This window comes from Cherax quadricarinatus, unplaced genomic scaffold, assembly GCF_038502225.1.
Source record: "Cherax quadricarinatus isolate ZL_2023a unplaced genomic scaffold, ASM3850222v1 Contig764, whole genome shotgun sequence".
In the NCBI taxonomy this organism is placed as follows: Eukaryota; Metazoa; Arthropoda; class Malacostraca; order Decapoda; family Parastacidae; genus Cherax; species Cherax quadricarinatus.
Window position 1 is genome coordinate 62,501 of NW_027195790.1, and position 72,089 is coordinate 134,589.

General features: G+C 42.7%; 1 long non-coding RNA gene across 1 annotated transcript; it reads right to left on the reverse strand.

The window, feature by feature from the left end:
- Nucleotides 1–11,572: 11,572 nt before the first annotated feature.
- LOC138851483 (uncharacterized) lies at nucleotides 11,573–38,450 on the reverse strand. Its single transcript, XR_011391247.1, has 2 exons — nucleotides 38,284–38,450; nucleotides 11,573–11,873 (listed from the first exon to the last, which is right to left on the reverse strand). It is a non-coding gene; the product is annotated as an uncharacterized lncRNA (long non-coding RNA).
- Nucleotides 38,451–72,089: the final 33,639 nt, after the last annotated feature.

Below are 72,089 nucleotides of genomic sequence, written 5' to 3' on the forward strand. Positions count from 1 at the left end.
GAGGGTTTTGCAACGCTGTGGGAGGGGTTGAGTGCAGAGGTAAATGGGGTAGAGGATGTGGTGATATGGAGGGATGGTGTGGCTAAAGAACGGATTAAGCAATATTACGTAAGAGAAGGAAAATGTATCAGTTCTTTAAAATATGGGCTTGCCAACTATTTGGAGGACAGGTTACGGGGTTGTTATGCGAGAGGGGCGGTGGTGGGCACTTATCCTATGGATGATATTATGGCAATTAAAGGGAGGCTGCGTGAGGTACAGGATGAGAGGTTCCAAGTGGTGCATGTACAGGCGGGGGTGGAAGAGGTGTTATGGGGCAATAGACCTTCATCGTGCGTATTGCGTAGGCAAAAACAAAGACAGCAGGTGATGGCTATTCCATGGTTGGAGGTTCATGAGTCGATAGTGGGGTACAGGGAGGGGCAGGTCATACAAGCTATGGAAGGAATGGGGGAGTTTGCAGATAAGTGGTATGAGAAGTACTGGCAATGATAAGGGGTAGAACAGGTGTGTGGGAGTGTGGTATGTCAGTTGCATAACAGTGACAGGGAAGCACTGGGTGGGGAAATAACTGAGGGGGAAATATAGAGGGCTTTAAGTGGAATGCAAAAGGGCAAAGCACCGGGAATTGATGGACTCCCTGCAGAATTTTATCAGCAGCATTGGGAGCTAATGAGGCGTTTTTTGGTTAGGTTATTAAATTACATGAAGGAGAGTGGTGAGCTGGGAGAGAAGCAGGCAACGGCTGTCGTTGTTTTGGTACCGAAGGGTAAGGGGCAGCATATGCTTCGGGATTACCGGGCAATCTCGTTATGTGCGGATTACAAGTTGTTTGCTAAGATTTTGGGAAATCGGTTTAAGTGCGTGGTGGGGCAGGTAGTATCGAAAACTCAGTTTGGGTTGCCAGGGATGTCTATGGTGGAGAGGCATGGGTTACTTAAGGATTTCGTGGAGGCAAAAGGGGGGAGGGGGAGGTTTGGTGGCACTCGATTGGCAAGGGGCATACGATAGAGTGGACAGTGAAGCACTGAGTACCATCCTCGGGGGACAGGGGTTTGGGGAAGAAATAGTGGGTTGGGTTGAGGCGTTGTATCAAGGTGCAATGGCGAGGGAACAGATTAATGGTCGATTGGGTGGGAAGATTGTAATGGGTAGGGGCCTTAGGCAGGGGTGTCCTATGTCACAATTATTGTTTGCCTGCATACAGGATACCTTTTATAGATTGGTGGAGCAGCGTATGTGTCATGTAGAGGGACCAGGGAGTGGGGTTGCGAGGGTTTAGCCAGTTTTAATAAGGTATGTGGATGATACTACTGTTTTGATCAGGGAGGGGATGTCAATGGACACATTAGATGGGGTAGTACAAATGTTTGCAGGGGCAACTGGTATGAGGGTGAATTCAGACAAGTCCATGGTCATGGGGTTAGGAGCGTGGGCGGGAAGGGTTGAGTGTGGTAGTGCAGTCGTGAAGAGGCAGGTGAATTCGTTAAAAATTTGCGGTCTTATCTATGCAGACAATCTGACTGTGGCACGCATGGAAAACTCGATTAGGATGGTAGACAAGATTCAGGGATGCTTAGTTGCATTGCGACCTTATCATTATGGCACGTGGCAGCCGTGTTCCCATTAACTGGGTTGGCAATAACGAACATACTTAGGAGGGTTTTTAAATTCTTGTGGGGTTCGGGCTGTGACTGGCTTAAAAGGGAAGTGGTAATGTTACCTGTGCATCAGGATGGGGGGATTGCTGGACTTAAAGTGGAGGGTCAAATGTGTCTTCATTAAAAGGGAGGTGATGAGGGAAGGTGTGGGTGGGGGGGGGGTTTGGCCAGGATCCACAACAGATTGCAACAGATATATGCAGGAGTTGAGTTGCATGAGCGTGAAACTGTTTTGAGGGCTATGGCGTGGGATCGAGAGCCGGGGAAGGTCAAAATAGATAGGTTGTGTAGATTGTTAGCCGGGAGGGTTGTAGCGCCTGTAGAGGGAATTTTCCCCATGTATGCATGGGGAAGTATATGGAGTAGGTTGAGTAGGATGAGGTTGCACCTCGTGTTCGGGACGTAATGTATCGTTTTCTGCATGGCATTTTACCATCGGGTGTGGTTCTACGGGAAAGACGAGTGGTTGACGGGGATATGTGCGGGATATGTGGTGGAGAGGTGTTGGCGTTTCATGTGGTGTTTTTGTGACGGACTGAAGAGTGTCAAGGGGTGGTTAAATAGGGTGATATATAGGATAGGAGGTCAAGGAATTTCTGTATTGAGAGCATTAAGTCTCGACGTGGGGGGTTGGGATGAGAGTGTTATCAGAGCTGTGGGGTACATTATGGTAGATTATATATATATAGCGGGTGAGGTGAAGAGGAGAGTGTTAGCGGTAACGTTCTATAAAACAGTATGTAGAAATAAGGAAATTTATGGGAGGAGGTGGGAGAGGGATTTTTCAGAGGGATATAGGCAACTTACGTTACAGGTTTTATTAGACTTGTAATGTACGAGGGAGGGGAGAGTACGACTGGAAAGTGTTGCTGGGGTAGGGAAGTCGTGGGTGAAAACAGGGTCGCCTCCCTGGTTATGGACGACAATAAATGTTTGCGTGTGTGTTGGATGAGTGATGCGTGAGTGAATAATGTATGGACCACGGGTGCAAGCACCTGTGGAGCTGGCCAGTTTCTTGTGTGTCATGCACTATACACTATTCATATAGTCCTCATGTTCCTTCAAGGTAGTAGTGAATGATGGATAAGGTATAAATTCGGGGGGTCCTTGCCTTTAACAGTGCAGAGTGAGGGTAGGGCAGTATATTGTGTTGGAAGTGATGGACAGTTGCTTGTCCAGTGTATTGTAGTCTAATGTGTAGATAATAAGCATATTATTGCATATAGAAAGATGAGACAACATACAAGTTGGACTTGGACTTGTACAATGAGAATTATTCTCTTACACCTGATATGTTAAGGCGGATTTATCAACTGTGATTCATTCAAATTAGATTTATTATTATGTTATCTATGTACATATCAGTCTTAAGTAATATGATGTGAGTTGTGTTTAGGTGCAGTTGTCACAAAAAGTTGTTTTGTTTTATCTGTGTTAGGGAAGTATGTGGAATTTTTTGCGTGTAGCCGCTACATGGCTGGGGTTTTATACCTTATACCTTTGTATTCTGTGATGTTTTTCATAATATAAAGTTTTTATTTATATGCTGTGTTGAATGAATAGGGTTTACATGCTAAGATAATTGCACATAAGTTGCCTTTGGGAGTTGTTGAGATTCATTGTTGCAACCTTCTTAGAATATTTATCTTTTGAAGTGTATTTTCTTTCACCAGGTTGAGGTGTCATTGTGTTTAAGTAAAGACATGTATCCCATTGTTAATAATGTTATTAATATTGTTGTGTCTATGGTGTTACTGTATCATTCATGATAGTATAATTACTATGTATCCTTTAATGTCAAGTTAAGATGCAATCAGGTTGGTGATGCTTATATTTTGTGGGTGGGGGGTGGTGAAATTGTGACGTAAGTTTAAGCCTTCACAGGTATATAATTCTGGTATAACTGGGTGTATATGGTGTGTGAAGTGATAGGGTGTCAGAACACTTTTGTCTGGTGTAGTCATTTTTTGTAAGGGTAAATTTGGAATTTGTGATTTAACTCATTTTGTGTACCTTTTAATATAATTTCCACCTTGTATTGTAATGTTTTAAATATAAAAAAAAAAAACTCTGAGAAACTCAGCTCCTGAGCCGTAGCTTCTGACCTAATTTGTACTGGTATCTGTGTACTGTCACAGTCGGGGATTTTCTTATGCTGAACCTAGATTCAGTAGTATGGGAGTTTTGTGACTTTTGTGGAGGATCTGCAGATGGTCCCTTAGGGTCGTTATGTTATCTCCTTGTTCCTGATTCTGTGTTGGTGCTGCTTGTTGTTTGGCGAATCAGTCGTTTTACTGTTCAAGCAAGCTGTTCTGATTGCCAGGTTGGTCAAGAAGTTAGTTTATGTGAGGACTTTTAGTCAGTCACTGGTTAAGTCTAGTCGAGTCTTGAGACATAGCAAACTATTTAGAGCACATACACACATACTCACTTGTATATATTAGAATTATGTTCCTAAATGCTGCAAATGTGCCAAACGGTACTTAAAAGCCATAAAGATATGATATGTGCCTTCAGCACAATACTACTGTACACTAGAAAAGCGTAGGAACTTGTATCCTATATTATATTAATGGATTACTTTGATTTACTTTGATATTGTCCACCTAGACAACTTTATCTTTACTAATAAACTTCTTACATTAATTTCTTTAGTAGAAGCCAACCAATTGTAATCCTGAAGCACTACTGAATCTTACTATTAAATTCTAATTGATAATTGGACCAGGATACTGACTACTTGTTACAAAAAAAAAAAAAAACAGTAACAGGCCGGATGCTAGAGGGACAGACCTTTCTAGTATTCACTATCATTATTCTCTATCATTATTAGATATCGCGTTTTTGTAACTATATATATATATATATATATATATATATATATATATATATATATATATATATATATATATATATTCTAGGTAGTAGGTTGGTAGACAGCAACCGCCCAGGGAGGTACTACCGTCCATATATATATATATATAGAATATATATATATATATATAGAATATATATATATATATATATATATATAGAATATATATATATATATATATAGAATATATATATATATATATAGAATATATATATATATATATATATAGAACAGATATATATATATATATAGAATATATATATATATATATAGAACATATATATATATATATAGAATATATATATATATATATAGAATATATATATATATATATATAGAATATATATATATATATATAGAATATATGTATATATATAGAATATATATATATATATATAGAATATATATATATATATATATAGAATATATATATATATAGAATATATATATATATAGAATATATATATATATAGAATATATATATATATATAGAATATATATATATATATAGAATATATATATATATATAGAATATATATATATATATATATAGAATATATATATATATATAGAATATATATATATATATAGAATATATATATATGTATAGAATATATATATATATAGAATATATATATATATTATTCTATATATATATATATTCTATATATATATATATATTCTATATATATATATATTCTATATATATATATATATTCTATATATATATATATATTCTATATATATATATATATTCTATATATATATATATATTCTATATATATATATATATTCTATATATATATATATATATTCTATATATATATATTCTATATATATATATATATTCTATATATATATATTCTATATATATATTCTATATATATATATATATATTCTATATATATACATATATATATATATTCTATATATATACATATATATATATATTCTATATATATACATATATATATATATTCTATATATATACATATATATATTCTATATATGTATACATATATATATATATATATATATATATTATATATGGAATATATATAAATGTATATATATAGATTTATATATATATTCTATATACATACATTTATATATATATTCTATATATATACATATATATATATATTCTATATATATACATATATATATTCTATATATGTATATATATATATATATATATATATATATATATATATATATTCTATATATATATATATATATTCTATATATATATATATATTCTATATATATATATATATTCTATATATATATTCTATATATATATATATTCTATATATATATTCTATATATATATATATTCTATATATATATTCTATATATATATTCTATATATAAATATATATTCTATATATATATTCTATATATATATTCTATATATAAATATATATATATTCTATATATATATTCTATATATAAATATATATATATTCTATATATATATATATATATTATATATATATATATATATTCTATATATATATATATTCTATATATATATATATATATATATATATATATATATATATATATATATATATATATATATATATATATATATATATATATATTATATATATATTCTATATATATATATATATATATTCTATATATATATATATATTCTATATATATATATGTCGTGCCGAATATGTAAAACTGGTTATTTAGCAAGAACTCATTTAAAATTAAGTCCTTTCTGAAACTTTCTCTTATACGTTTAAAGATATATTTTTTCATTAATGTTAATGTAAAAAAATTTAATTTTTCTCCAAAAGAGCCTTAGAAAACTTACCTAACCTAATTATAACAAGAACAATTTATTTTAGCCTAACCCAACTAAATATATTTTAGATTTGTTTACAATAATTTAATACTAAACAAACACAGTGAAATATATTTTTTTCGTTAGATCCAGAATGATTTTGGCGAAATTATTGCATACACAAATTTTCACTTGTCCTATATGGCAAGATGAGCGTTGCTATTTAAGCCAAGATCGCAAGTTCTGCCTATTCGGCACGACATACATACATATATATATACATACATATATATATATATATATATATATATATATATATATATATATATATATATACATACATATATATATATATATATATACAAGGAATTCGCAAGAGCAGGCGAAATATGCACAAACACTGATCTCTGGCTGAAGGAGACTCGAACCTACGAACCTTGGAACAAGGTACCCAGTGCTATACCAATCTCACCACTGACAATCTCACCAGTGTGGTGAGATTGGTATAGCACTGTGTACCTTGGTCCAAGGTTCGTAGGTTCGAGTCTCCTTCAGCCAGAGATCAGTGTTTATATATATATATATATATATATATATATATATATATATATATATATATATATATATATATATATATATCGATCGTCCCGAATAAGTAAAATTGGTCAGTTAGCAAGAACTCATTTAAAATTAGGTCCTTTCTAAAATTTTCTCCTATTCGTTTAAAAATATTTTAAGGCAAAAATTAATAATTTTATACCAAAGGAACCTTAGAAAATTTACCTAATCTGACTATAACAAGCGCAATTTAATTTAGCCTAATCGAACAAAACGTATTTTAGATAAGTTTAAAATAATTTAATTATAAACGAACACAATGAATTTTTTTTTTCATTACGTTCAGAATAATTTTTCCGAAATTATTGCATACACAAATTTTCACTTGCCTTATTAGGCAAGAAGAGCATTCTATTTAAGCTAAAATCATAAATTTTACCTATTCAGCGCGACATGGTAAAAATTGTGAAGGGATGCAGGGAAACAGCTTAGCCAGACTAGAAGTGAGAAGTACAGTGCCTGTGCTGTAAAGGAGGGGCGTTTATATGTTGCAGTTTTTTTCCTGTAGTGTAGGGATGCCTCTGGCTCTACAATGATGGAGCGAATGGTGATGAAGGTGTTTCTTCTTTTTCTGGTCACTTGCCATGGTGGGTAATGGACGATGTGTTAATAACAAAATAAAATGTTACTCCTCAGGAAGTAAGACATATTTAGCGTTCTCATTAGGTGTTATTTCTCTCAAGTTTTTCTAATTCATTTCTTTTGCATATTTCGGGAATTTGTTATGCATGAGGCCAAATAGCAAAGATGTCATGTACATAGAGGAATAAGAGTGAAGGTCGTACATCAGCAGTAGGAAGAAGAACAGTCTCGAAGTATTCCATTTAAAAATTAACAAGAATAGGAGATAGAGGAGAGCCCATAGAGACACCGAAGATTTGAGAATAATATTTACATAGGAAGGAAAAGGAATTTGAGTCCACACAAAGGCGGATAAGATCAAGAAAGACATCCGTATGTATAGGGAGATGAAGTAACCCTTCATTGGCCTTCTCTCTGAGAAAATTAAGGACATCATAAATTGTATCTCGTATATGTATCTCATAAATGCCAACCTGTGACCCAATCAAACTTTGTTACTATTTAACTTCATTACCTGACATAATACTCCATTCTACTGATTACACAGCAACACAGTAATGACCATATGACCTGTCTTTGTAATACTCATTTGTGCTAAATTGTTATCTGTTTTACAATAATTTTTGTACCACTGAATATATCATTGCTTAGTTAATCTTAAGTTAATTTTAAGCCTGCCCGTAATGCTCTGCATTCAAGTGGCTTTGGCATGCTGCACTTTACTGTATTCTTTTGTACTTCACTGTATCATGTTCAAATTAATAAATAAATAAATAAATAAATCATCAAGAGGGACATTAGTGAAGAAGGACTCAATGTCAAGACTAAGCATCTTACAGGTCGGGAGAGAACTAACCCGTTTGATGAAGTCTTGAGAGTGACGAAGGTGGGCAGGAGAAAAAGTACCAAATCTCCTGTTCTTGCTAATCTCTACACGGAATACTTCGAGACTGTTCCTCTTCCTACTATTGATGTGCGACCTTCACTCTGGCTCAGCTATGTTGATGACATCTTTGCTCTGTGGCCTCATGACTAGTTTTTCAACTATTTCTTGACACCCTTAATCTTGCCCTTTCCATTAAGTTTGAAGCTGAATGGGAATCTTATTTCTTGCTTCCTTTCCTTGATGTTCAAGTCCACCGCTCAGATACAGGTTTTGCTGTACCCGTGTGCCGCAAGCCTATGCACAGTGGCATGTACATTCACTATTTTTCCTATCATGCTTCATCTGTCAAGAAAAGTGTTCTTATCTCCCTCTTTCTCCGTGCTCTCCGCATTTATGATCCTCAGTTTCCTGAATCAGAAATTTGAGCTCTTCGTAATTCATTTTCCCATCTAGGCTACCCTTCCCATTCCACAGACTGCCTTCTCACGTGCTAAACCGACTTTCTTCTTTCCCAAACTTTCTACTCCTGTGAACTCTCCTGTCCTCTGCCTTCCCTATATTTACAGTCTTTCTAATCTCAACTCTCTCTCTTCCTTAAACTTCAAACTTATTTTCCGCCAGACTAACACTCATCACACCAAAATAGTTCATACCTCTCCTCACTCCATAGATTCTCCTGATATCTACTCTATTTCTTGCTCATCTTGTTCTCTTCAATTCTTTGGAGAAACTGGTCGTTCTCTTTGTGACAGACTCAGGAAATACAAAAGTAGTGTTAGGCTTGCCGACACCAACAATGCTCTTTTCTGTCGTGTCAGAGATCATAGTCATCCTATTGACTGATCTTCTGCCCAAACTGTCTAACCTACGTCTAACTTTCACAGTCACCGTCTGGTTGAATCCTCCCTTATAAATAACTTTCCTTGTGCGAATCTTAGTTGTAGCTTTGTCTCTGTAGATGCCTTCCTTTCCCAGCACACTGTAAAATGCTCCAAACTTCAGAACACCTGTGACTTAACCTGATTCTTGTTTCCTCTTTTTCTCTCTTCCTCTTTCCTCTTTCTTCTCTGGGTTTCCTTTCTTCCGCCTTGGGTATTTGGTCCATTATTATTTTCCCCTGTGTTCTTTTTGCTACCCTTTGTGGGCCTCTATCTCCCTTGCAGTGCTCCTCTTTCTTAGTCTTTGACTCCACTACTGCTATTACCTCTACCACTACTTCTCATCTTCCTGTACTACCTCTCTTGTCCCGTCCCTGTCTGCTGGCCTATATATGCTCCTTCCTCTCCTTTACGTTAGTGTGACTTTGTAAATGATCCAAGTTGGACGGAAAGTTCCTCTCTCCTATTTGCGAGTTATTTGTGCACTATGTCGACAAGTGGTAATATCTACTTCACTGTCGTTAAAGAAAAATTCAAGACAGGTCGTTATCAAGACAAGTGCACAAGGTCCAACAAGTGCACAAGGTCCAACAAGTGTACAAGGTCCAGCAAGTGTGCAAGGTCCAGCAAGTGCGCAAGGTCCAACAAGTGTGCAAGATACAACAAGTGTGCAAGGTCCAACAAGTGTGCAAGGTCCAGCAAGTGTGCAAGGTCCAGCAAGTGTGCAAGGTCCAGCAAGTGCACAAGGTCCAACAAGTGCGCAAGATACAACAAGTGTACAAGGTCCAGCAAGTGTGCAAGGTCCAGCAAGTGTGCAAGGTCCAACAAGTGCGCAAGGTCCAGCAAGTGTGCAAGGTCCAGCAAGTGTGCAAGGTCCAGCAAGTGTGCAAGGTCCAACAAGTGTGCAAGGTCCAGCAAGTGCGCAAGATACAACAAGTGCGCAAGGTCCAACAAGTGTGCAAGGTCCAGCAAGTGTGCAAGGTCCAGCAAGTGTGCAAGGTCCAGCAAGTGTGCAAGGTCCAACAAGTGTGCAAGGTCCAGCAAGTGCACAAGGTCCAACAAGTGCACAAGGTCCAACAAGTGCACAAGGTCCAGCAAGTGCACAAGGTCCAACAAGTGTGCAAGGTCCAGCAAGTGCACAAGGTCCAACAAGTGCGCAAGGTCCAACAAGTGTGCAAGGTCCAGCAAGTGCACAAGGTCCAGCAAGTGCACAAGGTCCAACAAGTGCACAAGGTCCAACAAGTGCACAAGGTCCAACAAGTGCACAAGGTCCAACAAGTGCACAAGGTCCAACAAGTGCACAAGGTCCAACAAGTGCACAAGGTCCAACAAGTGCACAAGGTCCAACAAGTGCGTCCAACAAGTGCGCAAGGGTGCACAAGGTACAAGTGCACAAGGTGCAACAAGTGCACAAGGTCCAACAAGTGCACAAGGTACAAGTGCACAAGGTCCAACAAGTGCACCAGGTCCAACAAGTGCACAAGGTCCAACAAGTGCACAAGGTCCAACAAGTGCACAAGGTCCAACAAGTGCACAAGGTCCAACAAGTGCACAAGGTCCAACAAGTGCACGAGGTCCAACAAGTGCACAAGGTCCAACAAGTGCACAAGGTCCAACAAGTGCACAAGGTCCAACAAGTGCGCAAGGTCCAACAAGTGCACAAGGTCCAACAAGTGCACAAGGTCCAACAAGTGCACAAGGTCCAACAAGTGCACAAGGTCCAACAAGTGCACAAGGTCCAACAAGTGCACAAGGTCCAACAAGTGCACAAGGTCCAACAAGTGCACAAGGTCCAACAAGTGCACAAGGTACAAGTGCACAAGGTCCAACAAGTGCACAAGGTCCAACAAGTGCACAAGGTCCAACAAGTGCACAAGGTCCAACAAGTGCACAAGGTCCAACAAGTGCACAAGGTCCAACAAGTGCACAAGGTCCAACAAGTGCACAAGGTCCAACAAGTGCACAAGGTCCAACAAGTGCACAAGGTCCAACAAGTGCACAAGGTACAAGTGCACAAGGTCCAACAAGTGCACAAGGTCCAACAAGTGCACAAGGTCCAACAAGTGCACAAGGTCCAACAAGTGCACAAGGTCCAACAAGTGCACAAGGTCCAACAAGTGCACAAGGTCCAACAAGTGCACAAGGTCCAACAAGTGCACAAGGTCCAACAAGTGCACAAGGTCCAACAAGTCGAAAAGATTCAATTCACACACAAGCTTTATTGAGACATTTCATTTGCTCCACATGTGATACACTTCAATAAATCTCGTCTCAGCATATTGTGTCTTTATTTAACAGTTCAATATGATACATGCAAAATAATTTTTAGGAACCTACGCAGAAACATTAGAAGAAGCAAGTAGCATCTTATAATCCAGCTTCTCAGTTTATTGTCCTTCAATATTTATTAGAAGGCAACCTTTTTTATCCAGGCTAGATATGGAGGATTACGAAGGTTGACGTAGAGTCCAGGGTAGTCCTTGTGGCCACAACCATACCCACGAGAGACAACTGCAGCCAAGGTGTAATACCCAGCTGAGTGCAAGCCAACAAGTGGTCCACCTGAGTCACCCTGAGGAAAGTAAAAGATCATACAAGGCTTATAAAAATGAGAATTGGAACAATACGAAAGGAACAATTTATCTTATCTTATGAAAGGTACACACGAAGATTTTCATTTACGTGTGACTTTTATCGTTTATATCTGACGGCGAAATGCCTAGATTTCACACAAAATTCAGATAGGAGTGAATTATTTTTTGACATAATAAAACATCAATTATGTATGAAAGCTGATACGAATCTTATGGGTATGTGAATTATTAGGAAATTCATCCCACCAGAATAATACAGTTGTGGCTGGAATACTTTTAAATTAATTTACAACCATCGTTAGCAACATACTCGTGTTAAAGTAATGGTGAATTTTGCACTTGATTTAGAACAACTATTTGATGTAAGAAATTTAATTATTCATAGCATAAATATCGACCTTAAACTATAAGTAGGGCATTAAAACTGCAATTTAATATTATGACCTGAAAGTAAATTAATAAAATAATATTAAAATCACTGAAAAATTAAAGGAAAAATATAATGCATCATTAAAGGTAAAATATAAATGTAAAAGACGGCATAATCTCACAAACAATATTTGTTAAGAGACATGTTAAGTGTCTCCTGATAGGGGTTTTATTCATATGTACAATGTGCAAATCATAGTGGATTATCATCTTAATCAAAACTAAGTGCTAAGCTCATAAGGGTCATAGAGCACAGCAGGGCAGGATGTAATAAAAGGTTTAATATTCTTGATCAGAGATCATTTGTTAAAGAGTATAACAGAAGTAGTGTTTGTAAGGGCGGTGAGGAGTGCTAAAGGAAGAATAATCAGAAGTTGTGCAATCTGTTTCTGCCAAAAAGGCAAAGAGGGAGTCTGTGTCAAAGATGGGTCCGTCAGTGAGGAGGGAAGATAAAGTAAGTGTTTTAGAGTGGTGACGACGTTGGAGGTAAATTCTGTGTGGTCGCTGATAAACGGGACAGTCCAAGAGTGGAATTGGGCGCCTCTCCACGAGATACCCACGAGTGAGACGTGTGTGTCCGATGCAAAGACAGGAAAACGTTGTCTCAAGACCACAGCACTTATGATAAGAAGACCAGGATCCTAAACCTGGACTGATAACAGTGGAATTTGTTATGAATTAATTCAGACCAATGTTGTTGTCAACGGTTGCAAAAGTGCTAAAGATTACAGCAATTAATCTGAGAATGGAATACCTCTGTATAAAACTAGAAGATCATGTACAGATGACAATGCAGGAGAGGTCGGCCTGCTCGTTGCCCTGAGCATCAACATAACCAGGGGCCCAGCAGAAAATTATTTCTTTGTTTTTATTAGAAATGCGGCACAACCAAAGTTGTATACGAAGAACTAGGGGAAGAGACAAATTAAATGTTTGGATAGCTTGTGAATCACTAAAGTAGTCTGACACTACCACAAATGTTGAAGTAGGCCTGCAAGCAATACGGATAACTGCAATGAGAATTGCATACAGTTCAGCTGTCAAAATGACCTCAAACACACTCCGTGAATACAGCTATAAACACGACACCGTCAGAGAATTTAGGACCATCACTGTAAACTGTAAAGGCATGAGAATAAAACTGGTAGTGGTTAAGAAAAAGGGAGCGAGAAACCACTGTAGATACCTGAGCTATAGTGCACGGTAGTGGGTAAGAACAGACACGAACTGTCGGAACCTCACCAGGGGCAAGGGAAAAATTAGATGCTAGATGAACACATGAAGGGGGCAACTGAAGAGAAGTCAAGAGCGATTGAATTCACAGAGAAAAGGGATGGAATAAACAGGGGCAGCGAGCAAATACTGGACCTCTACCTATGTCCGTTTCTACCTTGTATGTAGAAGGGTTGTGAAGGTCATGAGGACCCACAAAATAACTGAGGCAATGAACATAACAGCGATAGTTCAAGGATGAAATATTCTCCTCTGCATGTAGGCTCTCGAAAGGTGAGGAGTGAGTGGGAGTGCGAGGGTCGAAATGAGTGGGACTACCTGTATTTAAATCATGTAGGGGAAGAGAAGTGAGAAGAGCCTCTAACTGATCGCTACAAGAGTGCAGTGAGACCCTTCCCAGAGATGCCACATCTGGAATAGATGATGGCTGAGAAGGAGAAAGATACAAAGAGTAGACTGTATACCACTTGTCCAAGTAGATGTGTAATGCAGTGAAGTATGGGCAAGTATCAATGAATGCTGTATACCTTGGCATACAAGTAGTGCACTTGCATTAAAAGTCCCATCAGGAAAATGATCCGATGAATGCAATTAGATATAGCCCGAGATGGAACGGAAAACACCAGAGCACAAAGTTGGTTCTTGCAGACAAACACAAACAGATCAAAACTGGGAGAACACCTGAAGCTCACTCACATTATTCCTGAGCCCTCTAATATTCCACGGTAAATAAGCCACGATCGGCTAATAGAGCATTACAGTAACATTTTATAGGTGTTGACGGACCAGAAGGGTCAGTAAATTCAACATGCATAGACACTGGGAGCTAGTAAGAAGTGAAGTATTGGGATGGTATGAAGAAAGGTGGTGTGAAGGCGCGGATGGTGAGAATGTTAAGTGTCGAGGAGGGGAGAAGACGAAGAGAGCTTGGCGGCAGAGGGAGAAGGTGTAGTTTGGGTAAAAAGTGGAGAGACAATAGAAGACACCAAGGAAGGGGGAGAAGTGTCTTAGAAGGCAGAAATTTCCTGAGGGACAGGCAAAGGAACAACTGTACTCAAGGGTGCACGAACCTCGAGGCTGAGAGATAGAGAAGAACGTTTGGGAAAGTCATGTGGCTAAGGGGTTGAAGGAGTTTTGGAGGCATGTGTAGATGTAAACCTTGGCGTTGATTTAGATTGGAGGGGTGCGTAGACAATGAAGCATGTAAGTGTGAAGGTGAAGTAGAAACAGAAAGAGATGATGAGCCTCAGAGCCCAGGACCGTAAAAGGGTCGGGCACTGAGTTGACTGCAAAAGGGGCACAGAGACAATTGTGGAATCAGGCACCAGCGAATTCTGAGGACGTCTAGTGGCCCTGAAATAAGAAAGCCATGGAAGTTTCCCTTGGAGGTGGAGATGGGAAATTACCATGGTTTGATTTATGAGAAGCCCTCTTTGTCTTCAAGACAATGGATCTCCCTCTCTCTTAAGCAAATTAAGCATTGGCGAGAATAGGCCGGGTGTGCCTCTTTGCAGTTAAGGCAAGAGGACATGCTACCTCTGACCTGCAACAATTTAGTGTGTGGCCACAGCACCGGCATTTTTCGAAGGTAGGGATTGCCTCCCGCACTTTTCGTCATTGTCCCGCTACATAAACAGATGGTGGCAGTTGAAGGATCAGGGAATACTGACATGGGTCGATCCTAGGTCCGGTGCTATTTCTTGTGTACATGAATGACATAATGGAAGGAATAGATTCAGAAGTGTCACTATTCGCTGATATGAAACTGATGAGGAGAATACAAGCGGACGAGGATCAGTTTAAATTACTAGGGGATTGGGACACACTACAAGTCTGGTCCGACAAATGGCTCCTGGAGTTTAACCACAGTAGGTGAAAGGTCATGAAGATTGGGGAAGGAGACAGAAGACCACAGACGGCATACAGGTTAGGGAATCAAAGGCTGCAAACGTTACATAAAGAAAAGGATATTGGGGTAAGCATTATAACAATCATATCCCATGAGGCACACATCAGTCAATTAACTGCTGCAGCATATGGGCCCTTGGCAAACCTGAGATTAGCATTTAGACATCTGAGTAAAGAGTCATTCACGACATTGTACACCGTGTATGTCAGGCCTATACTGGAGTATGCAACACCAGTATGGAGCCCTCACCTAGTCAAACACATCACGAAACTTGAGAAAGTGCAAAAATTTGCAACACGATTAGTTCCGGAGCTGAGGGGTATGTCTTATAAGGAGAGGTTAAGGGAACTCAACCTGATGACACTAGAGGATAGGAGGGATAGGGGGGGACACGATGTTAACGTACAAAATACTGAGAGGAATTAACAAGGTGGAAAGGGTTCAAATGTTTCAGAGATAGGATACAGGAACAAGGGGCCACAGTTGGAAGCTGAAAACCAAATGAGTCATAAGGGTGTTAAGAAGCATTTCTTTAGCATTAGATTGTCAGGAAGTGGAATAATCTGGAGAGTAAAGTAATGGAAGCAAGTTCCATACATAGCTTAAAGAAGAGGTATGATGAAGCTCACCGAGCAGGGAGAGAGTGAATAAGTATCGGCCAGAGAAGAGGATGGGCGAGGAGCTATGACTCGACCTGTGCAACTACATATAGGTGAGCACATATAGGTGAGTACACACACACACACACACACACACACACACACACACACACACACACACACACAGAAGTGTCCCTGTTTGCAGATGATGTGAAGTTAATGAGGAGAATTAAATCTGATGAGGACCAGGCAGGACTTCAAAGAGACCTGGACAGACTGGACACCTGGTCCAGCAAATGGCTTTTCGAATTTAATCTTGCCAAATGCAAAGTCATGAAGATAGGGGAAGGGCACAGAAGACCACAGACAGAGTATAGGCTAGGTGGCCAAAGACTGCAAACCTCACTCAAGGAGAAAGATCTTGGGGTGAGTATAACACCGAGCATGTCTCCGGAAGCACACATCAATCAGATAACTGCTGCAGCATATGGGCGCCTGGCAAACCTGAGAACAGCATTCCGATACCTTAGTAAGGAATCGTTCAAGACACTGTACACCGTGTATGTCAGGCCCATACTGGAGTATGCAGCACCTGTTTGGAACCCGCATTGATAAAGCACGTCAAGAAACTAGAGGAAGTACAAAGGTTTGCGACAAGGTTAGTTCCAGAGCTAAGGGGAATGTCCTATGAAGAAAGATTAAGGGAAATCGGCCTGACGACACTGGAGGACAGGAGGGTCAGGGGAGACATGATAACGACATATAAAATACTGCGTGGAATAGACAAGGTGGACAAGGACAGGATGTTCCAGGGAGGGGACACAGAAACAAGAGGCCACAATTGGAAATTGAAGACACAAATGAGTCAGAGAGATATTAGGAAGTATTTCTTCAGTCAGAGTTGTAAGGCAGTGGAATAGCCTAGAAAATGACGTAGTGGAGGCAGGAACCATACACAGTTTTAAGACGAGGTTTGATAACGCTCATGGAGCGGGGAGAGAGAGGGCCTAGTAGCAACCGGTGAAGAGGCGGGGCCAGGAGCTAAGACTCGCCCTCTGCAACCACAAATAGGTGAGTACACACACACACACACACACACACACACACAACACACACCACACACACACACACACACACACAAGAAGTATAGAAGGCAAAGGACCCAGGAGAATAAGAAGAGCAGTCATAGCACCAGAAGTTAATATGCTGAGATAAGAAGGGGGGCCGATGAACAATTCGAAAATGACATATTGCGGGGCTTTGTTTACTGGCATTAATATCTGTTGTTCTGGAGCGGAGGCCAATAACTGCCCCTCCACTCCAGAAGTGTTTTCAGTTGGTGTGGGATTTCTGTCATTTCTTCCCAGTGATTTTTTCCTTCCTGGCACTAAAAAACTTTCTTCTCTGGAAAGGTTTGGCTTCCCATTTTTGTTTCCCATGGTCAGGGTGATCTGTATCTTCTTGTCCCTTGACGGTATATGTTGTAGCATTGTCTTTCATGAACTGACGAGTGACACATTTTGGGGTGAAATAAGTTGCAAGAGGAAGAGCTGCACCCTCCTGTTGTCATGTGGGTGCAGCATTTTTTGGGATAGTTAAAGGTGCATGTCCCACCTGTTCTTCCAGATACACCATGACTGCAGAAACCAAAGGCATAGAATCTGCATAGATTGGATTTTTGTTTGCCAGAATTTTTTGTGGGTGTTTCCTACTGGAGCATTTTTTCTTTCCCCACTGCCTACAGCCCCTGTATGGACATCAGTGCTTCCACCAGTTTTTACTGGTAATATGTCAAAACTATTTCCTGAGACATCAACCCCTTGTGCTCCATCTCCAGCAGTATTGCTACTTTATACCTTTGGAAATTGTATAACATTGTCTTTACCTGTGTCATCACCAGGGCCACTATCTCCATTTGGTGCACTGTCCCCAAAGACAACACCAGCCCCATCTGGTGCACTATCCTCCAGGACAACACTAGCCCCATCTGGTGTACTGTTCTCCAGGGTAACACCCACACTCTCTGGTGCACTGCCCTCCAAGACAGCTGCATCCGACCCACTCATTTTATTTTCCCAGCAGTTACACAAGGCTGTCGTGTTTTCTAAGAAGGAAATTTTGTTGGTGTTCTTGTATTTTAATAAAGATATAATTTTCTCCAACAGGTGTATCTCACTTGGGCAGAGCCAAAGACAATTTCCTGAATTTATATTAATAGTGATTACTGGTTTAAAGTTCCTGCATGACCCATGGGACCATTTATCACAGAGATTGTATGCAATCCAAGCATGACTACACTTGTAACTCTTTCTGTAAACTGCACAGATATTTCATGATGGTGGTCATTTCCAACTCCTGGCACACTTGGCAACTCTTCTACTTAGCTAATTGAAAGGTCTACTAAAGGTATTTAGCTTTCATTGTTTGAACAGTTTTTCTGAGTAAGCTGGCTAGGATAAGCTTACCTTAAGAAAAAGAATTTTGCTTTATATGTTGGTATATATACTGTAGTTTGATATACATGAATTTTATATAATATAGTTTCAATCGTATACAACAATCTTTCTTCCTGGTGCACTTGAACAGTTCTCCTGGGTAGGATGGATAATAAGCCTACTATCAAAGTATTTTGTTTTATATGTTGTATAGATACTGTAGCTGGATAATATATATATATATATATATATATATATATATATATATATATATATATATATATATATATATATATATTATATATATATATATAACACTGATCTCTGGCTGAAGGAGACTCGAAACTACGAACCTTGGAACAAGGTACGCAGTGCTTTACCAATCTACCCACACTGGACCAATACCTTGGAGTCCAGCTTGCGCTAGACTTTGATCCAAGGCTGCCAGCTTTCAGGGAGAAGGCTTACAACTTTTCATCTCATCCCCTGCATGCATCAGCCTTACTATCGTAGGTTCGAGTCTCCTTCAGCCAGAGATCAGTGTTTGTGTATATTTCGCCTGCTCTTGGGAATTCCTTGCACACACACACACACACACACACACACACATATATACATATATATGTGTATTAGTAATTATTAATACTTTCATTATCACAAACTTTCCTCGTGGTACACTTAAACAGTTTTCCTAGGCTGGCTCGGTATAAATCTACGATTAAAGTATTTTGTTTTAAATGCCAGAATATATACTGTAGCTTGATATATATAGTTTTATGGATTATTCATAGCTTCAGTATCCCATGCAACAAACGTTCCTCCAGGTATACCTGAACAGTTCTGGTAATCCTGAACAGTTCTCCTGGTATACCTGGAAAGTTCTCCTGGTATACCTGAACAGTTCTCCTGGTATACCTGAACAGTTCTCCTGGTATACCTGAACAGTTCTCCTGGTATACCTGAACAGTTCTCCTGGTATACCTGAACAGTTCTGGTAATCCTGAACAGTTCTCCTGGTATACCTGGACAGTTCTCCTGGTATACCTGGACAGTTCTCCTGGTATACCTGGACAGTTCTCCTGGTATACCTGGACAGTTCTCCTGGTATACCTGGACAGTTCTCCTGGTATACCTGGACAGTTCTCCTGGTATACCTGGACAGTTCTCCTGGTATACCTGGACAGTTTTCCTGGTATACCTGAACAGTTTTCCTGGTATACCTGAACAGTTCTCCTGGTATACCTGGACAGTTCTCCTGGAATACTAGGTAGGGTAAAGGTCTACTATAAAAACATTTTGTTTTATATGTTGGTATATATACTGTAGTTTGATATATATACTTTTATAGACTGTAAAGATATTATTATTATTACTGTTTGACTTGCATGTTTGGTGAACTGGTGACTGGTGGCAGCTTCTACTGCGTATTGCAGGAAGTTCGTGACCTCTAGCAACCTTTTAAACAGCCTGAGGTTTTGGGCACTTACAGATCACTATTTAACTTTCCTAGCTTTATTCCAGCTCCACCTCATCAAATGCTATTTGATCACTTTTGTTAGCTATGGTAGGGCGACTGGTGAAGAAAGATTACTGGAAGAATATCTGCTTTCCGTTGTGTATATTGCGACCACTGCTGCCAACTACACAGGTTTTACCTATTTCCACAAGTAACTATACTTCTCGTATTTCAATAAATAATAATTTTCTAATTCTCGTCACTCCAGCACACTAAGTACCATTTTGTTACTGTTATTAGCTATGGTAACACTGGTGAAATGGTTTTTGGATGATAAATGGTCTTATGTTGTGTACGTTGCGTTCAATGACAACTCTACACTGTTGTGTATGTTGCATTCATTAGCAGCTCTACAGTGTTGTTGTGTATGTTGCGTTCACTGATAACTCTACACTGTTTATCGTATTTCTACAAGACTGAACACTTCGTATTTCCTAAAGATTGTGCAACTTCTCGTATTTCAAAAAAAAATTTTACTCAGTGGTATTACTAGACTATACGTCAGGTACACTAGCCTATACGTCAGGTACACTAGCCTATACGTCAGGTACACTAGCCTATACGTCAGGTACACTAGCCTATACGTCAGGTACACTAGCCTATACGTCAGGTACACTAGCCTATACGTCAGGTACACTAGCAGGTTTAGGAAGATTATTAATACGAGCTGACCTGTGTAGTATCAGTGGTATCACTAGACTATACGTCAGGTACACTAGCAGGTTTAGGAAGATTATTAATACGAGCTGACCTGTGTAGTATCAGTGGTATCACTAGACTATACGTCAGGTACACTAGCAGGTTTAGGAAGATTATTAATACGAGCTGACCTGTGTAGTATCAGTGGTATCACTAGACTATACGTCAGGTACACTAGCAGGTTTAGGAAGATTATTAATACAAGCTGACCTGTGTTGTATCAATGGTATCACTAGACTATACGTCTGGTACACTAGCAGGTTTAGGAAGATTATTAATACAAGCTGACCTGTGTGGTATCAATGGTATCACTAGATTATACGTCAGGTACACTAGGAGGTTTACATAGATTATTAATACGAGTTGACCTTCGTAGTAGGATCCTGGCGACTGCTGGCAACTGTTTACAACTGTACTTACAATAGCGGGTTGCAATACAAAGAGAGCCTCTATTATGCCTTGGCATTATAGGCCAACTTAACATTACTGGCTTACAGACTACTTACCACTAAGGATTATATCATAGTTGTACAGTAGGATAGTAATTATTTCATAGTTGTACAGTAGATTATTAATTATAAGTGAATCAAAATTTGTGTAAGACAAAAGATATATTCACATTTTCGAAAATGCTTTTTGTGAAAACAATGATTCAATTATATTCCTGTCAACAATGGATAAAAGGTTCAAAGTGATTGTTGAAGTTATGATGTGGGAGTACATAGGTGAGTTATGTGTGTACTGAGTATTTAGCATTTAGTCTAGGGTGATTAAGTGGCTTTTGAGAAGAGTCTTAAATTGATTTTCAGACTGGGTTACTTTAATATCTTCTGGTAATGAATTCTATATTTTGAGGCCCTTTATGTGCATAGAGTTTTTACACAGTGTGATATGGACACGAGGTATATCAAATAGAGAACTGTGTCTTGTGTTGTGGTCATGTGTCCTGTTTAGGTTGGTGAGGAGAAGTTTGAGTGGAGGGTTTATATTTGTGTGTATTGTTCTGTGTATGTAGTAGGCACATGAGTAAGTATGGATGTTCTTAATGGTGAGCAGATTCAGACTTTTGAAAATTAGTGGAGTATGCTGGCGGGAGTGGGAATTTGTTATCATTCTTACTGCTGCCTTTTGCTGGGTTATTAGGGGTTTTAGGTGATTGGATGTTGTTGATCCCCATGCACAAATTCCATATGTAAGATAAGGGTATATGAGTGAATGGTACAGTGCCAGGAGAGCTGATTGTGGAAAGTAGTACCTTATCTTTGATAGTATGCCTACAGTCTTGGAGATTTTCTTGGTGATTTGTTGTATGTGTGTCCGGAACTTAAGGCTACTGTCAAGGTGGATACCTAGGAATTTTCCCTCTGTGAGTCTTGTGACTGTTGATCCATTTAGCGTTATGTTAATCGGATCATTTGCAGCTTTGTTTCCAAACTGAATGAAGTAGGTTTTATCAGTATTCAGGGTAAGTTTATTAGTCATCATCCAGGCAGATATTTTCTGTAATTCGGCATTGACTGTGTTGGCTAGTATGATTGTGTTTGGGTGGGAAAAAACATATGTAGTGTCATCTGCAAATAATATGGGTTTGAGTAGTTGTGATGCGTTCGGTAGATCATTGATATAGATGAGAAAGAGGAGTGGTCCAAGGATACTTCCTTGTGGGATTCCTACTGTGATTGGTTGGGTGGAAGAGTTTGGATCATTTGCATACACACATTGAGTTCTGTTACTAAGGTATGATTTTTGGTAGTTGAGGGAGTGGCCTCTGATACCACAGTGCATTAGTTTGGAGTACAGCAGTTCATGGTCGACTGTATCGAAAGCTTTATGTATATCAGTGAAAATGCCCAGCGGGACTTCTTTCTTTAGGAGTGCGGTATATATTAGTTCTAGCATGTGTATGATAGCATCATTTGTACTTTTATTATTCCTGAATCCAAAATGACAAAGGTTTAATATGTTGTGTGAGACGAGGCAGGAATAGATCCGTCTATGAATTAATTTTTCAAAGATTTTAGAGAGCAGTTGTAAGTTAGATATTGGTCTATAGTTATTCAAGTCAGCTTGGTCACCTCCATTGTGGATCAGAGTGACCCTCGCTATTTTGAGGATTGTTGGGAAGGTAGATGATTCAATGGATTTGTTAAAGAGCGTTGCAATAATTGGTGACAATACTTGAGAAGCTTTTTTGTACATACAAGTTGCCTGCTTTTATGTAAATGTTTTTAAGGGTGTTTATGATGAGCGAAACTTGTATGTGGTTGGTTGGAGCTAGGAATAGCGTATTTGGGTAGGTACCTATGAGGTAGTCTCATGGACCGGTGTTTGCGCTTGGTATTTTGTTCACTAGATTTTTTCCTATGGTGGAGAACAAAACATTAAGTCTGTTCGCTGTTTCAGTAGGTATGAGTAGGGGTTCATCTGATTTTGTTAGTTTGTTTTGTTTTTGGATAACTTTTTAGTTCCAAGAATTTCAGATAGCTTTCCAGTTTTTTTTCATATCACCTTTGATGTTATATAATCTAATTTTCATAATACAATTTTTTAGATCTTATCAGACTGGTAAGTGCTGACGAGTAACGTTTAGACAGTTCTCTAGTTTATTTGAACCATTCTATACTGTTTTTCATATTTGTGCTTTGTGTTAATGGATTTGAGGATGCTTGGTGTTAGCCAGGGATTATTCAGTCTCTTTGCTGTGATCTGTTTAGTTTTCTGGGGCAATGTTTGTTATAGAGGCTTTGGTTTTTTTTAGAAAATTATTTATACATTCATTCATATCTGTATATGTTTCGAGCTCATTTTGCCAATCGATGTTATTCATAGCTGCTATAAAGTTGTTAACAGCTGTCTCATTATGTATTCTGAAGGTTACTTTAGTAATGTCTTGCGGCAGTTTGCCCAGATTAGTTATGAGAAAAGTTGGGTAGTGGTCTATAGTGTTGTCTGTGATTATGCCTGATTTTAAAGGGGATATGGTGTTTGTCCAGATGTGGTCTAATAAGGAGATGCTTGTCTCGGTGATTCTTGTAGGTTTAGATATTGCTGGTAGCAACAGGCAGTTACTGTGTTTGTGAATTCGGTTACTTGTGGGTCCTGGTCGTGTAGTATGTTTATGTTGAAATCTCCTGTTAGTAGTAGGTGGTCTTTATTCATGTGTGCATCAGTAATCATGTTTCCTAGTTTTTCACTAAAGTGGTAAATGTTTGACTGTGGTACTCTGTAGATGTTTATAACTGTGAGGGTTTTTTGCAGGTCTTTTGATTTAAATTTGGCTATGATATATTCTCCACGTTCGTCCCTTGTGCAAGATTTATTGATACATTCAAGTTGATTTGAATAGTATATAGCTGTTCCTCCCCTTGCTGGTCTGTTCTGCAGTTGTGTATGGCCATGTAGCCAGGAATGGTATAGACATCTGTAATATCAGGCTTAAGCCAGGTTTCTGTGAGTGTGATGATTGATATATTGGAATGAAGGGAATTGAGTAATGCTGTGAGGTCATCATAATGTTTGCTCAATGATCTGACATTGTAGTTAAAGATGGTTATGTTATTGTTTGCACTAAGTAATATTATCAATTTACATACACTTTTTAACTTACACCAAAGTGGTTGGGCCACTTACCTTTTATGTCCTACCTCTCTCCCCCCCCCTCCCACCCTTTTCCAATATTTCCATCCTTACCCATCCTTCTTCCTTCCCCATCTTACCAAAGCTCTGGTCATCAGAAGAAGAATGTCTTTGCTTGGTCTGCTGTATAATAATTACAGTTGCTGTTTGATTCATGTAATTCATTTAGTAATTTTCACCATAGCATTTATTATGGTATCTGATCTATACACTATGGTACCATTGCCATATACGCTGTACAACTATGTAATACACTATTACCAGGGAGACTTTCTTTCCTCTCACAATTTTGTTCAAAGTTATTTTATTGCACACAGCACCCTAGGCCTATAGTGTCGTGGGGTTCGAAAGGAGATAACGAGGGTTGAAGATATACACACTTGTTGGATGGTAACAATATATTGCAGAATGTGAGAAAGGGGAGCCCAACCTGCCGTGTGTTGCCTGGTTGGCTTGGCTTAACCCTTCACACAGACTGGCTTGATAACTTGTAACGATGAGCACAGCAGGGATGGAAAGCTGGCTTGGCTGGCTGGGCTGGATGGTGTAAGGCTGGCTGGACTGGGCTTGGGCTGACTATAGTTCCCCTCTGGGAGTATGGCTCTGCTATGTTATTGCACACTTTTTATTCTTTTTTGGTTCAGTGTGTACTATTATTTGCTAGATTAGTTCCAAGCGCTGTGCCAGTGAACTTCATAAGTTCACTGGCACAGTTTAAAGCTTCTAGCACGCAAAAGAATCCGTGATAATGTACGAAAACGACGGAGCACGGCGGAGCACGGCGGAGCACGGCGGAGCACGCAGAACACGGCAGTCAGGCAAAAACACTCTGGTGCTCTTTCTTGTATATGTGAATGACGTGATGGAAGGGATAGAGTCAGAGGTGTCCATATTCGCAGACGATGTGAACCTAATGAGAAGAACGCAAATGAACAAGGATCTCGTAAGCCTACAAAGGGATCTGTGCAGGCTACAAGTCTGGTCGACAGATACCTCCTGCAAAGTTATCAAGCTTAGAGAAGGACAAATGGGAATGTAGAGGTCTAAGAGGTAAGAGGCTGCAAAAACTCACTCATGGATAAGGATCTTGGGGCGAGCATCATACCGAACACATCTCCTGAGGCGCGCATCAACCAAATAACTGCTGCAGCATACTGGCAACAGGCAAACCTGAGAATAGCGTTTCGACATCTAAGTCAGGAGTCATTCATGACACTGTGCACCATGTACAACAGGCCTATATTGTAGTATGCAGCATCAGCATGGAACCCACAGCGGGTCAAGCACGTCAAGAAATTAGAGAAAGTGCAAAGGTTTGCAACAAGACTAGTCCCAGAGCTAAGGTGTTTCTCCTTTGAAGACAAATTAAGGGAACTCAACCTGACAACACTGGAGGACAGGAAGGATAGGGGAGGACATGATAACAATATAAAAAATATTGAGAGCAATTGACAAGGTGGATAGTGACAGAATTTTTCAGAGGTGACACAGCAAAAAGGGGATCACAACTCAGATGAGTCTCAGGGATGACAGGAAGTACTTCTTCAGTCAGAGTTTTTAGGAAGTGGAACAGTCTGGAGCATGTAGTGGAGGCAGGATCAATACACAGTTGTAAGAAGAGATATGATAAAGCTCATGGAACATGAAGAGAGAGGAGCTAGTAGCGACCAATGAAGAGGAGGGAGCCAGGAGCTGTGACTTGACCTCTACAATACAAACAGGTAAGTTCCTAATTAATCAATCTTCAAACACCTACCCCCACCCACACACTCATGCACACACACACACATACTCATACACACACACACACACACACACACACGAGGAGGACATGTCTGAGCTAATAAATTTTCAAAGAATAGGAGGGGTCCTTGAAGGAGATAAATCAGCCAGCTGAAGTGATTTTCAGAACAGAAACAGTGTGGGACAGGATCCTGCGGGAGAAACCGCAAGCTAAAGTAATCATCAACATACTAGAGGGTGTTCCTAGACCGTGACAGAACGACAGCATCTGAGAGGACATAGAGACGAAAGATGCAAGAAAGACAAGGCTATAGTCAGTAGAGAACAACTAGAGTCGAGTGGAGCAGAGTACACAAACACCCACAGAACCACCTTTGGAACCTCATAGCCAAATACACATCCCACACTCACAGCTCCCACCCCACAATATGCAGTAGAATCAAATACCACCCTGCCAGGTCCCCACCTCACAAACCCCCCAGAATACAGTGTTGGGGAGGAAACTGAAGGTATGGTGCACCAATGCTAATGGTATAATGAATAAGTGGAGGAGTGGCATGTAAGAATCAAAGAGGCATCACTAGACATCATAGCCCTCACAGAAACCAAGTTCTCAGGTATTATAACAAATGCCATTTTTCTAATTGGAGATCAGATCATCAGGAGGGAAATGGGGGAAGGGGAATTTTGAGGAGATGGGGAGGAGAGACAGAGAGGAAGCAAGGAACTACATAAAAGGAACACTTGAGACTGGAGATCCCGAGGTGGTGATTGCAGTGTTGTATAACCCACCACAGAATATCAGGAAACCAAAACAAGAACATAAGAGTAACAGAGAGATGGTTGATGCACTGGCTGAAGTGGCTAGAAAGGCCCTTGTGGTTGTAGGACACTTCAATCACAAAGAAATCGACTGGGAAAACCTGGTGCCACATGAGGGCCCAGAAACGTGGAGGACAAATATGTTGAAGGTGGTACTGGAAAACCTCATGCATCAACACGTTAGGGACACTACCAGAGAGAGGGAAGTGGATGAACCAGCAAGACTGGGCCCAGTATTCACCTTGAACAGTACAGATATTGAGGACATCATACATGAATGGCCTCTCGGAGGTAGTGATCGTATCTAAGCTTCGAGTACATAGTAGAGTTACAAGTGGAGAGCGAGGCCGGAAGGGTAGGAAGAATGAAATGAAACCAGACTACCAGAGACAGGACTTCAGACGCATGAGGAATTTCCTGCAGGAGGTCCATTGGGACAGAGAACTGGCAGGGAAAACGGTAAATAAGATGATGTAATATGTGACAACAGTATGCAAGGAAGAGGAGGAGAGGTTAGTACCGAAGGTGAATAAACAATGAGAAGGCCAGGATGAGCCCTAGGCTCATCCAAAGCTGTAGAGTGGCTAAAACCAAGTGTGCTAGAGAAGGAAAGAAGTATAGGAAGCAAAGTACCCAGGAGAGCAAGGAGCATAGTCGAAGAGCAAGAAATGAATATGCACAGGTAAGGAAGGGTGCCAGTGACACTACAAAAATGAAAAAAGCAGCGAAAGCCAAATCTGAAAGGAAGCTGTTGTACAGTCACATCAGGAAGAAAACAACAGTCAAAAACTAGGTAATCAGGCTGAGGAAGGAAGGAGGGGAGTTTACAAGAAACGACCTTGAAGTATGTGAGGAGATAAACATGAGAGTCAAAGAAGCATTCACAGTGGTGACAGAAATAACTCCAGAAAGACAGAGAGGTTGGATACACCAACAAGTGCTGGACACTATACATACAACCGAGGAGGAGGTGAAGAGGCTGCTAAGCAAACTAGACATCTTAAAGGCGATGGGGCCATATAACATCTCTTTGTGGGTCCTTAGAGAAGGAGCAGAGGCGGCCAAAATAGCACTAACAACAATCTTCAACACATCTATCGAAACAGGGCGACTACCTGAAGTATGGAAGACAGAAAATGTAGTCCCAATTTTTAAAAAAGGAGAGAGACACGAAGTATTAAACTACAGACCAGTGTCAGTGAAATGTAGTGTATGCAAAGTTATGAAGAAGATTATCAAGAAAAGTGTGTTGGACCACCGAGAAAGGAATGAGCTTATGAACGACAACCAGTAAGAATTAAGAAACAGAATATCCTGTGTCACAAACCTACTGGAGTTCTATGAAAAGGTGAAAACAGTAAAACAAAAAAGAGGGGTGGGTAGATTGCGTTTTCTTGGGTTGGAAGAACGCTTTTGTCACAGTTCCACACAAGAGATTAGTGCAAAAGCTGGAGGGCCTGGCGGGTATAAGAGGGAAGGCACTGCAGTGGATCAGAGAATACTCGACGGGAAGGCAACAGCGAGTCATGGGACGTGATGAGGTGCCAGCGTTGGCGCCTGTGGCGAATGGGGTTCCACAGGGGTCAGTCCTAGGACCAGTGCTGTTTCTGGTATATGTGAACGACATGGTGGAAGGAATACTCAGATGTGTTTGTGTTTGCAGACAATGTGAAGTTAATGAGGAGAATTCAGTCGAAGAATGACAAGGCAGGACTACAGAGGAATTTGGACAAGCTGCAGGCCTGGTCCAGCAACTGGCTCCTGGAGTTCAACCCCACCAAGTGTAAAGTAATGAAGATCGGGGAAAGGCAAAGATCACACACAGTGTGCAGTAAAGGGGGCAAAAGACTACAAACCTCACTCAAGAACAAGGATCTTGGAGTGTTTATAATACCGAGGACATCTCCTGAGGAGCACATGAATCAAATAACTGCTGCACCATATGAGCGAATAGCGAACCTGAGAATAGCATTCCAGCATCTCAGTAAGGAGTCGTTCTGGGCCCTGTACACTGTGTACGTCAGGTCAGTATTGAAATATGCAGCTCCAGTTTGAAACCCACACCTGGCTATGCACGTCAGGAAACTGGAGAAAGTGCAAAGGCTTGCAACAAGACTAGTCCCGGAGCTAAGGGGCATATCTTACGAAGACAGGTTAAGGGAACTCGATATGACAACACCGGAGAACCGGAGTGACAAGGGGACATAATAACGATATATAAAATACTGAAAGGAATAGACAAGGCAAACAGAGACAGGATATTCCAGAGATGGGACACAGCTGCAAGAGGTCACAATTGGAAGTTGAAAACTCAGATGTGTTACAGGGATGTTAGGAAATATTTCTTTGGTCATAGAGTTATCAGGAAGTGGAATAGTCTGGAAAGTAATATAGTGGAGGCAGGTGCAATGCTTAGCTTTGAGAAGAGGTATGAAAAACTTCATGGACCAGAGAGAGGGTGGACCTAGTGGCAGCCAGTGAAGAGGTGGGGCCATGAGCTATGAATCGACACATGCAACCGACATTAGGTGAGCAAACACACACACACACACACACACACACACACACACACACACACACACACACACACACACACACACACACACACACACAGCATTGAAGTACAGACCATTGTCACTGACATGTATAGTATTCAAAGTCATGGAGAAGATTAACAGAAGAGTGGTGGAGCACCTAGAAATGAATGAACTTATTCACGACAACCAGAACAGGTACATGGAAGAGAAATCCTGTGTCACAAACTTACTGGAGTTTTACGATAAGGTAACGGCAGTAAAGCAAGAGGTAGAGAAGGCTTTTGACACAGTTCCACACAAGAGATTAGTGAAAAAGCTAGAGGATCATGCAGGTGATGGCATTCAAATGGATCAGAAAGTACCTGGCAGGAAGGCGACAACGAGTCATGGTACGTGATGAAGTGTCAGAGGTTGGCGCCTGAAACAAGCGGGGTTCCACAGGAATCAGTCTTAGGACCAGTGCTGTTTCTGGTATATGTGAATGATATGACGGAAGGGATAAACTCAGAAATGTCCCTGTTCGCATATGAAGTTAATGAGGATAATTCAGTCTGATGAAGATCAGGAATTACTACAAAGGAATTTGGACGGGATGCAAGCCTGGTCCAGCAACTGGTTCGCCAATTGCAAAGTCTTGAAGATCGGGAAAGATCAAAGAAAACCACAGACAGCGTGCAGTATTGGGGGACCAAAGACTACAAACCTCACTCAAGGAAATGGATCTTGGAGTGAGTATAATTCCGAGCATATCTCCTGAGGTGCACATCATCGAAATAACTGCAGCAGCATAAGGATGACTGGCTAAGAATAGCGTTCCGACACCTCAATAAGGAATCGTTCACCGTGAATATTTGGCTCATATTGGAGTATGCAGCACCAGTTTTGAACCCACACCTGTTCAAGCACGTCAAGAAATTAGAGAAAGTTTAAAGGTTTGCAACGAGAGTAGTCGTGGAGCTATGTCGTGCGAGAAGTTAAGGAATGTCGACCTGACGACACTGGAGGACAGGATGAATAGGAGGGACATGATAACGACATATAAAATACAGGGAGTAATTAAAAATGTGGGCAGAGACAGGATGTTCCAAAGATGGGACACAGCAACAAGGGGTCAAATTGGAAGTTGAAGATTCAGATGTATCACAGAGATGTTAGGAAGTATTTCCTCAGTTATAGAGTTGTCAGGAGGTGGAATAGTCTAGAAAGTGATGTAGGGAAAGCAGGATCCATGCACAGCTTTAAGAAGAGGTATGATAAGGCTTGTAGAGCAGGGAGAGAGATTAGATCTAGTAGCGACCAGTGAAGAGGCCGGACAAGGGGCTATGACTGTTCCCCTGTAACTACAATAGGGTGAGTACAATTAGGTGAGTACACACACACACACACACACACACACACACACACACACACACACACACACACACACACACACACACACAAACACACACACACACAAACACACCACAAATAGGTGAGTACAAATAGGTGAATACACACACATACATACATAGGAATGGGAAGAACAGAATGAGCTCTTGGTTTACCCGAAGGTGTAGGGAGGCAAAAACTAAGTGCACTAGATAATGGAAAATGTACAGAAGGCAAAGGACCCAGGAAAATAAGATTAGTCGAAGAGCCAGAAACGAGTACGCACAGATAAGGAGGGAGACCCAGCGACAGTACGAAAACAACATAGCATCGAAAGTCAAGTCTGACCCGAAACTGCTGTATAGCCACATTAGGAGGAAGACAACAGTCAAATACCAGGTGATCAGGCTGAGGAAAGAAGGTGGGGAACTCACAAGAAACAATCAAGAGATATGTGAGGAGCTCAACACGAGATTTAAGGAAGAATTTACAGTGGAGACAAGAAGGACTCAGGGAAGACAGAACAAAGGGGACACCAAAAAGGACTATACCAACAAGTGTTGGATGACATACACACAACTGAAGAGGAGAAGAAGAAGCTGCTAAGTGACCTTGATACTTCAAAGGCGATTGGTGGCCTGGTGGCTAACACTCGCTTCACACGGCGAGGGCCTGGGTTCGATTCCCAGCCAGAGCAGAAACATTGGACGTGTTTCTTTCCACCTGTTGTCTATGTTCCCCATCAGTAAAATGGGTACCCGGGTGTTAGTCGACTGGTGTGGGTCGCATCCCGTGACACTGACCTAATTTGCCCGAAATGCAGAGCATAACAAGGGAGTTTCTATATAGTAGTATGTCATTGTTGTCAGCTAGGCCTGTATACCTTGTACATGTACTTGTAGTAAATAAAGATATTATTATCTCCCCGTGGGTCCTTAGGGAGGGAGTAGAGACGCTGTATGTGCCACTAACCACGATCTTCAACACATCCCTCGAAATTAGGCAACTTCCTGAGGTATGGAAGAAGGCAAATGTAGGTCCCATTTTTAAGAAAGGAGACAGAAACGAGGCACTAAACTATAAAAAAGTGTTACTGACGTGTATAGCATGCAAAGTCATGAAGAAAATTATCAGGAAGAGTGTGGTAAGCACCTGGAACGGAACAAGATTATAAATGACAACCAGCACGGATTCATGTTACAAAACTCATGGAGATTTATGACAAGGTAACAGAAAACACGAGAGAGCGGGGTGGGTTGACTGCAATTTCTTGGACACAGCTTCTCACAAGAGATTAGTGCAGAAGCTAGAGGATCAGGCACGTGTAACAGGAAGGGCACTGCAATGGATCAGAGAATACCTGACAGGGAGGCAACAAAGAGGCATGGTACGAGATGAGGTATCACAGTGGGCGCCTGTGACGAGCGGGGTTCATCAGGGGTCAGTCCTAGGACTAGTGCTGTTTTTGGTATGTGTGAATGACATGATAGAAGGGATAGACTCAGAAGAGTCACTGTGTGCATATAAAGTGAAGTTAATGAGGAGAATTCAATCGGACGAAGATCAGGAATTTCTAGAAAGGAATCTAGACAGGCTATAAGCCTGGTCCAGCAGATAGCTCCTGGAGTTTAACCTCACCAGTAAAATCAGAAGAGGATCAGGCAGGACTCCAAAGAGACATGGACAGGATGGACACGTGGTCCAGCAACTGGCTACTCGAATTTAACCCTGCCAAATGCAAAGTCATGAAAATCGGGGAAGGGCAAAGAAGACCGCAGACAGAGTATAGGCTAGGTGGCCAAAGACTGCAAACCTCACGTCTCTGGAAGCAGACATCAACCAGATAATGGTAGCAGCAAATGGGCGACTGGCAAACCTGAGAATAGCGCTCCGATACCACAGAAAGGAAACGTTCAAGACACTGTACAACATATACGCCCACACCTGATCAAGCAGGTCAAGAAATTAGAGAAAGTGCAAAGGTTAGCAACAAGGCTAGTTCCAGAGCTAAGGGGAATGTCCTACGACATAAGGGAAATAAAGGAAATAGGCCAAACAACACTGGAGGACTGGAGGGTTAGGGAAGACATGAGAACGACATACAAAATATTGCGAGGAATAGATAAGGTGGACAGAGACAAGATGTTCCAGAGATGGGACACAGAATCAAGAGGTCAAAATTGGAAGTTGAAGACTCGGATGAGTCAAAGAGATGTTAGGAAGTACTTCTTTAGTCATAGAGTTGTCAGGAAGTGGAACAGCCTGGAAAGTGAGGTAGAGGAGGCATAGCTTTAAGACGAGGTATGATAAAGCTCATGGAGCAGGGAGAGAGGTCCTAGTAGCGATCAATGAAGAGGCGGGGCCAGGAGTTGAGTCTCGGCTCCTGCAACCACAATAGGTGAGTACACACATACACGCGCTTACACAAACACACACACACACACACACACACACACACACACACACACACATACACACACAGGTATGGAAAACAGCAAATGTAGTCTCAATTTTTAAAAAGAGAGACAGACATGAAGCACTAAGCTACAGACCAGTGTCACTGACATGTATAGTATGTAAAGTCATGGAGAAGACTATCTAGAAAGGAATGATCTCATCAACAGCAGCCAACATGGTTTCACGGATGGGAAATCCTGTGTCACAAACTAACTGGAGTTCTATGACAGGGTGACAGCAGTAAGACAAGAGAGAGAGGGGTGGGTAGATTGCATTTCCTTGGACTGTAAGAAGACGTTTGACACAGTTCCACACAAGAGATTAGTGCAAAAACTGTAGGACCAGGCAGGGATAACAGGGAAGGCACTACAATGAATCAGGAAATACTTGTTAGGAAGACAGCAGCGAGTCATGGTACGTGGCGAGGTGTCAGAGTGGGCACCAGTGGCGAGTGGGGTCCCACAGGGGTCAGTCCTAGGACCAGTGCTGTTTCTGGTATTTGTGAATGATATGAAGGAAGGAACAGACTCCGAAGTGTCCCTGTTTGCAGATGATGTAAAGTTGATGAGAAGAATTCATTCGGACGAAAACCAGGCAGAACTACAAAGGGATCTAGACAAGCTGCAGACCTGGAGTTCAACCCCACCAAGTGCAAAGTAATGAAGATTGGGGAAGGGCAAAGAAGACCGCAGACGGAGTACAGTATAGGAGGCCAGAGACTACAAACTTCACTTAAAGAAAAAGATCTTGGGGTGAGTATAACACCAGGCACATCTCCTGAGGCGCACATCAACCAAATAACTGCTGCAGCCCAAAATACAAAAGAGAGACTACACAGGCATGAAAAATTTCCTGCATGAGGTTCAGTGGGAAAGGGACCTGTTGGCAAAATCAGTAAATGGAATGATTGAATATGTGACAATAAAATGCAAGGAGGTAGAGAAGAGATTCATACCCAGTTGCAACAGAAATAATGGGAAGACCAAAATGAGCCCTTCATTCAACTAAAGGTATAGAGAGGCCAAAACTAAGTGCACTAGAGAATGAAAACCATAGAAGACAAAGGACCCAGGAAAATAAGTAGATTAATCGAAGAGACAGAAATGAATATGCACAGATAAGGACATAGCATGGAGAGCCAAATCTAACCTGAACCTGTTGCATAGCTACAGAAGGAAGACAACAACAGTCAAAGGCCAGGTAATCAGGCTGAGGAAGAAAGGAGGGGAGTCACATTGTAAAGAACGAGAAGTATGTGAAGAGCTCATTATGAGATTAAAGGAAATATTTTCAGTGGAGTCAGAAAGGGTTCCAGAAAGCCGGAATAACGGGATACACCAAAAAGTGCTGGACACAATACACACAGCCGAAGAGGAGGTGAATAGACTGCTAAGTGAACTAGATACCTCAAAGACGGTTAGACCTTACATCTTTCCGTGGGTAATGAGAGAGGAAGCAGAGGCGCTCTGTGTGGCACTAACAGCAATCTTCAACACATCCATCGAATCAGGGCAATTACCCGAGGTGTGAAAGACAGCAAACGTAGTCCATATTTTTAAGGAAAGAGACAGGCAGCATTTTACTACAGGCCAGTATCACTGACATATGCAAAGTCATGGATAATTAGTTCAAAAGCTAGAGGAGCAGGCAGGTATAACAGAAAAGGAACTGCAGTGCCTCAGAGAATACCTGACAGGAAGGCAACAACGAGTCATGGTATGTGAGGTGTCTGAATGGGCGCCTATGATGAGCGGGGTACCACAGGGGTCAGTCCTAGGGCCGGTGCTAGGATGGATTCAGAGGTGTTCCTGTTTGCAGACATTTTGAAGCAGTAGGATGAGGATCAGGCTGCTGGCACGGTCCAGAAACTGGCTCCTGGAGTTCAGCACCACCAAGTGCAACATAATGAAGATTGGGGAAGGGCAAAGATGACCACACACGAGTACAGTCTAGGGGACCAAAGACTACAAACCTCACTCAAGAAAAAGGATCTTGGGGTGATTATAATACCGAGCACATCTCCTAAAGTGCACATCAACCAAATAACTGCTGCAGCATATGGGCGCCTAGTAAACCTAAGAATAGCATTCCGACATCTCAGCAAGGACTCGCTCAGGACTCTGTACACCATTTAAGTCAGCCCCATACTGGAGTACGTAACACAAGTTTGGAACCCACACCTGGCCATACACATCAGAAAATTAGAGAACATGCAAATGTTTTCAACGAGACTTGTCCCGGAGCTAAGAGGCATGTTCTACGAGGAGAGGTTAAGGGAAATCGACTTGACAACACTGGAGGACAGGGTAATGGGATATGATAACGACATATAAAATACTGAGAGGAATCGACATGGTGGACAGAGACAGAATGCTCCAGAGATGGGGCTCAGCAACAAGGGGTCACAATTGGAAATTGAAAACTTAGATGAGTCAGAGGGATGTTAGGAAGTACTTCTTCAGTCATAGAGTTGTCAGGAAGTGGAATAGTCTGGAAAGTGATGTAGTGGAGGCAGGATCCATACATAGCTTTAACGAGAGGTATGATGAAGCTCATTGAGCAGGGAGAGAGTGGCCTAGTAACGACCAGTGAAGAGGTGGGACCAGGAGCTATGATCGACCCATGTAACCACAATTAGGTAAGTACAGTTAGGTGACTACAGCCAGGAGTTAAAACTCGACCCTTGCAACCACAAATTGATGAGTACTACATACATGCACATGCACTTACACACACACACACACACACACACACACACACACACACAGGAGAGAATGAAGCAGCAAGGCTGGAGCTAGTATTCACCTTGAGTAGTGCAGACACTGAGGTTATCACATATGAGACCTAGTGACCATATGGTCCTGAGTTCTGAATACACTGTACAGTTAACAGTGGAGAATGAAGCAACACGAGAAGGACGTGAGAATATAAACTAGAAAAGAAGTACCCAGGCATGAGGCAAATCCTGCACGAGGTGCACTGAGGAAAGAAAACTGAAGGAAAAGACAGTAAATGAAATGGTACACATGAACATAAAATGAAATGAGGCAGAGGAGAAGCTCGTACTCAAGAGCAACAGAAACACTGGGAAGACCAGAACGAGCCCTTGGGTCACCCAGAGATGTAGAGATGCCAAAGCTATGTGTCGAAGAGGATGGAAAAACAGATATCAAAGGATGCAGGAAAATAATAAAAAAAAACGAAACGAAAAGCAAGAAATGAATTTGTATGGATGAGAAGGAAGGCCCAGCAGCAATACGAGAACAACATAGCTTTAAAAGCCAAATCTGGCCCAAAGCTGTTATACAGCCACATCAGGAGGAAAACAACACTATGGGAAAGGGTAATCAGGCTGCAGGAGGATCACAAGAAATGACCAGGAAGTAATTCCTGAGTGCAGCACGAGATTTAGGTAGGTATTTTAAGTGAAGACAGAAAGGGTTCCAGGAAACAGGGATGGTAGGGTACACCAACAAGTGCTAGACACACTACAAATAACTAAGGAGGGTGTAAACAGACTTCTAAGCAAACTAGATACCTCAAAGACAAAAGCAATCCATGGGCTATGGGTGAGGGAGCAGAGACACTGTGTGTGCCACTAACAACAATCTGCAACACCTCTATCGTAACAGGGCAACTACCCGAGGCGTGGATGTCAGTAAATGTAGTCCCAGTTTTTAAGAAAGGAGATATACAGGCAGCATTAAACTACAGATCAGTGTCAGAGATATATATAGCATGTATAGTCATGGAGAAGATTATCAGAAGAGTGGTGGAGCACCTACAAAAATAATAAGCTTATCCACGATAACCAGCATGGTTTCAGTGAGTTTGAAACCCTATGACAGAAAGGCGTACACGGACTGCATTTTCTTGGATTGTTAGAAGACTTTTAACACAGTATCGCTCAAGAGATTTATGCAAAAGCTAGAGAAGTAGGCAGGAATAAGAGAAAAGTCACTATGATGGATCAGGGAACACCTGAGAGGAAGGAAACAGCGAGTGATGGTACGTCACGAGATGTTCGAGTGGGCGCATGTGATGAGCAGGGATCCAGAAGGGTCAGTCCTATGGCTGGTACTGTGAATGACATGACGGATGGGACATGTTAAAAGGTGTCACTATTTGAAGACGACATGAAGGTAATGCGGAGAATTCAAGTGGACAGGCTGCAAACCTGATCCGACAAATGGCTCGTGTAGTTTAACCCCACCAACTACGAAGTCATGAAGACTTATGAAGGTCAAAGGAGACTGCAGACGGAGTACATGCTATGGGGTCAAAGGCTGCAAACCTCACTCAAGGAAAAGGATCTTAGTGTGTGTTATACCGAGCGTATCTCCTAAAGGGCACATCAACCAAATAACTGCTGCAGTATATGGGAGCCTGGCAAACCTAAGGAAAGCGTCTCGATACCTAAGTAAAGTCATTCAAGATACTATACAAAGTGTACATTTGACCCAAATTGGAGTATGCAACACCAGTATGGGACCCAACACCTGATCAAGCATATCAACAAATTAGAGAAAGTGCAAATGATTGCAACAAGACTAATCCTGGAGCTACGACATATGTCCTATGAGGAGAGGTTAAGAGAAATCTGACAGACGACACCTGAGGACAAGATGGATAGGGGTGACATGATAGCAACATATAAAATACTGATATGAATTGAGAAGGTTGATAGCGACAGAATGTTTCAGAGATGGGACACAGCAGCAAGCAGTCACATCTGGAAGTTGAAAACTCTGATGAGTCACAGGAATGTTAGGAGGTATTTCTTCACTCAAAGTTAGCAAGAAGTGGAATAATCTGGAGATTGATGTAGTGGAGGCAGGATCCATATATAGCTTTAAGAGGCATGATACAGCTTTTGGAGCAGGGAGAAGGTGACAGCGAAGAGGCTAGGCCAGGAGCTGTGAATTGACCCCTGTAACCATAAACAGGCGAGTACAAGTAGGCAAGTACACACACACACACACTAGTATATAAGATAAAGCTTTACCTGACAAGCATCTTTTCCTCCTTTTGGATCTCCGGCACAAATTGTCTCTTCCTTTATACTACGAGGCCAGACAGTAGAGTATTCCTGTAGCGTCGAATAACTCTCTACACATTTTGTAGATGGAAATATTGTTATGTCCACTTCTTGCAAAACTGAACTTGACGATCCACCTGGAAAACAAATAAATGCAAAATCTTATATTTAATGACGGTTTTGAAAAAAAAAATATAGAGTTTTCTAAATATATCTACCAAAGGTATTTTTACCAATTGTCTCAACAGATTCTGTGGAAATTTCACAAAAAAATATGTTAGGATTATTTTATGCAATTAGTGAGAGAGGAATATGTGTATTTCATTATTATGGAAGTAATTAGTGTATGTCTGTTAATAAAATAACTACCATATGAAATGTGCTTATCAACAGGTCCAGAAAAAAAAATTAATATAATAATAAAGGCTGCATCTTTTCCATACTGAGAGACTATAGCAATGTGTTACACAGTAGAGAAAGGATCATTATTAATATATCAAGTACCAATAACACACACTTAAATTACAGACTTGTTAATGTAACCCTATGACGAGGGATGAAGTACCCAAGGTCCAAGCTCCTGATCCGTACAGGTGTCTGGCAAGTGCATTGCCACCGCCGCTCAAAATAGTAAATACTTTCTAACCAAAACTCTTAATTTAATTTTAGTGTTGGAATAAGCACCAGCTTTGCCCCAAATAACTGTTTACAGACTTCTCTTTTCTCCAGGATGAGTGTACTTCAGTGGTTAGTGAGATTAAAGGTACCACTAACTCCCCTGCTAATCAAGGTAAGAACATTCTGGTAGTGGGTGATTCTCAGGTAAGGTATATGGATGGTGCTTTCTGTAACAGAGTTAGGAAGTTGAAACAGAGTGTGTGCTTCCCAGGTGCTGGTGTTGATGACATAGTCAACAGGTTGGATAATATGTCAGGTAATGGGAACAAGCCCATTATCTGTCTTAGTGCTGGTGGAAATGATATTGGGAAGGGCAAGACACAGTAGCTGCTTGATCAGTATAAGTCAGCCATAAGTGTAATTATACACAAATAACCCGCACATAAGAGAGAAGCTTACGACGACGTTTCGGTCCGACTCGGACCATTGACAAAGTCACAGTGTGACTGTCAATGGTCCAAGTCGGACCGAAACGTCGTCGTAAGCTTCTCTCTTTTATGTGCGGGTTATTTGTGTATCGTTCCAGTCACGGTTTTGTGCCTTTGTTATTTATAGGTGTAATTAGATTTAAGGAAGGGGTGTGAATCATATGTAGCATCTTGCCTAGAAGGGGAGTGGGCAATAAATGAATATCTAGGGCAACTGGTGTAAATTGCTAGCTAGACAGGTACTGCAAGGAACTTGCAGTCCCATTCATTGATAACTGGGACAAATTTTATGGCAAACGTGATATGTATGCAATGAATGGGGTTCATCTCTCAGGGGTTGGAGTGGCTGCATTAGCCATCTCGATTGAGGGGAAACCCACTGCTAACTTGTCTAGGACTTTACACTGATTGATTATAGAGGTATGAAGGTGTGTGAGAATCATGCGGCAGCACAAGGGTTGAAAACAGAAGATATTACCAGGATTCCTCAGGGATATTTTTAATAGACATTATTCAAAATAAAGTTGCTAGTAAAGGCAAAGCAATTGATCAACAAAGAGAGACAGTAGAGGACAGCGAGTGACTAGTTCTGTTACGACTTTGATGTCGTTACTTAAAATGTTCCTGGCTCCTATAGGCTGCTTACACTGCTGTCTAGGGGTTACAAAATTACTCTGAAAACACAGCAAACCTTGGGCCAGCATGTACTCATACAAATTAAGCATGAGTTCAAATAATTAACGTTGTATAAGGAAGGACACAAAAACTCGCCTATACATAAATATATGTAACATAATAATAACTTACATACAACTTACAATCTAATCCAAAAAAAAACCACCACACTCCAGTACACATTAGCTCACTACCACACTGCTACTAATTAGAGTTAAACAAAATAAATGAACATTTATAAACAGGGAGAATCCATGACACCCCCCCAGAAAATAAACAAAATAAATACACTAAAAAACTTACCAAAATTACCTACTCATACTACCACCCAAACATGATGACTTGACTCCCATCACCACTTGTCTCGTACTGAACTAAACACACCTCTCATCTGCTCCTGTTCTGGCCACTGCCTGACTGACAGGAACAAAATGCGTTCGCTTTCAGTTTAATCCCGAACTATGTTAAATAAAATATTTTTTTCTGCATGTCACTGCATAACACGCTCCCTTGAAGTTTACTATACTAATAGTAGGAGTCTACAAAATAAGATAGTTGAGCTAAGATTACTTGCTTATGCAGGTAATGTTGATATTATTGCTGTAATAGAGACCTGGTTCAACCTGAAAGACAGATAAATGTCTTCTGAATGCCACATACAAGGCTATAAACTATTCTACACTAAACGAGTCAACAGGAAGGTTGGTGCAACCGCAATGTATTTCAGAGAAAAATTTAAATTGTGCCAGACAAGATGTAAGATTAGAAGCATTGGTCACAGAATCTGTTTGGCTACAGTTTCTCAAATCTTGATGGCTGCGATGGGACGAAATTCATAAGATGTCTAGATATGAAAATGTCGTGTTAATGGGAGATTTTAACTTTAGACAAATTGACTGGAACAATGTGACAGGAAATCTTGAGTCTAGTAATTTTCTTGATACGATTCAGGATTGCTTTTTAAAACAGCTTTTTGGCAGAGCCAACTAGAGGAAACAATCTGCTTGACTTGGTTCTTGCTAACAAAGATTCACTAATTAATAATCTTGAGGTTAATTAAGGATAAGCTTGGGGAAAGTGTTCACAAATCACTTAGTTTCGATATATCATGGAATTACCCAAATAGCTGCAATCAAGTTTTTGTCCCAGACTTCCACTTCGCTGATTTCATGGGACTGAGAAATTACCTGGGTGAGCTGAATTGGAATGACCTGACTATGGGTCAGTTAGGTGATGATGGTCACCAATTTTCCGTTTTTCAGTGCATAGTTCTAGCTGCCCAGACAACTTATGCTCCAAGTAGAGAAATCAGATCAACCAAAAATGATCCCCAGTGGATAAACAATAGGTTAAAACATCTCAATGGTCAAAAGAGAAGCATATATAGGCATATCAAAAGAGGGGATGGGCAGCTAAGGAAACAATATATTCAATTAAAGAGAGAAATATAAAAGGGATTATGAGGCTAAAGTCACAACTGATTCGACGACTAACCCAGGAATTTCCTTTCAGGTATACAGAAGTAAGATAAGGGACATGACTGGCCCACTCAAAAGTAACTCAGGTCAGATCACTGAGAGTGATAAGAAAATGTGTGAAATTTTTTACTCTTATTTCCTCTCAGTTTTTATGCAGGAAGATACTAGCAAAATTCTGACGCACGTCCCTTTCCACCTGGCGTTAGTATATAAGTGCCAGCCTCCTTGCTATGCTCCAGAACCTCCACGACTACGGTGCTCTTCACACCAACTCCAAGGCTGAGGAACTGATTGCCTCATCCTTTGTATATAGTTCTACTGTCTCCAATTTATGTCGTAGAATTCGTATTGATAAAGCCACTGGATGGCGAAACGTCTACAATAAAAATACCAGATGTTGCACATGAGTCTTAATTTCTTCTTGTCGGTATTGTATACCATTCTTGTACAACGGGCGAGGTTTAACTGGAATTACCAATAGATCCTCTGATATGTGGGTGATTTCACCCAAACCAAGTATTATAGGCATTTCAGATGATGCTGAGATATACGCTTCTTTGGGGCAAATTGTATAATAAACTTGCTAATCCACATCCAATATGGACTCTGGGACGGCACGCCAAAGGGATGTCCAGGGAGAGGCTGCTGGACATTGTGCTGTTAAGTACCGATTACTATATGTTTGTTTCATGCAGGAAAGTGTACTGATGTAATCAGTTCTGCACACCTGACCTGACCAGGTTGGGTCATTGGCTTAAGCCGGTAGGTGACTTGGACCTGCCTTGCATGGGCCAGAAGGCTTGCTGCAGTGTTCCTTCTTATGTTCTTATATAGGCGCAAGTCTACATTTGTTAATGTAACTTTTATGCACATATAAACGTAAATTGCTCGGTTAGTAACCTGATGAAGGTTCTCACAATTTATCTAACCTTATTTTTTTCAAAACTAAACTACTATATAGTAACACCGAGAAACAACAGGGAGTGCCTGACTGTGAAAATTATTTCTTATTCGCTGTTACTGAACGGAGGATCGAGCCTCCATTCCTTGCGCTTAACGACTCACACTGATTTAGTACTTCATATAAATACAAAAATATAAAAAGAGAAAGAACTGGTACAGCATATATATTACGCATGTTGACATACACATTATCAAGATGTGATACCCATTATCCATACTGGCATACATATTTAAGGCCAACATTCAGATTCACTGTTGACATACATATTTAATGCTGACGTACTCATTACCGATTATAACACACGTTACTCATGCTAATACACTACAGCCAGACCATCCCTGCAACTTTTCCTTTTCACATCATCTGCCTGTATCTTGTCTGTGTGTTAGCACAATGGTGACACATCCCACCTGTCAGAGCTGGCGCCAAAATGTGTAGCATAACCTGTGTTAATTCATTCCTCAGCCTATATTACCAGCACTTGGTCCCTCCTACCATCGGCACCATGGATCACGGCTCTCACCAACCAGGCTTTGACTTTTTATAAATATAGCACAAACCGCCATAAACACTGATTCATGTCCTGCAAACTGGTCAACCCTTATCAACATTAAGAATGTCATATTTAGTGGAAGCAGGAAAGTATTTCATGCGTCTTCACACTCACCAAGCCTAGCTATCACGCCAACACAAATGTTAGAACCTAGACAAGTTACTTAGAGAGACAGAGACAGATACAAATTGCTTTGTCTCCTGTGAAGATATCCAACATTTTATATCGCTTCAACAGCCGTCAATTTGTCTCTACCAGCCCATGTTGAAAACAAACTGGCTTCCCGAATTCTGGTATTTTTTTTTTCAGACATTCTGTGCAGGACACCTGTTGCTGCTACCTGAGGTCACACCACATGAAAGCCTCTTGAACTCCATGTCTCTGCCAGCAACACCTACGTCAACACATATATTGTTCAGTACAATATTCTGTACACGTCTACGAATGTTTTAGATGGAGGATCAAAGTAAAGTGTGCTGGACTCTGAGCGTCACGTTGTGTATCGCCTTCCTAATCTCCTGTGCTCTTGCTCCGGCAGCCTATTGCCAGATAATTATTATTATTATTATAATCAAAAAGAAGCGCTAAGCCACAAGGACTATACAGCGCTGCAGGGCAGGAAGGAAGCGAGGGCATCAGGTGGCAAAAGGGAGATGAATGAGTAATAGGTTACGGAAAACAGCGGGGCAGTGGATGGTGAAAGGGTAAAGGGCAGCAAGAGACTGAACTAGAAAGGGCTGAGGGGAGTGCGAAAAGTATCATCAGAGTTTGTGGAGTAAATCAGTCGTTGTCAAGAAGTCAATGAGAGAGTCAGGATTAAAGGAGGGTCCATCAGCAAGAAGGGAAGGTAAAGAGAGAGTAGTAGAACGAAGACGACGTTGGAGGTAAATTCTGCGTGCTCGTTGATAGAGAGGGCAGTCTAACAGAATGTGGCTAATCGATACTGGAACTTGACACTGCTCACAGAGAGGAGCAGGGTGCCTTTCCATGAGATACCCATGAGTAAGACGAGTGTGGCCAATGCGAAGGCGGGAGAGAGTGGTCTCCCAACCTCGGCACTGATGACAAGAAGACGGCCAGTAACCTATGCTCGGTTTAATAGAATGAAGTTTGTTACCGAGCAGAGTTGACCAACGTTGTTGCCAACGGGTGCGAAGGTGGGTAGCTATTGTAGCAAAATAGTCAAGAAATGGGACACCTCGATAGGAAATTGGTAGGTCATGTACTGCTGACCGCGCAGCAGTGTCTGCCTGTTCATTGCCCTGTATGTCGACATGACCAGGGACCCAACAAAAAACAATATCTTTATGTTTGGTAGAGATACGGCGTAGCCAAAGTTGGATACGGAGAACTAGGGGATGAGATGTATCAAATTTTCGTATAGCCTGTAGAGCACTAAGGGAGTCTGAGACTACTACAAATGATGACATAGGCATAGATGCGATACGAATAAGTGCTGCAAGAATGGCATACAGTTCAGCAGTAAAAATGCTAGCTGAAGATAGTAAATGTCCCCGCACGACGCTGTCCGGAAACACTGCTGCGAATCCGACGCCGTCTGAAGACTTAGAGCCATCTGTGTACACAGCAGTGGCATGAGAATGGGAATGGAAGTGATCAAGAAAAAGAGAGCGGGAAGCCACCGTAGGCAGTTGAGCTTTCGAGCAAGGGAGTGAGAAAGAACAGACCCGAACAGCTGGAACTTCCCAGGGGGGTAGGGAAAAGTGAGATGCTACATGAACATATAAAGGTGGTAACTGAAGGGAAGACAAGAGTGAATGTAGGCGAAGAGAAAAGGGACGGAGCAAACAGGGGCGGCGAACGAATAAAGAATGTCTACTAATATCGGTGACGATTCTATAAATGGAAGGATTGTGTAGATCGTGAGAGCGTACATAGTAGCGAAGGCAATGGGCATCACGGCGATCAGACAAGGATGGAACATTCGCTTCTGCATAGAGGCTCTCAACAGGGGAAGAGCGAAAAGCACCAAGGCACAAACGTAAACCTTGGTGATGGATAGAGTTAAGGCTAGAGAGAGTAGCAGGAGAGGCCGCGGAATAAATCTGGTCACCATAATCGAGTTTCGATAAAACGAGGGCTGAATGTAGGCGAAGCAGAGTTCGACGATCAGCTCCCCAGGAAAGATGAGCAAGGGTTTTAAGAAGGTTTAGCCGGCTGTGACAAATTGCCTTCAGAGAGGTTATGTGAGGTTTCCAGGACAACCGACGGTCAAAGAGAAGGCCTAGAAACCTGACTGTATCACGTTCGGGGATACGGGAGCCATAGAGGTACAAAGGATGATCGGAGATAACAGAGCGTCTAGTGAAAGTAATTTGGTGAGTTTTGGTACTTGAAAATTTAAACCCATGCGTGGTGGCCCAAGTGGAAACACGGTCGACCGCATGCTGGAGAGAAACTGCAATAAGATGACAGTCAGCGCCTGCACAAGCAATAGCGAAGTCATCAACATAGAGTGATGACCAAACATTGGGTGGAAGAACAGAGGCCAAATCATTTATAGCAAGGAGAAAAAGTGTTGTGCTTAGAACACATCCCTGAGGGACACCTTCAGCTTGGACGAAGTCCGGGGAAAGAACATTATTGACTCGAACACGGAAATGTCTGTCAGTTAAAAAGTTCTTAAGGAAGGATGGTAGATTGCCTCGGAGGCCTAAGGAATGGGCCTGGGCCAAAATATTATACCTCCAAGTTGTGTCATATGCCTTCTCAAGGTCAAAAAATATGGCAATAACTGAGTGATTATTCGCAAAGGCATTACGAACATACGTATCCAAGCGAAGTAAGGGGTCTATGGTAGAACGACCCTTACGAAAGCCATATTGACTAGCGGAGAGACTGTTGTGTGTCTCTAAATACCACATTAAACGTCGATTTACGAGACGTTCCATCACTTTGCAAACTGCACTAGTAAGAGCGATGGGGCGATAGTGGGAGGCATCATGTCCAGTAGTACCCGGTTTGCGGAAAGGAAGAACAATGGCAGATTTCCACAGCTGGGGAAGAACTCCTTGTGCCCAAATAAGATTGAAGAGGTGTAAGAGGACTACAAGGGCTGACCGATGTAAATGTTGTAACATACGAATATGAATGTCGTCAGGCCCAGCTGCCGATGATCGGCAAGCTGAGAGCGTTGCCTCCAGTTCTTGAAGTGTAAAAGGCACATTATACTGTTCTTCTCTGAGAGAAGAAAAGTCCAAGGGCACTAACTCTCTGGCAGACTTTGAGGAAAGAAACGAGGGGCATAGATGGAGCCCTCGGGAAATACGGACCAGATGTGTGCCAAGTTCAATGGCAACGTCGAGAGGGTTTGCTACATCAACACCAGCGACCCGTAGAACAGGAGCTGGGTCAGGAGAGTATTTACCACTCAATTTCCTCACTTTTTTCCAGACTGCACTCATAGAAGAAGCAGAGGTGATGGTGGAAACATAGTCTCGCCAACAAGTGCGTTTAGCTTCACGGATGACACGGCGAGCGATCGCACGCTTCTGCTTAAAATCAAGAAGTCTCTCAGCGGTTCTATTGTACCGGTACCTGCCCCATGCAGCACGCTTCAAACGTACTGCACGAGCACAAGCGGGAGACCACCAAGGCACGCACTTCTGAGAATGCCTGCCTGAGGTTTGGGGTATAGAATGAGAAGCTGCGGTATAAACTGACGTCGAGAAGATGTGTAGGAGCTCATCAATGGAGGATGAAGAAGGAACCTCACTAAAAGCAGTGAGGTGTGAGTAAAGATCCCAATTTGCCCGATCAAACTGCCAGCGAGGGCTACGGAAAGGTGGTGAATAGGAAGGAGAAGTAAGAATGATCGGAAAATGATCGCTATCATGTAAGTCTGGTAGAACAGACCAGGTGAAGTCTAGTGCAGTGGAGGAAGAGCAGACTGATAGATCGATGCAAGAGAGAGTATGAGTACGAGGATCAAAATGGGTGGGAGTACCCGTATTTAAAACATGGAGGGGGTGAGAGGCAAGAAAAGCCTCCAACTGAATGCCACGTGAGTCACAATGAGACCCCCCCCAGAGGAAATGGTGGGCATTAAAATCACCAAGTAACAGAAGTGGTGGTGGTAAGGATGAAACAAGAAAGGCAAAGTCTGGGATAGAAAATGCTCGAGAAGGAGAGAGATATAAAGAACATATTGTAAACCACTTATTCAAGTGGATACGGGCTGCAGTGTAATGCAGCGATGTATGGACAAATAGTTGACAGTACGGAATATCATTGCGTAGAAGAAGGGCACTTTCATTAAAGGTCCCATCTGAGAAAGGATCCGAAGAATACAATAAATTATAGCCTGAGATAGGTTGGAAAACAGCCGAGTTTAATTTTGGTTCTTGTAAGCAAGCACCAACAGGGGAAAACCTGGAAAGCAACATCTGAAGCTCACCCCGATTACCCCTGAGGCCGCGGATATTCCACTGTAAATAGGCCATGATTGGCGATGAAGAAAATATCAGGAATCTGTAGGTAAAGGCACCTACGGACTAGAGGGGTTAGAAAAGTCAACGTGTGGTGGCATTGGAAGATGTTCAAGTAGCGAAGGAACGGAGCGTTGCGAAGAATGGGGTTGTGAAGATGGAGGAGAGGGAAGAGAAGGAACAGGAAGTGAATCAGTGTCCATTGAAGGTTTAGTCTCTGCAATATATTCTGAAATGGCTTCAAGTGTTTCTGAATTCAAAGATGTATGGGAGACCATATTGGAGATAGGAGGAGGAGGATGAGTAAAGATTGGGACAGTAATGGACTGTACCAAAGTAGAGGGGGAGGGAAAAGTGTAAGGGACTGGAGATGAAGTGTGGGGGGGGACAGAAGAGGCAGAAACCTGGGAGGTGACAAAAGAGGGAGAAACTTGGGAGGGGACGGGGGTGGAAGGCATAGTACGAGGAGGAGGGTGAATCTCCACACTTGTAATAGAGCCAGAGAGAGGGGAAGAACTAGGTACAGAGACTGGAAAGGTAAAGTGTGGAGGCGGAAGAAGGGAAGGAAGGGGCAAAGAAGATTTGAGCAATGTGGATTTTTTGGACTTCTGAGTAGAGGGGCGATTGGTATTAGGTGTCGTACGAGGTCTTGTCGATACTGGGGCTTGTGAGGAAGGACGCGAAGATGTGAGAACAGACTGAGTTGTAGTCGGGACGTCAGAGCCAAGGACAGCAAAAGGATTAGATGCCGTAGTGGCTATGGGAGGGGTAACAACAGAGGAGGCTGCAGAAGATGGGACCCCAGAAGTGGGGGGACGTTTGGAAACACGAGAATAAGAAACACGGGGTAGTCTCCCTTGGAGGCGGAGATGAGTAACTGCCATAGCATAAGGGAGACCTTCTGCCTCTTTGAGGCAACGGATTTCACGTTCATTTAAGTAGACCTGGCAACGGCGGGAGTACGAAGGGTGAGCTTCATTACAATTAAGGCAAGATGGAGGTTGACTGCAAGATGTATTAGAATGGTTGTCGGCACCACAGACTGGGCATTCGGCCATAGATCTGCAATATTTCGCTGGGTGACCAAAACGCCAGCAATTTCTACATTGTTGCGGTGTAGGTATCACCTTTCGAACTTGTAACCGATGTCCCGCGACATATACAGAGGACGGGAGTTCTCGGCTGTCAAAAGTTAAACGAGCCACATTGCAAGGGTAACGTCTCCGCCCCCGGGCAGGAAGGACATAAGTGTCTACTTTGAGGATTGGGAGATCCTGGAGTTCCAGCTGTTCAAAAATGTCATTGCCACATGACTGGAAATTCTGTTGGACTATGGTATGGGGCAGAATGACAGTACCACTACAAGAATTGAGAGAAAGATGTTTTTCAATAGTGATAGGAGTAGTATCGATATTCGAAAGGAGAGAAAGATCATGAGCTTGGGTAGCATTCTGGACAGTGACGATGCGCGTACCGCTCTTGAGAGCGTGAAATGAAATATCTCTGCCAACATGACGCAGGAGCGCTTTGGCAATACTATGGTCAGAAAGGTAGGCAGAAGAAGAAGTTGGTCTTAAAGTAAAGAATTTAGTCCATTGTGTGGTCCGAAACTGAGCGTGGAGAGGGAGTGCTTGACGTGTCGGTCGTTTCCGAGTAGAATGGGAAGGTAACGACGGAGCATCATCAGGAGATTGACGTTGGCGTTTAGGAGTAGGACCGGAGTTGGTCCGGCATGAAATGGGTGGGCGATTCGAAAATTGCCGTACCGTAGAGGGAGAAGCCGGAAGCATAGTCAAAGGAGAGCGGAGTTCAGACAAATCGAAGGAGTCAGTCGAAGCCCCGGTACCTGAAGCGGGTGAGGAAACAGCACCAGCAAGAGGTACAGGGGCATCAGGAGTGTCCGAAGAGTGGTCTAAACACAAGGCAGGGTCAGAATGGGGTGCGGTATCAAGAAGGGGCCCGGGGGTAGTGGTTTCATGGACTAGGGCTGCCATGGTTAGGTTACTCCTTTGCTTTTTGTTTTTAAGAAAAAAAAAGAAAGAAGAAAAGAAAATAAAAACAAAAAAAAGAATAAAAAAAGGGGGGAGCGGGGAGGAATAGTTCCCAGGAGGAATGAAAGGGCCGGAAATCTCCCTCCGCGCCCAAGAGGACTCGACACCGCTAGTAGCGCAGATGCAGCATGGAACCCGTGCCATACCCTACCCTTCATGCCAGTAAACCAGCAATCCGGGATAGCAACCTCACATCTGCCGAGCTACCTCGGTGGACAAAAGAGAGGGCGGCCGGATATCCGCCACAAAGCATACCTCCTTCAGCCACCACCCCCGGAATCCGAAAGGTGGCTTCCAGAGATACACCCGTCGCCCAAAAGACACCCAAAGCTACTCCGGGATACCGGAGAGGGATCGGGACATCCCTAGGCAATCCAGATTCCACGGCAAACTACGCCACCGCCAAGAAACCTCAACGGAATGGGATCGACCCCGGTGTCCTTTCCCCTACCTAGGAACTAGCGCGCCTGTGGAAGAAATCACGAAGGCTAAAAAGAGGAAGGGCAAAAGGGAGGGGTGAGGAGGAGGAGGAGGAATGGAAAAAAGGGGAGGATGGGGAGGATGGGATAGGGGAGGGGAGAATGGGGGGTAATTAGGTTCGGTCTGAGGAAGAAGACCGACAGGGCTAATTCCTCAGACCAAGAGCCTCTTCACCACGCCAAGGAGCCCCCCTTGAAGAGGAACGCTTTTCCCAAGCCCAAGAAATCAGCAAAGCGGAAAAAGGAACTTGCGTATAGCGCCTTGATGAAGTGCCCAGCGCACAGGAGGAATTCTGTGTCCTGTGGGTTAAAATAATTATCCCGGGGAGAGAATGCTGTACCCAGTGTGCAGTGAATGATTAAGGGAGAGAATGGGAGTAATCTGTTATGCTCTGAGTAAAGTAAAACGACCGACGCTGCAATCTGAAAGAATTATCCTCCCGTGGTCTTTATGGTATTGTTTTTCACGCAGTAACGTTACTATAGTAAACCGTCTTGTTATCCTAGTGGAACTAGCCGTCAGCCATTGCTAACTCCGGCTGCTCTGTGCCGATATTTTTAATTTTAATTTCTTTAAGTTTTGATTAATTAGCAATCCATTTTTGCAACTCAAAATGTTTGTGATAATTACACTTCCCTACTGCTTACCAAGTTTGCAAGAGACTTGTAATGAAGTTGTTAAGTTGGTATCGGGTCCTTTGCTCACCGCTTGCAACTTATACACCCAGGACAGAGGTAACAACCTGATATCACACACTCCATGAGTGTCTTTTGCAGAAAATTGCCGACTCCAGACGTTGTTTGGCTGTAAGTCGTCCTTTGAATAGCTGTGAATGCTGCTCTAGTGTATGCCACCACATGCAGCATATATAGATGAATGGTTCAGAGAACCGACAAGTTGATAAATGAGACATGTGCAACACTTGGGTATCTTTAATGAGTAAACGTTTCGCCACACAGTGGCTTCATCAGTCCATACAAAAGAGAATGGTGAAGAACAAGAGGAGTTTGAGGTAATCAGTCCCTCAGCCTTGAGACGATGCAATCAGTCCATCAGTCTTGTAAAGAATACAGCATATATACCAAGCAGTGGCTTATATACTGTATAAGTGTTGCACATGTGTCTCATTTATCAACTTGTCGGTTCTCTGAACCATTGATCAACATTCCTGTCAGACAGAGCAACGTCTTTGGATCTTAATACAGGGAATTCTTCACTTGCCCCTCCTTTAGATATGACCTACTTCCACGTTTGGATTTGCCAACTGTGATACCACCTACGACTGCTGCACCTCTCCTGCCTACAGTATATAAGCCACTTCTTCGCATATATGCTGTATTCTTTTAAAGATTGATGAACTGATTACATCGACTTATGGCTGAGGGACTGATTACCTCAAACTCTTCCTGTTCTTCACCATTCTCCTGTGTATGGACTGATGAAGCCACTGTGTGGCGAAACGTTTCCTCATTAAAGATACCCAAGTGTTGCACATATGTCTCATTTATCAACATGCAACATAGACCCCGAAACACGCCAGTGTTCATAACTTGAGTGTCGTACACCTTAATCAGCCTCACATGTTACCCGAGTGTCTATATAACTTGTCACCAAGTTACAGTCTGCTTCAGCCTGGGAAAACATGTCCCACAACAAGAAAACTCAATTAAGCCACTTACAAATTATAACCTGATAGAAAACAGTGAGATGTCACCGTCAGAAGCAACAGGAAACTTGTGGTGTCTTGTCAAATATTTTATATATTGAAATTTCTTATTACAACCCAGAAATATCTGATAAAGAAAAATAATAAAATAAGTAAATTGAATTAGCAAGCTTTAGAAATACACGGAACATATTGATATTGAACAACATCAGTTTTGGGGAGAAAATACATTTGTAGTTCAGTACTGAACATAATCAGGTATATAATTGCTACAGTGAAGAGGTACTTCAGGAAAGTTCTTTGTAGTTAGAAAACTAATTTGGATGAATTTAAAGCCGTGGAAGTAAAAATAGAAAATAAGGTTAATAAGAGTTCCATATTATTATTATTATAATCAAAAAGAAGCGCTAAGCCACAAGGACTATACAGCGCTGCAGGGCAGGAAGGAAGCGAGGGCATCAGGTGGCAAAAGGGAGATGAATGAGTAATAGGTTACGGATAACAGCGGGGCAGTGGATGGTGAAAGGGTAAAGGGCAGCAAGAGACTGAACTAGAAAGGGCTGAGGGGAGTGCGAAAAGTATCATCAGAGTTTGTGGAGTAAATCAGTCGTTGTCAAGAAGTCAATGAGAGAGTCAGGATTAAAGGAGGGTCCATCAGCAAGGAGGGAAGGTAAAGAGAGAGTAGTAGAACGAAGACGACGTTGGAGGTAAATTCTGCGTGCTCGTTGATAGAGAGGGCAGTCTAACAGAATGTGGCTAATCGATACTGGAACTTGACACTGCTCACAGAGAGGAGCAGGGTGCCTTTCCATGAGATACCCATGAGTAAGACGAGTGTGGCCAATGCGAAGGCGGGAGAGAGTGGTCTCCCAACCTCGGCACTGATGACAAGAAGACGGCCAGTAACCTATGCTCGGTTTAATAGAATGAAGTTTGTTACCGAGCAGAGTTGACCAACGTTGTTGCCAACGGGTGCGAAGGTGGGTAGCTATTGTAGCAAAATAGTCAAGAAATGGGACACCTCGATAGGAAATTGGTAGGTCATGTACTGCTGACCGCGCAGCAGTGTCTGCTTGTTCATTGCCCTGTATGTCGACATGACCAGGGACCCAACAAAAAACAATATCTTTATGTTTGGTAGAGATACGGCGTAGCCAAAGTTGGATACGGAGAACTAGGGGATGAGATGTATCAAATTTTCGTATAGCCTGTAGAGCACTAAGGGAGTCTGAGACTACTACAAATGATGACATAGGCATAGATGCGATACGAATAAGTGCTGCAAGAATGGCATACAGTTCAGCAGTAAAAATGCTAGCTGAAGATAGTAAATGTCCCCGCACGACGCTGTCCGGAAACACTGCTGCGAATCCGACGCCGTCTGAAGACTTAGAGCCATCTGTGTACACAGCAGTGGCATGAGAATGGGAATGGAAGTGATCAAGAAAAAGAGAGCGGGAAGCCACCGTAGGCAGTTGAGCTTTCGAGCAAGGGAGTGAGAAAGAACAGACCCGAACAGCTGGAACTTCCCAGGGGGGTAGGGAAAAGTGAGATGCTACATGAACATATAAAGGTGGTAACTGAAGGGAAGACAAGAGTGAATGTAGGCGAAGAGAAAAGGGACGGAGCAAACAGGGGCGGCGAACGAATAAAGAATGTCTACTAATATCGGTGACGATTCTATAAATGGAAGGATTGTGTAGATCGTGAGAGCGTACATAGTAGCGAAGGCAATGGGCATCACGGCGATCAGACAAGGATGGAACATTCGCTTCTGCATAGAGGCTCTCAACAGGGGAAGAGCGAAAAGCACCAAGGCACAAACGTAAACCTTGGTGATGGATAGAGTTAAGGCTAGAGAGAGTAGCAGGAGAGGCCGCGGAATAAATCTGGTCACCATAATCGAGTTTCGATAAAACGAGGGCTGAATGTAGGCGAAGCAGAGTTCGACGATCAGCTCCCCAGGAAAGATGAGCAAGGGTTTTAAGAAGGTTTAGCCGGCTGTGACAAATTGCCTTCAGAGAGGTTATGTGAGGTTTCCAGGATAACCGACGGTCAAAGAGAAGGCCTAGAAACCTGACTGTATCACGTTCGGGGATACGGGAGCCATAGAGGTACAAAGGATGATCGGAGATAACAGAGCGTCTAGTGAAAGTAATTTGGTGAGTTTTGGTACTTGAAAATTTAAACCCATGCATGGTGGCCCAAGTGGAAACACGGTCGACCGCATGCTGGAGAGAAACTGCAATAAGATGACAGTCAGCGCCTGCACAAGCAATAGCGAAGTCATCAACATAGAGTGATGACCAAACATTGGGTGGAAGAACAGAGGCCAAATCATTTATAGCAAGGAGAAAAAGTGTTGTGCTTAGAACACATCCCTGAGGGACACCTTCAGCTTGGACGAAGTCCGGGGAAAGAACATTATTGACTCGAACACGGAAATGTCTGTCAGTTAAAAAGTTCTTAAGGAAGGATGGTAGATTGCCTCGGAGGCCTAAGGAATGGGCCTGGGCCAAAATATTATACCTCCAAGTTGTGTCATATGCCTTCTCAAGGTCAAAAAATATGGCAATAACTGAGTGATTATTCGCAAAGGCATTACGAACATACGTATCCAAGCGAAGTAAGGGGTCTATGGTAGAACGACCCTTACGAAAGCCATATTGACTAGCGGAGAGACTGTTGTGTGTCTCTAAATACCACATTAAACGTCGATTTACGAGACGTTCCATCACTTTGCAAACTGCACTAGTAAGAGCGATGGGGCGATAGTGGGAGGCATCATGTCCAGTAGTACCCGGTTTGCGGAAAGGAAGAACAATGGCAGATTTCCACAGCTGGGGAAGAACTCCTTGTGCCCAAATAAGATTGAAGAGGTGTAAGAGGACTACAAGGGCTGACCGATGTAAATGTTGTAACATACGAATATGAATGTCATCAGGCCCAGCTGCCGATGATCGGCAAGCTGAGAGCGTTGCCTCCAGTTCTTGAAGTGTAAAAGGCACATTATACTGTTCTTCTCCGAGAGAAGAAAAGTCCAAGGGTACTAACTCTCTGGCAGACTTTGAGGAAAGAAACGAGGGGCATAGATGGAGCCCTCGGGAAATACGGACCAGATGTGTGCCAAGTTCAATGGCAACGTCGAGAGGGTTTGCCATATCAACACCAGTGACCCGTAGAACAGGAGCCGGGTCAGGAGAGTATTTACCACTCAATTTCCTCACTTTTTTCCAGACTGCACTCATAGAAGAAGCAGAGGTGATGGTGGAAACATAGTCTCGCCAACAAGTGCGTTTAGCTTCACGGATGACACGGCGAGCGATCGCACGCTTCTGCTTAAAATCAACAAGTCTCTCAGCGGTTCTATTGTACCGGTACCTGCCCCATGCAGCACGTTTCAAACGTACTGCACGAGCACAAGCAGGAGACCACCAAGGCACGCACTTCTGAGAATGCCTGCCTGAGGTTTGGGGTATAGAATGAGAAGCTGCGGTATAAACTGATGTCGAGAAGATGTGTAGGAGCTCATCAATGGAGGATGAAGAAGGAACCTCACTAAAAGCAGTGAGGTGTGAGTAAAGATCCCAATTTGCCCGATCAAATTGCCAGCGAGGGCTACGGAAAGGTGGTGAATAGGAAGGAGAAGTAAGAATGATCGGAAAATGATCGCTGTCATGTAAGTCTGGTAGAACAGACCAGGTGAAGTCTAGTGCAGTGGAGGAAGAGCAGACTGATAGATCGATGCAAGAGAGAGTATGAGTACGAGGATCAAAATGGGTGGGAGTACCCGTATTTAAAACATGGAGGGGGTGAGAGGCAAGAAAAGCCTCCAACTGAATGCCACGTGAGTCACAATGAGACCCCCCCCAGAGGAAATGGTGGGCATTAAAATCACCAAGTAACAGAAGTGGTGGTGGTAAGGATGAAACAAGAAAGGCAAAGTCTGGGATAGAAAATGCTCGAGAAGGAGAGAGATATAACGAACATATTGTAAACCACTTATTCAAGTGGATACGGGCTGCAGTGTAATGCAGCGAGGTATGGACAAATAGTTGACAGTACGGAATATCATTGCGTAGAAGAAGGGCACTTTCATTAAAGGTCCCATCTGAGAAAGGATCCGAAGAATACAATAAATTATAGCCTGAGATAGGTTGGAAAACAGCCGAGTGTAATTTTGGTTCTTGTAAGCAAGCACCAACAGGGGAAAACCTGGAAAGCAACATCTGAAGCTCACCCCGATTACCCCTGAGGCCGCGGATATTCCACTGTAAATAGGCCATGATTGGCGATGAAGAAAATATCAGGAATCTGTAGGTAAAGGCACCTACGGACTAGAGGGGTTAGAAAAGTCAACGTGTGGTGGCATTGGAAGATGTTCAAGTAGCGAAGGAACGGAGCGTTGCGAAGAATGGGGTTGTGAAGATGGAGGAGAGGGAAGAGAAGGAACAGGAAGTGAATCAGTGTCCATTGAAGGTTTAGTCTCTGCAATATATTCTGAAATGGCTTCAAGTGTTTCTGAATTCAAAGATGTATGGGAGACCATATTGGAGATAGGAGGAGGAGGGTGAGTAAAGATTGGGACAGTAATGGACTGTACCAAAGTAGAGGGGGAGGGAAAAGTGTAAGGGACTGGAGATGAAGTGTGGGGGGGGACAGAAGAGGCAGAAACCTGGGAGGTGACAGAAGAGGGAGAAACTTGGGAGGGGACGGGGGTGGAAGGCATAGTACGAGGAGGAGGGTGAATCTCCACACTTGTAATAGAGCCAGAGAGAGGGGAAGAACTAGGTACAGAGACTGGAAAGGTAAAGTGTGGAGGCGGAAGAAGGGAAGGAAGGGGCAAAGAAGATTTGAGCAATGTGGATTTTTTGGACTTCTGAGTAGAGGGGCGATTGGTATTAGGTGTCGTACGAGGTCTTGTCGATACTGGGGCTTGTGAGGAAGGACGCGAAGATGTGAGAACAGACTGAGTTGTAGTCGGGACGTCAGAGCCAAGGACAGCAAAAGGATTAGATGCCGTAGTGGCTATGGGAGGGGTAACAACAGAGGAGGCTGCAGAAGATGGGACCCCAGAAGTGGGGGGACGTTTGGAAACACGAGAATAAGAAACACGGGGTAGTCTCCCTTGGAGGCGGAGATGAGTAACTGCCATAGCATAAGGGAGACCTTCTGCCTCTTTGAGGCAACGGATTTCACGTTCATTTAAGTAGACCTGGCAACGGCGGGAGTACGAAGGGTGAGCTTCATTACAATTAAGGCAAGATGGAGGTTGACTGCAAGATGTATTAGAATGGTTGTCGGCACCACAGACTGGGCATTCGGCCATAGATCTGCAATATTTCGCTGGGTGACCAAAACGCCAGCAATTTCTACATTGTTGCGGTGTAGGTATCACCTTTCGAACTTGTAACCGATGTCCCGCGACATATACAGAGGACGGGAGTTCTCGGCTGTCAAAAGTTAAACGAGCCACATTGCAAGGGTAACGTCTCCGCCCCCGGGCAGGAAGGACATAAGTGTCTACTTTGAGGATTGGGAGATCCTGGAGTTCCAGCTGTTCAAAAATGTCATTGCCACATGACTGGAAATTCTGTTGGACTATGGTATGGGGCAGAATGACAGTACCACTACAAGAATTGAGAGAAAGATGTTTTTCAATAGTGATAGGAGTAGTATCGATATTCGAAAGGAGAGAAAGATCATGAGCTTGGGTAGCATTCTGGACAGTGACGATGCGCGTACCGCTCTTGAGAGCGTGAAATGAAATATCTCTGCCAACATGACGCAGGAGCGCTTTGGCAATACTATGGTCAGAAAGGTAGGCAGAAGAAGAAGTTGGTCTTAAAGTAAAGAATTTAGTCCATTGTGTGGTCCGAAACTGAGCGTGGAGAGGGAGTGCTTGACGTGTCGGTCGTTTCCGAGTAGAATGGGAAGGTAACGACGGAGCATCATCAGGAGATTGACGTTGGCGTTTAGGAGTAGGACCGGAGTTGGTCCGGCATGAAATGGGTGGGCGATTCGAAAATTGCCGTACCGTAGAGGGAGAAGCCGGAAGCATAGTCAAAGGAGAGCGGAGTTCAGACAAATCGAAGGAGTCAGTCGAAGCCCCGGTACCTGAAGCGGGTGAGGAAACAGCACCAGCAAGAGGTACAGGGGCATCAGGAGTGTCCGAAGAGTGGTCTAAACACAAGGCAGGGTCAGAATGGGGTGCGGTATCAAGAAGGGGCCCGGGGGTAGTGGTTTCATGGACTAGGGCTGCCATGGTTAGGTTACTCCTTTGCTTTTTGTTTTTAAGAAAAAAAAAGAAAGAAGAAAAGAAAATAAAAACAAAAAAAAGAATAAAAAAAGGGGGGAGCGGGGAGGAATAGTTCCCAGGAGGAATGAAAGGGCCGGAAATCTCCCTCCGCGCCCAAGAGGACTCGACACCGCTAGTAGCGCAGATGCAGCATGGAACCCGTGCCATACCCTACCCTTCATGCCAGTAAACCAGCAATCCGGGATAGCAACCTCACATCTGCCGAGCTACCTCGGTGGACAAAAGAGAGGGCGGCCGGATATCCGCCACAAAGCATACCTCCTTCAGCCACCACCCCCGGAATCCGAAAGGTGGCTTCCAGAGATACACCCGTCGCCCAAAAGACACCCAAAGCTACTCCGGGATACCGGAGAGGGATCGGGACATCCCTAGGCAATCCAGATTCCACGGCAAACTACGCCACCGCCAAGAAACCTCAACGGAATGGGATCGACCCCGGTGTCCTTTCCCCTACCTAGGAACTAGCGCGCCTGTGGAAGAAATCACGAAGGCTAAAAAGAGGAAGGGCAAAAGGGAGGGGTGAGGAGGAGGAGGAGGAATGGAAAAAAGGGGAGGATGGGGAGGATGGGATAGGGGAGGGGAGAATGGGGGGTAATTAGGTTCGGTCTGAGGAAGAAGACCGACAGGGCTAATTCCTCAGACCAAGAGCCTCTTCACCACGCCAAGGAGCCCCCCTTGAAGAGGAACGCTTTTCCCAAGCCCAAGAAATCAGCAAAGCGGAAAAAGGAACTTGCGTATAGCGCCTTGATGAAGTGCCCAGCGCACAGGAGGAATTCTGTGTCCTGTGGGTTAAAATAATTATCCCGGGGAGAGAATGCTGTACCCAGTGTGCAGTGAATGATTAAGGGAGAGAATGGGAGTAATCTGTTATGCTCTGAGTAAAGTAAAACGACCGACGCTGCAATCTGAAAGAATTATCCTCCCGTGGTCTTTATGGTATTGTTTTTCACGCAGTAACGTTACTATAGTAAACCGTCTTGTTATCCTAGTGGAACTAGCCGTCAGCCATTGCTAACTCCGGCTGCTCTGTGCCGATATTTTTAATTTTAATTTCTTTAAGTTTTGATTAATTAGCAATCCATTTTTGCAACTCAAAATGTTTGTGATAATTACACTTCCCTACTGCTTACCAAGTTTGCAAGAGACTTGTAATGAAGTTGTTAAGTTGGTATCGGGTCCTTTGCTCACCGCTTGCAACTTATACACCCAGGACAGAGGTAACAACCTGATATCACACACTCCATGAGTGTCTTTTGCAGAAAATTGCCGACTCCAGACGTTGTTTGGCTGTAAGTCGTCCTTTGAATAGCTGTGAATGCTGCTCTAGTGTATGCCACCACATGCAGCATATATAGATGAATGGTTCAGAGAACCGACAAGTTGATAAATGAGACATGTGCAACACTTGGGTATCTTTAATGAGTAAACGTTTCGCCACACAGTGGCTTCATCAGTCCATACAAAAGAGAATGGTGAAGAACAAGAGGAGTTTGAGGTAATCAGTCCCTCAGCCTTGAGACGATGCAATCAGTCCATCAGTCTTGTAAAGAATACAGCATATATACCAAGCAGTGGCTTATATACTGTATAAGTGTTGCACATGTGTCTCATTTATCAACTTGTCGGTTCTCTGAACCATTGATCAACATTCCTGTCAGACAGAGCAACGTCTTTGGATCTTAATACAGGGAATTCTTCACTTGCCCCTCCTTTAGATATGACCTACTTCCACGTTTGGATTTGCCAACTGTGATACCACCTACGACTGCTGCACCTCTCCTGCCTACAGTATATAAGCCACTTCTTCGCATATATGCTGTATTCTTTTAAAGATTGATGAACTGATTACATCGACTTATGGCTGAGGGACTGATTACCTCAAACTCTTCCTGTTCTTCACCATTCTCCTGTGTATGGACTGATGAAGCCACTGTGTGGCGAAACGTTTCCTCATTAAAGATACCCAAGTGTTGCACATATGTCTCATTTATCAACATGCAACATAGACCCCGAAACACGCCAGTGTTCATAACTTGAGTGTCGTACACCTTAATCAGCCTCACATGTTACCCGAGTGTCTATATAACTTGTCACCAAGTTACAGTCTGCTTCAGCCTGGGAAAACATGTCCCACAACAAGAAAACTCAATTAAGCCACTTACAAATTATAACCTGATAGAAAACAGTGAGATGTCACCGTCAGAAGCAACAGGAAACTTGTGGTGTCTTGTCAAATATTTTATATATTGAAATTTCTTATTACAACCCAGAAATATCTGATAAAGAAAAATAATAAAATAAGTAAATTGAATTAGCAAGCTTTAGAAATACACGGAACATATTGATATTGAACAACATCAGTTTTGGGGAGAAAATACATTTGTAGTTCAGTACTGAACATAATCAGGTATATAATTGCTACAGTGAAGAGGTACTTCAGGAAAGTTCTTTGTAGTTAGAAAACTAATTTGGATGAATTTAAAGCCGTGGAAGTAAAAATAGAAAATAAGGTTAATAAGAGTTCCATAGATCCATAATATACCCCTTATATGTATTTTACAGTAGGCGTCTTGAACTTTTTCCATTGATTAAAATACCGGAGACGTGTGACAAGAATTACAATACCCCTCATGTGTTCAATGACAAATTCGCACATTTACATAAAAAATAGAAAGTGGTGCAGCAACTGGGAGAAAGACTGAGGGGACTACAGCCCCCCCCCTTGATGAAAATAAGTTATGTACATGAATAGTACATTGTACCCACAAAATGAAGAATGACACATGTGTAACATCTGGGTATCTTTATTTGCAGACGTTTCGCCAACCAGTAAATCAGTCCCTGGAGTCAGTGAAAAACACCATAATCTTGAAGAATCTGAAACACAGCCATATATACCGGCGTCAGGTGAGGGACGAGCAGCAGGTGAAAGCATTGTTGTAGTGTACTGATCAAGCCGCTGGTTGGCGACACGTCTACAAATACATACCTAGATGTTGCACATGTCTCTAATTCTTCATATTGGTTGGTAAGTGAGACACATAGGCAACAGTTAGGCATCTTCATTCCGTAACGTTTCGCCTACACAGTAGGCTTCTTCAGTCGAGTACAGAAAGTAGGCAGGAGCAGTAGAGATGTGAAGATGATGTAATCAGTCCATCACCCTTGAGAATGTAGATTTGAGGTTGTCAGTCCCTCACCCTGAAAAAGAGTCTTGTTCCATAGTCAGTATTGTAGACGATTTTAATATTCACTCTGTCAGACACCAACAGAATGGCATCTTGGTACAGAAGAGAAAACACCTTGGAGAACTTTTTCAAATGAGAATGGTTGGATCTGAGAGGGACGTGAACTCTCAGTGATTACATTCTTTCTTCTACCACTCTACACCTCTCCTTTCGACAGTATACAAGTCTCCACACTGTCGTTTGATTTTCACATTATTATTATTATTATAATCAAAAAAGAAGCGCTAAGCCACAAGGGCTATACAGCGCTGCAGGGTAGGGAAGGAAGCAAGGGAATTGGATGGCAGAAGGGAGGGGGGATGATCAGCAGGTTACAGAAAACAGCGGGGCAGGGGATAGTACGGGGGTAGAGGGTAGCAAGAGATACAAGTAGAAAGGGCTGAAAGTATCAGAATTTGTGAAGTAAGTCAGTCGTTGTCAAAAAGTCAATGAGAGAGTCCGGATGAAAGGTGGGTCCATCAGCGAGAAGGGAAGGTAAAGAGAGAGCAGCGGGGCGAAGACGACGACAGAGGTAAATTCTGCGTGCTCGTTGATAAAGTGGGCAGTCCAACAGAATGTGGCTGACTGATAATGGAGCTTGGCAATTCTCACAGAGAGGAGCAAGACGCCTCTCCATGAGATATCCATGAGTAAGACGAGTATGGCCAATGCGAAGACGGGAGAGAGTAGTCTCCCAACCTCGACACTGGTGATAAGAAGACGGCCAGTAACCTATACTCGGTTTAATAGACTGAAGTTTGTTGCCGAGCATAGTAGACCAACGTTGTTGCCAACGGGTGTGAAGGTGGGAAGATATTACAGCAAAATAGTCCGTACATGGAATACCTCTATAAGAAACTGGTAGGTCATGTACTGCTGACCGCGCAGCAGTGTCTGCCTGTTCATTGCCCTGTACGTCAACATGACCAGGGACCCAACAAAAAACAATATCTTTATGCTTAGTAAAGATGCGGCGTAGCCAAAGTTGGATACGGAGGACTAAGGGGTGAGGTGTATCAAATTTTTGTATAGCCTGTAAAGCACTAAGGGAGTCTGAGACAACCACAAATGATGACACAGGCATAGATGCAATACGGATAAGTGCTGTAAGGATGGCATATAATTCAGCAGTAAAAATACTAGCTGAAGATAGTAAATGCCCTTGTACGACGCTGTCCGGAAACACTGCTGCGAATCCTACGCCGTCAGAAGACTTAGAGCCACCTGTGTACACAGCAATGGCATGAGAATGAGAGTGAAAGTGGTCAAGAAAAAGAGAGCGGGAAGCGACCGTAGACAGTTGGGCTTTCGAGCAAGGGAGGGAGAAAGAACAGACTCGAACAGCTGGAACTTCCCAGGGGGGTAGGGAAAAGTGAGATGCTACATGTACATAGAAAGGTGGTAGTTGAAGAGAAGAGCGAATGAAGGCGAAGAGAGAAGGGACGGAGTAAGCAGGGGCGGCGAACAAATAAAGAATGTCTACTAATATCAGTGACCATTCTATAAATGGAAGGATTGCGGAGATCATGAGAGCGTACATAGTAGCGCAGGCAATGGGCATCACGGCGATCGGATAAGGATGGAACGTTCGCTTCTGCATAGAGGCTTTCGACAGGGGAAGAGCGAAAAGCACCAAGGCATAAACGTAATCCTTGGTGATGAATGGGGTTAAGGCTAGAGAGAGTAGCAGGAGATGCCGCTGAATAGATCTGGTCACCATAATCAAGTTTCGATAAAATAAGGGTGGAATGTAGGTGAAGGAGGGTTCGACGATCAGCTCCCCACGAAAGATGAGCAAGGGTTTTAAGAAGGTTCAGCCGGCTGTGACAAGTTGCCTTCAGAGAGGTAATGTGAGGTTTCCAGGATAACCTACGATCAAAGAGGAGGCCCAGAAACTTGACTGTATCACGTTCAGGGATACGTGAGCCATAGAGGTACAAAGGATGATCAGAGATGACAGAGCGTCTAGTGAAAGTGATTTGGTGGGTTTTAGTGCTGGAAAATTTAAACCCATGTGTGGTGGCCCAATTGGAAACACGGTCGACTGCATGCTGGAGAGAAACTGTAAGGAGGTGACAGTCAGCGCCTGCACAGGCAATAGCGAAGTCATCAACATAGAGTGATGACCAAATATTTGATGGAAGACTAGAGGCCAAATCATTAATAGCAAGGAGAAAAAGTGTTGTGCTCAGAACACATCCCTGGGGGACACCTTCAGCTTGGACAAAGTCCGGGGAGAGCACATTATTAACCCGAACACGGAAATGCCTGTCAGTTAAAAAGTTCTTAAGGAAGGATGGTAGATTGCCTCGAAGGCCTAAGGAGTGGGCTTGGGCTAAAATATTATACCTCCAAGTTGTGTCATATGCCTTAAGGTCAAAAAATATGGCAATAACTGAGTGGTTATTCGCAAAGGCATTACGAACATACGTATCCAAGCGCAGTAAGGGGTCTATGGTAGAACGTCCCTTACGGAAGCCATATTGACGAGTGGAGAGACTGTTGTGTGTCTCTAAATACCACACTAAACGTCTATTTACTAGACGTTCCATTACTTTGCAAACTGCACTGGTAAGAGCAATGGGACGATAGTGGGAGGTTTCATGTCCCGTAGTGCCTGGTTTGCGGAAAGGGAGAACAATGGCGGATTTCCACAGCTGTGGAAGAACTCCTTGTGACCAAATAAGATTGTAAAGGCGTAATAGGACTGCAAGGGCTGACTGATGTAAATGTTGTAGCATACGAATATGAATGTCGTCGGGCCCAGCTGCCGATGATCGACAAGCTGAGAGTGTTGCCTCCAGTTCTTGAAGTGTAAAAGGCACATTATACTGTTCTTCTCTGAGAGAAGAAAAGTCCAAGGGTGCTAACTCTCTGGCAGACTTTGAGGAAAGAAATGAGGGGCATAGATGGAGTCCCTGAGAAATACGGACCAGATGATTGCCAATTTCATTGGCAACATCTAGTGGGTTTGCTATATCAACACCGGCAACCCGCAGAACAGGAGCCGGGTCAGGAGAATATTTACCACTCAGTTTTCGTACTTTTTTCCAGACTGCACTCATAGAGGAAGCAGAGGTGATGGTGGAGACAATCTCGCCAGCAAGTGCGTTTAGCGTCACGGATGACACGGCGAGCGATCGCACGCTTCTGTTTAAAATCAAGGAGTCGCTCTGTGGTTCTATTGTACCGGTACCTGCCCCATGCAGCGCGCTTCAAACGTACTGCACGAGCACAAGCAGGAGACCACCAAGGCACGCATTTCTGAGAATGCCTGCCCGAAGTTTGGGGTATAGAATGAGAAGCTGCGGTGAAAACGGAGGACGAGAAGAGGTGTAAAAGCTCATCGATGGAGGACGAAGAAGGAACCTCTTTAAAAACAGTCAGGTGTGAGTAAAGGTTCCAATTTGCCCGATTAAATTGCCAGCGTGGGGTGCGAAGAGGTGGCGAATATGAAGGGGAAGTAAGAATGATTGGGAAATGATCACTGTCATGTAAGTCCGGGAGAACAGACCAAGTAAAGTCTAATGCGGCGGAGGAAGAGCAAACTGAGAGATCGATGCAAGAGAGAGTATGAGTCCGAGGATCAAAATGGGTGTGAGTACCTGTATTTAAAACATGGAGGGGGTGGGTGGCAAGAAAAGCCTCTAACTGAATTCCACGGGAATCACAGTGAGACCCTCCCCAGAGGAAATGGTGGGCATTAAAATCACCAAGTAACAGAATCGGTGGCGGTAATGACGAAACAAGGAAGGCAAAATCCGGAATAGATAATGCCCGGGAAGGAGAGAGATATAAAGAACAGAGTGTATACCACCTATGTAAGTGGATACGGGCTGCTGTGTAATGCAGCGAAGTATGAATAAATAGCTGATGGTACGGAATATCAGTGCGGAGAAGAAGGGCACTTTCATTAAAGGTCCCATCAGGAAAAGGATCTGAAGAATACAATAAATTATAGCCTGAGGTGTGAGAAATAACAGCAGAGTGTAATTTTGGTTCCTGTAAGCAAACACCAACAGGGGCAAACTGGGAGAGTAACATCTGAAGCTCACCCCGATTACCCCTGAGGCCGCGTATATTCCACTGTAAAAAGGCCATGATTGGCAATGATAAAGATACTTGAAATCCGCAGGTAAGGGTTCCTACGGACTAGAAGGGTTAGAAAAGTCCACATGCGGAGGCAGTGGAAAATGTTCAAGCAGCGAAGGAACGGTGCGCTGTGAAGAAAGGAGTTGCGCAGATGGAGCAGAGGAGAGAGAAAGAGCGGAAGGTGGATCAGTGTCCATTGATGGTTTGGTCTCTGCAATATATTCAGAGATTGCTTCAAGTGTTTCGGAATTCAGAGATGTCGTATGGGAGACAATATTGGGAATGGTAGGGGGAGGATGAGTAAAGATTGGAACTGTATTGGACTGTACCAAGGTAGGGGGGGCGAAAGGGTGGAGGGAACTGGAGAAGCGTGGCAGGGGACAGAAGAGACAGGAACCTGGGAGGTGGCAGAAGAGGAAGAAACTTGGGAGGGAACAGGGGAGGAAGGTACATTACGAGGAGGAGGGTGAACCTCTGCACTTGTAACTGAGCCAGTGAGAGGGGAAGAACTAGGGACAGAGACAGGGAGGGTAAAATGAGGAGGTGGAAGATGGGTAGGAGGTGTTACCGGACCTTTTTTTGACTTTTGAGAAGTAGAGGGACGATTGGGAAGAGGTGTCGTACGAGGTCTCGTCGATACTGAGGCTTGTAAGAGAGAACTCGAAGAAGCGAGATTAGACTGAGGCGTTGAAGTAGGGACGTCTGAGCCGAGGACAGCAAAAGGATTAGATACAGGAGTGATTATGGGAGAGGTAACCACAGAGGTGGGTGTAGAAGATGGGATACCAGAAGTGGGGGGACGTTTTGAAACACAGGAATAAGAAACACGTGGGAGTCTCCCTTGGAGGCGGAGATGAGAAACTGCCATGGCATAAGGGAGACCTTCTGTCTCTTTGAGGTAACGGATTTCCCGCTCGTTTAAATAGACCTGACAACGGCGAGAGTACGAAGGGTGAGCCTCATGACAGTTAAGGCAAGAGGGAGATCGATTGCAAGACGTATTAGAATGGTCATCGGCACCACAGACTGGGCATTCGGCGATAGATCTGCAATATTTCGCTGGATGGCCAAATCGCCAGCAATTTCTACACTGTTGTGGTGTAGGGATCACCTTTCGAACTTGTAACCGATGTCCTGCTATATAAACGGAGGATGGGAGTTCTCGGTTGTCAAAAGTTAAACGAGCCACATTGCTAGGGTATCGTCTCCGCCCACGGGCAGGAAGAACGTAAGTGTCTACCTTGAGGATTGGGAGATCTTGGAGTTCCAGCTGTTCTAGAATGTCGGTGCCACATGTCTGGAAATTTTGTTGAACTATGGTATGGGGCAGAATAACGGTACCACTACAAGAATTGAGGGAATGATGTTTTTCAAGGGTGACAGGAACAGTATATGGGAAAGACGAGAGAGCTCACGAGCCTGGGTAGCATTCTGTACGGTAATGATGCGTGTACCGCTCTTAAGAGCATGAAAAGAAATATCTTTACCAACATGGCGTAGGAGTGCCTTGCCAATACTATGGTCAGAAAGATAGGCAGTAGAGGAAGTTGGTCGTAAAGTGAAGAATTTAGTCCACTGTTTAGTCTGAAACCGAGCGTGGAAAGGTAGTGAAGGACGTGTCGATCGTTTCTGAGAAGAACGAGAAGGTGAAGGTGGAGAAGTATCATCAGCAGGTAATTGTCGTTGACGTTTAGGCGTGGGACCAGAGTTGGTCCGACGTGGAACGGGTCGGCGATTTGAAAATTGCCGCACCGTAGAGGGAGAGGCCGGAAGCATAGTCAGAGGAGAGCGAAGGTCTGATAAATCGAAGGAGTCAGTCGAGGCCTCAGTACCTGAAGTGGGTGAGGAAACAGCACCGGCAATAGGTACAGAGGCATGAGGAATGTCTGAAGAGTGGTCCAAAGACGAGGCGGGGTCAGAACGGGGTGCGGTATCAAGAAGGGGCCCGGGGGTACCAGGTTCATGGACTAGGGCTGCCATGGTTAGGTTACTTCTTTCTTTTTGTTTTTAAGAAAAAAAAAGAAAGAAGAAAAGAAAATAAAAATAAAAAAAAGAAAAAAAAAGGGGGGACCGGGGAGGGATAGTTCCTAGGAGGAATGAAAGGGCCAGAAATCTCCCTCCGCGCCCAAGAGGACTCGACACCGCTAGTAGCGCAGATGCAGCATGGAACCCGTGCCATACCCTACCCTTCATGCCAGTAAACCAGCAATCTGGGATAGCAACCTCACATCTGCCGAGCTACCTCGGTGGACAAAAGAGAGGGCGGCCGGATATCCGCCACAAAGCATACCTCCTTCAGCCACCACCCCCGGAATCCGAAAGGTGGCTTCCAGAGATACACCCGTCGCCCAAAAGACACCCAAAGCTACTCCGGGATACCGGAGAGGGATCGGGACATCCCTAGGCAATCCAGATTCCACGGCAAACTACGCCACCGCCAAGAAACCTCAACGGAATGGGATGGACCCCGGTGTCCTTTCCCCTACCTAGGAACTAGCGCGCCTGTGGGAGAAATCACGAAGGCTAAAAAGAGGAAGGGCAAAAGGGAGGGGTGAGGAGGAGGAGGAGGAATGGAAAAAGGGGAGGATGGGATAGGGGAGGGGAGAATGGGGGGTAATTAGGTTCGGTCTGAGGAAGAAGACCGACAGGGCTAATTCCTCAGACCAAGAGCCTCTTCACCACGCCAAGGAGCCCCCCTTGAAGAGGTTGATTTTCACAGTTTCAGAGTATTGAACAGAACTCTTCTCCAGGCTGAGGGATAGACAACTTCAAATCTAAGTCTTCAAGAGTGATGGACTGATTACACCGTTTTCACATCTCTACTGCTCCTACCTGCTTTCTGTACTCGATTGAAGAAGCCTCCTGTGTAGGCAAAACGTTTCGGAATAAAGATGCCTGTTTCCTGTGTCTTTAGCGTTATTACACCGTGATCGCACTTGTCAAAGGCTTTCGTAAAGTCTGTATATATTATATCTGCATTCTGTTTTTCTTCCAGTGCAACCAAGACCACATCACAGTGATCCAGTAGTTGCGAGAGGCAGGAGCGACCTGCCCTGAACCAAGTTGCCCTGGATTGTGTAGTTTTAGGGAATCCAGGTGATTGCAATCGTGCTTCATTTACTTTTATTTTATTTCAGCTAACAATACTTTATTAAGTTGTACAACGATTTCATCAATTTTATTCAAGTTGTTTACACTGTACTAGGGTACAGAGGAAGAACGGTAATTACACCATATGTGAAGTGTGTAATTTGTGGGTGCACAACGGTTGTAATTTTGGTTATGTTAATGGTGCTAAATATCTGTTTGCAACAAGAACATTTGAGCTCCATTACCCTCCAGCAGTGCCGACATTGATTTATCTAACAGTTTTACTACAAATGAACCCCTGCCATATATTAATGACTATGTTTCAAGAAAGAAGACCTTCACTTTACTCAGGTCAATGTTAGATCACTTTCACCAAAAATGTCGGAAATTAGGATTCTAGCAAACAAGAGTAATGCGGCAGTTACATCCCTCTCTGAATCCTGGTTAGATGACACGATGACTGACGACGAAGTTAAAATAGAAAACTACAAACCATACCACGGGCGGGGATAGAACCCGCGATCATTGAGCCTCAAAACTCCAGACCGTCACGTTAGCCACTGGACCAGCTAGCCACAATAAGATTCATCCAACTAGGTATATTTCTACACCATAGGAAGGTTAGCACAGGCACCTCTGTGACCACAAATGCAAGTTTTTACAGACGAATCTCCAGCTAGCGTGGCCGTGGCAATCGTGTCATTACGATTTCGTGAGTCAAGAAAACTACAATATACAACTCTTGGATAGAAATAGACAAGGTGGTGGGGTACGTGTTTAAGGAAGAAATGATTTAACCTACAACCCAAGATCTGATTTGTATGACAATAAACTGCAGTAACTAGTAGGAACTAGTTACTGCAATGATCAGTTTTTAGAAAACTTTTCGAGAATCTTGTAAAGAACTAAGAACAATAGCAAGATAATAATAAATTAGACACATGTGCAACTCTTGGGTATCTTTATTGTGGAAACGTTTCGCCACACAGTGGCTTCATCAGTCCATACAAAGGAGAAACTTGAAGAACAGGAGGAGAATGAGGTAATCAGTCCCTCAACCTTGAGTCGAGGTGGTCAGTCCATCAATCTATTAAAGATTGATTGACTGACCACATCGACTCAAGATTGGACTGATTACCTCATTCTCCTCCTGTTCTTCAAGATTCTCCTTTGTATGGACTGATGAAGCCATTGTGTGGCGAAACAGTTCCTTAATAAAGATACCCAAGAGTTGCACATGTGTCTAATTTATCAACATGTCGGTTCTTTGAACTATTCATCTACAAAGATAATAATACTTGGAGACTTCAATATCTGTTATCAACAGTAAATTAACGGGCTATGTAACAGGTATAAGCAATATCTAGGACTAAATAGTCAGTCAGCCATCATTATTACAGATCTTAGTGATCATTTTATCATTTATTGCACCAGGATAAATTATTAGTAAATGGACAGGTCTACACAAGACAATAATAATGAGGTCAACTAGCAGGTACAGTAAAGAAACACTGGTAAATAGTCTACACAGTTGTGACTGGACTGTGATAAGTTGCACAAAGGTAAATTATGGGTGAGAAACATTCCAAACCATGTTCACTGCCATCCTTGATAGCTCTGCACTAATTAAAGAGGTTAGATTAAACGAAGAACTGAACTCTGGATAACTGCTGAGATATTTAATATCAAACTCGGGGACCCATTGCTGAAAATATTTAAGGCAAAGAGACAGAATATTTCAGCTCTAATTGAATTCAAAAGGGTAAACAACAGACTACAGAATACAAAAATAACCACAAAGTTCTGGTAACAACTAAATGACCTGGGGTATAGCCATAAACCTGTAAATAGATCTAACAGTGCTAAATATTGATAATGAGGTATGTTATGAAACATTTTAAATCATACCACACATCTCTGGCATCAACACTAGTAAGTAAACTGCCGGTTGCACCGAATATCTTAACACAGACTCCAATAAGATTAAAACATACTAGAGTAATAAAGGAGTCACCCCAAACAGCTGACAACAGTAGGTGTATCTTATGATTTCGTGCGAAAAGAACTGAGTTAAACCCAACTAAAAGCACCAGTACAGAAAACATCCCGTCTAAGTTCCTAAAGGATGGAGCCTCTGAATTACCAATCCCCATGCTCACATAATAAATTTGTCTGTCACCAACAGTACCATGACAGAGGTTCAAGAAGGCCGGATTTGCTCCTATCTTCAAGAAAATGATAGGTCTGACGTCAGCAACAATAGACCTGTTAGTATACTCACTATGATGTCCAAAATTATAAAGCAGTGTACTGTTAAGTAGTTAAGTATCTTAATGACAAAAAATTCTCCATAGTTACCAAACAGGCTTCAGGAGATCTTACTCTATCGACACCACTCTAATTAGTCTCATGGACTATCGTAGAACTCAAATGTCATTAGGGAATCTCATAATTACGGTGACCCTGGACTTGCAAATGGCCTTCGATATGGTCCACCATAACATATTATGGATGAAACTACAAGCTATCGGCATAGGTTCGGTAGACTGGCTCAAGTCAGAATCCCTGCCGATAGCATGTGGGGTTCACCAGGGCAGCATTCTGGGGTCCCTTACTGTTCCTATGTTATGTGAATGACATGCCCATCAATGTCAAGAGTAAGCTTCTTTTGTATGCAGACGACAGCTAAGGTACTGTCACTAGAACGAGAGTTCTGCTGCAGTGGCGGCTCGTGCGGGGGTACTGCAGAACTGCAGCACCCCCTATTTTTTTAATTCTTTGAGTATATAATGTACAAATATAAAGAATTATAGAAAAAAAGACATTATATTGAATGTTATCGATAATATCAAGTGAAAATAGGGGGTGCTGCAGTTCTGCAGCACCCCCGCACCAGCCGCCACAAAAATTTGATGCAGGACTCCTGCATCAAATTATCGTTACACCGAGGGAAAATGGAAGCCATACTCTTTGGTGCGAAAAATTAACTGGAAAGGAAAAATAATTTTTATGAATTGTGTAATCGGCAACCCATCACTTCGGTATTCTCTGTGAAATATCTGGGAATCCCGTTTGACCAAAGGATGTCAAGAGAATTTAGAGGGAACAGTGTAGCAAAGAAAGCGAGTGCCAGACTAAAGTTCCTCTACAGACAGGCACGGTGTCTACCTACTGAAGCTCGCGGGACCCTATGTCTAGCTCTGATACAAAGGCCGAGAGATTACTGTTTCACTTCATGATGCTGTCTTAATAATGGTATTATTATTATTATAATCAAGGGGGAAGCGCTAAACCTGGAGGATTATACAGCGCCTGTGGGGGGGGGATGTGGAAGGCATTCAGGCTTAATTCGGGGAACTGGAGCACAGATCCAATTCCCTAAATCAAGAGCCCCTCACCAACATCAAGGGTCTTAATAATGGTGAGACTCATCCTGGACCTGGGTCCAAGAGAGCATATAAGCCAGGATGAATTACAACTGGATATGCTGAAGACAAAATAAAGCAACTGAAGTTAAATCACGTTTATAAAATTGCTCACAAGCAGAGTCCAGAATATCTTGCTGCCAAGTTTGTCAAGACTGGGAACACAACTTTGTAGGGAACACAACTCTGTAGTACCCAC